This window comes from Neolamprologus brichardi, chromosome 10, assembly GCF_056152115.1.
Source record: "Neolamprologus brichardi isolate AB-2024 chromosome 10, ASM5615211v1, whole genome shotgun sequence".
Classification (NCBI taxonomy): Eukaryota; Metazoa; Chordata; class Actinopteri; order Cichliformes; family Cichlidae; genus Neolamprologus; species Neolamprologus brichardi.
Genome location: NC_142113.1, coordinates 4,038,132 through 4,110,220, shown reverse-complemented (window position 1 = coordinate 4,110,220; position 72,089 = coordinate 4,038,132). Strand labels below are relative to the sequence as shown.

General features: G+C 43.2%; 3 protein-coding genes and 1 pseudogene across 3 annotated transcripts; 3 read left to right on the top strand and 1 right to left on the bottom strand.

Annotated features, from left to right (window-relative positions):
* Positions 1 to 10,584: 10,584 nt before the first annotated feature.
* Positions 10,585 to 14,155, bottom strand: LOC148100793 (uncharacterized; annotated as a pseudogene).
* A 10,226-nt stretch (positions 14,156 to 24,381) lies between these two features.
* Positions 24,382 to 25,848, top strand: LOC148100792 (uncharacterized). Its single transcript, XM_087846777.1, has one exon. The coding sequence runs from the start codon at positions 24,382 to 24,384 to the stop codon at positions 25,846 to 25,848; it is 1,467 nt and encodes a 488-aa protein (XP_087702903.1).
* A 20,962-nt stretch (positions 25,849 to 46,810) lies between these two features.
* LOC148100791 (uncharacterized) lies at positions 46,811 to 48,364 on the top strand. The gene has a single exon (XM_087846776.1). It carries the CDS (start codon positions 46,811 to 46,813, stop codon positions 48,362 to 48,364), a length of 1,554 nt encoding a protein of 517 aa, XP_087702902.1.
* A 17,470-nt stretch (positions 48,365 to 65,834) lies between these two features.
* On the top strand, positions 65,835 to 67,388 carry LOC148100790 (uncharacterized). The gene is made up of 2 exons (XM_087846950.1): positions 65,835 to 66,314; positions 66,366 to 67,388. Exons 1-2 carry the CDS (start codon positions 65,835 to 65,837, stop codon positions 67,386 to 67,388), a joined length of 1,503 nt encoding a protein of 500 aa, XP_087703076.1.
* Positions 67,389 to 72,089: the final 4,701 nt, after the last annotated feature.

Sequence of the window (72,089 nt, the reverse complement as noted above, 5' to 3'; positions counted from 1 at the left end):
TTTGCTATGACTGTCGCCCGCCATAATTTGCAGATGATAATGGTTTTAGCCGCCGCTATGCTTTCGACCAAAACAGGCGCAGCTTGATGACATCATCAACATGCGCTATCGGATAGAGCGGTATAATCAAAATCTCTATTGTTGGCCAAATTTATATCGTTTCTATCAGATATTGTTTATATCGCCCACCCCTACTCGCCCTCAAACTGGGCGAGGGAAAGACGGTGGTACCTGTGATGTTTACAGAACTTTTATTTTGAAAGGATGAATGTAAGGCGGAAGGAGGATATAGAAAAAGGAGACAACAGAAAACGGTAGATGAACAAGTTAGCGCTGCAGACTGTGTTGCCGCTGCAAGCCTGAGAATTAAAGAATGGAACTGAGAAATACTGAAGGTGTCATCATTAATGTTTGAGGCATGCAAACATTACATTGGCGACGAGAGTAAAGGTTACAACCAAAGCAAGACGAAGGAAGTTGCCCTACCCGGAGCTTAGGAGACAAGAACATGGCTGCACACGCTACTTCACTTCCACCCTTCGACACGGACACTGACCTCGGTTCCGTCGGACCTCGCTGGACGAAATGGCTTCAGAGGTTTGAAAACCACACCACGGCAATGAATATTACTGGAGATGCGAGATTAAGAGCATTATTGCTGCATGTGCCTGGTGAAAAAGTGCATGACGTTTACGACACGTTAGCAACGGTTTGCGACAAGTACGCAGATACAAAACAGAAATTGTCAGCATACTTTGCGCCTAAGAAAAACATGCAGTATCAGATTTATCTATTCAGGAAAGTGGTGCAGGAATCAGGTGAAACGTTGGACAACTATCACACCAACCTTAGGATTCTAGCCAAAAACTGTGAGTTTGCAGACATGACTGCAGAAATCAAAACACAAATTATCCAAAGCTGTACATCATCACAGCTGCGTAGAAAAGCACTCAGAGAACCTGATTTAACATTGGATGATCTATTAAATCATGGGCGTGCATGTGAGTTGTCTGAATTGCAAGCTACAGGGATGGAAGCTGACAAGACAGCTGCAGTTAATAAAGTACAGCACAAAACAGGACGTGACACCACGGCTAGAAACAAATGGACACCCTCATGGCAGCCGAATAACCGCTGTCGAAACTGTGGAGGCAGATATCCTCATGAGCAAGGCTGCCCAGCCAAAGACAAAATCTGTAATTCTTGTGGCAAATACAATCATTTTGCAAAGCAATGTCGCTCAAAGAGAAAAGAGACACATTGTGGAAAGAAGTAGAAGAAAAATCTGCCACCGCAAACTGTTCATCAAGTAACAGATAGCGCTGCACACGTGGAGACAGGGCACACATCCAGCAGTGATGACGCTTATGTATATGTGGTGAACACAGCTCAACATCCTAAACTCCCACATACTGAAGTCAGAGTAATGGGCACCCAGATACCGGTGCTAATCGATTCTGGGGCCACTGCTAACTGCTTAACTGAAGCTACCTACAACAAACTGACACCACGTCCTACGTTGACTTCTACAGACATCAAGATTTACCCATACCACTCATCTACGTCTCTCCCTGTGTGTGGTGCATTCAGGTGCAGTATGGAAAAACAAGACAAAACAGTTAGGTGTTCCTTCTTTGTCATTAAAGGAGGAGGTTTCAATATTTTTGAGTTTTGAAACCTCAAAAGCCTTGGGACTCCTCCATATTGTCACTGCGGTCTCTTCTCAGTCTCAACGTTCTGTTGCAGACAAGCTAGTAGAACAACACCCGGAACTTTTCAAGGGAATTGGAAAACTCAAAGATTTTCAAGTGAAACTGCACATAAACACAGATGTAAAATCAACCTGTCAACCACACAGACGTGTTACTTTTCATTTACGTCAAAAAGTGGAGGACGAACTTCAGAAACTAAAAGCTGATGACATGATTGAAAAGGTTACGGGACCAACACCGTGGGTTTCACCCATTGTAACAATGCCAAAACCAAAGAATCCGGACGACGTACGGATATGTGTGGACATGAGACAAGCAAACACTGCAATCGAACGAGAACGACACGTCACGCCCACGATTGATGATGTAATCCATGAGCTGAATGGATCTACAGTGTTCTCAAAACTTGATCTCTGGGCAGGATACCACCAATTTGAATTACACCCTGACAGCCGCTACATTACGACGTTCACTACTCATCTGGGACTTCGGCGCTATAAAAGACTGAGCTTTGGAGTCTCTTCTGCAGCTGAAGTCTTCCAAAATGTTATTTATCAGACGCTGCAAGGACTGAACGGAGTCAAAGATCTCAGTGATTATAGTCTTTGGCAGGGACCAGGCTGATCATGACAGCAATCTTACAGCTCTCTTTAAGTGACTATCAGAGTCAGGTCTTACTCTGAATCGAGAGAAGTGTGAATTTAATAAAACGAAACTTGAGTTTTTTGGTTTCATCCTCTCTGCAGGTGGCGTTTCAGCAGATCCTAAAAAGGTTGCAGCAGTTCAACACGCTCCCAACCCAAAAACACCTGCTGACATCAAAAGTCTCCTTGGCATGGCCAATTACTGCTCAAGGTTCATCAGAGACTTCTCATCGATCTCTGAGCCACTGCGCAGGCTCACACACAAGGCCACCCCTTGGACATGGGGTCAAGACCAAGAAACTGCGTTGCAGGCACTCAAGGTCAGTCTCACAAGCGACACGACGATGTCCTACTTCTATCCCAGCAGACAGACTGAACTGATTGTTGATGCTAGTCCAGTAGGACTGGGCGCCATCCTCTGTCAAAAAGATGAAAAGGGGATGAAGCACATTATTGCATATGCAAGCAGAGCACTGAGTGATGTGGAAACGAGATACTCGCAGACTGAGAAAGAAGCACTCGCCATTGTGTGCAGTTGCGAACATTTCCATTTGTATGTTTATGGACATCCATTCACACTGGTGACCGATCACAAGGCACTCAAAATCATCTGGAATAATCCAAGATCAAAACCACCTGCCAGAATAGAAAGATGGGGACTGAGACTTCAGCCATATAACTTCAGAGTGGAATACAGAAAAGGTGCTGATAATCCAGCTGACTTTATGTCACGTCATCCAGTGCCAACACAGGAGAATGAAAGTGCTCGTGCATGTAAGGTTGCAGAAGAGTATGTCAATTTCTTCTCTTATCACTCCAAAAGCCATGACACTTCACGAGATAAAAACAGAGACTCTGAAAGACCAGGTTCTGCAGGAAGTCATCGGTCACATCAGGAACAACACGTGGCATCTAACAGATAAATCCCAGCATGCTGACACTTTGAAATCATTCAAACATGTTCAAAGTGAACTAACAGTAGCTGACTCATCTGACTTCATACTCAGAGGCACGAGGATAGTTATTCAAACTGTCCTACAAGAAAGAGCAATACAACTGGCACACGAAGGGCACCAGGGTATCGTCAAGACCAAAGCGCTGCTACGTACCAAAGTATGGTTCCCAGAGATCGATTGGAAAGCAGAATCTGCAGTTCAAAACTGTCTGCCATGCCAAGCTAGCACACCTGTCAGACACACTGACCCTCTGCAGATGTCACCATTACCCGAAACGCCCTGGCACAGTGTCAGTGCAGACTTTTATGGACCACTCCCTACGGGGGAATACCTGCTCGTTATCACAGACGAGTATTCTCGCTATCCAGTCGTTGAAAGTGTACGCTCAACATCAGCGTCTTCTGTTATCCCAGTCATTGACAAAGACCACAAAAATTAAATTTCAAGTAAAAAATAAAACACTTCTCTTAAATTGTCCAGTGTCCACATTGTAAACAAACAAACAAACAAACAAAATAACTCAAGTATTTTAGAGTCTCCAGCTTTCAGACATAACATTAATGAACCTATTGCAGAGTATCCACATTGTAAAAACAAATAAATAACTGAACTCTTTGGGTCTCTTTCCCGCTTTCAGATTGAAAAAATAAACACTTCTGTTCAGAATAAAACAAATAAAACTTAGGTTTCAGAATAAAATAAACACTTTTGTTAAATTATTGCACAATGTCCATATTATATCCAAACAAAATAACAGTGAACTATGTGGCACTGTCTACAGCTTTCAGATTTACATAACATTAATGAACCACCTATTGCAGAGTGTCCACATTTAAATCAAACAAAAAAACTTCAGCCAGCAAGCAGTGGTGTGACCTCCGAACTAAACTGTTTTTGGGAAAGTGAGAGGCAGGTTCTTTTTGATGAAAAGAATCATCTCTGCATGATCAGCTGTGAGCCTGTTTCACAATGTGTGACACTGAGCTGAACAGCCTTTCACTATCTACACTTGTGCATGGTGCTGAAAGGTATCTGCCCGCCACTTTAGCCAGGTTTGGGAACCGCACTTTATTAACCATCCAATATTGTAGAGGTTTGTCTTCTCGTAAAATTGCGGCCTCTCCAAGATATGTCTCTAACTCTACACTAGAACCTACCGCAGCTCTGCCCACCGATGCTGATGCCTGCTCATCTGCAATTTCATCAAACATGCTGTCCAAACTAGTTGTGGGCTGGTCACTGCGTGCTTTTCTTGAAGGTGGTTCATTCAGGTCATGATCCTCCTCTCCAGGCAACCTGAGCAGCTCAAGTTTTTGCATCTCCTTAGCATTTGCAGCAGTTGTGGTGCTGGAGAAAAAACAATTTTTATATCTAAAACAGAGAAAGAAAAAAGTTAGCTGACAATTGTTTTGCTTACCTTTTTTTTTGCAGTAACACAGTTACATACACAGTCACATTCACATACAGTCAAACAGTTACACACACACAGGCACAACACTCACCTGGAATCGAGTAACGTGGCGATGCTATAGAGTGGGTTGTCCTCCACCTCAGAGAACCATGTCCTGACAGCTGCAGCCAAGGTTCCCTTCATTGCTTTGATCCCATGGTCCTCGTCAGTCTCCCTTGTTAGAAATCTGTGGAGCACAGTGACCGGCTGGTTGATCTGCAATTGAATGTCCTCCAGACGGGAACTGGCCAGAGCAGAATGTTTAAAATGTCGAACTATTTTGCGGCCAACTGCCACCACATCAGCAACACTCTTCTGTGACAGAAGGCCCTCATGAACAACCAACTGGAGAGTGTGAGCAGTACAAGGCAGGCTGGGCAACTCAGCACCACTCATGGCCTTTATCATATTTCTTGCGTTGTCCCGGAGCACTACGTGGACGGACGTCTTTGGTATATCCCAGGTTTGAAGCATGCTATCGAAAGCAGTTGCGATGGTTTGGCTGGTCTGCGAGCCCCTGAACGACTTTGCATGCAGTGTTACTTGATGACGAACAAACTCCTCATCAATCCACTGCGCCGTTAAACTGAGGAGCGACATCGGGGACACACTGCTTGTCCAAATGTCTGTAGTGAAGTTTAAGGCTGAAACCTCCTGCAAGAGGTTATGCACGTGTTTTTTTACATCTTCAAAAAGTTTTGGCAGCATTACGTCCGTGATGTATGGGAGGCTGGGAATCTCATAACGCGGCTCGAGTACGCTGAGAAGACGGCGAAATCCTACGTTTTCCACGACCGACAGTGGCTGGTCATCCAGAGCGATAAAATGAGATAGAGCCTCTATTATTTTAACTGCTCGTGGATTTTCTATAGACATTTTTTGTCGCTTTTCCAAAACCTGTGTTAAAGTGGGCTGTTCTGGTCTTGCGTTAGCCTTAGCAAACTCTGTGTACTCCAGAGCATGATGTGTCCTCAGGTGTTTTATTAAATTGGTTGTATTGAACGATGTACTCTCGTTCCCACCCCTGGACACCTTACAGTTTGCACTCTGCCTTGCTTTTGTCATCTACACAAATTTTGAAGTAAGTCCACACTGCTGACATTTTGTTTTGCGTAGCTGCAGGAGCCGCCAGTCTCAATTCCCTAACCCCCTAGTGACATGTCCCCCTAGCGGCCAATCTAAAAAATTACAACAGAAAGTACAGGCCACCTTCTGATTCATGAAGTAAATTAGTATCGATTCATGGTATCGGTTAACTTTTGCGAGTATGAGTACACGCACATTTTATGGCATCGGCCCCGATACCCGATACCAGCATCGGTATCGCTGCATCCCTAGTGTGTGTGTAAAAAAAAAATAAATCAAGTGTATAAAGTGTGTGGCGAGGGGCTAGTTATTCTGAGAAACCCTGCTGCAATAAATGAGGGACCACTGTATATACTTTCTCTATGAGTCTCCAGGTGAAGGCACAGCCATGAAGTCGTCCACTAGACAGTCCCAGATGGCCGTCGCTACCTGGGGGATGATCTGGCACACCGTGGACACACCGACTCTGTAACTGAACGCGATGGTCCTGGAGGAGTCCCTGGTGTCAAGGAACCTGGACAAAATTGTTCGAAATTAATATTATGTGTACTGCAGTTACAAAATTACAAAAAATTACCAAATATTCAAACTCCAAAATACTTTTGTGATGTCAGATTTAAATTACAAAACATAAATCTTACATAAAACATTTTGTAATTATAAGGATAATTACATAATATATATTAGATATAATATAAAACAGTCAGCTGTGTTTTGTTTTAACTTTAACATATCATAATTTGATTGGTAGCAACTTTTACCACTACAGTGAGCCAATCACTCATAATTCCTAAACATGTCAATCAGGTAGGAATGAAGTAAGACATTAATAGAAATAAAGAGTTGTATGTAGCCCTTTCCTTGTATAAATCATTGTTAATATTTTTGAAAAATTAACCTGTGATAAGACAGCATATCAAGATAGAATATGCTGGATAGAACCATATAACTAAAGATGAACCAAACTGTTCACAATTTTATCTAACTCTCAGTTTTAAGAAAGGCTGGTGACCCCTGTTATAGAGTCTGACAGCTGCGGGGATTATATACAAATATTCAACTATACCAGAATTAAACCAGGTCTAAATAAAAAAAAGGAGTGAGTATCACTACAAAGATTAACCCACAGTGGTCCTCATACCCAGAGGCGGAGCCAGACATTTGAAACACCCGGGGCTTAGCCCTAAAGGGCAGTATGCATGTGGGATTTTTATTTTATTTTATTTATTTATTTTTTTTTTTTTGGGGGGGGGGGGGGGGGGGGGGATCAATAGGCTCTGTTTTGAGTTTTGTTCAAAAAAAGAATTATTTCATATAGGAAAAAAATATATCACATATGCAGGACACCTTAAACTAGGTTTTTAATTAAGCAGCAAGGCAGAACAAAATCAGGGCTGTATCAAGACACGAGGACTAAACCCCAATTCAACCAGACCTGATCCGGAATTAAAACAGGACTACAAGAGTTCAAAATCAGGACTACTTAGGACTTAACCAAAACAGAACCAGAACTAGATGATAGTAACACTAAAACTCATCATAGACCTGCACTACACTTATTTTTTTAATTCTACCAAAGTACACTATTTAGATTGAGAAAAGTTTATATACCGTATTTCCCGGACTACAAAGCGCACCTGAATATTAGCCGCACAAGCTAAAATCAGGGGAAAATCCTGTTTTGTACATACATTAGCCGCACCTGACTAAAAGCCGCAGGTGTTTCAATGTTGACTTATCATATGTAAGAGAATATGCACAAAGGGAATTGTCAGGAAAGAGATGGCTGTTTGGAGACACACCCCTTTTATTAATATTTTGAAAAACAAGTTATGCGTACATATTTGCATAACTTTTTAGGTATATGTACAAGTAGATACATACAGGTACACTTGGCTTAGGCCCTCACATCGGGCAATTTTGCCACGCTTGTCTCTATTACCATTTTCATTACCAAGGACTTTTCTCAGCCAGAGATTACTTCAGCTGCTGGTCACAACCCTTTTCTGACCCCATGGGTGACCCCTTAATCCTACCAACAGCGGGTGGTAGATTAAGGAACTAGAACCCTTGTCCAGCAAATATATGGTTGTTTTTTATTGAGGTGAGGACTGGATATTGCTTTGGATGCTGTATTTTTGTAAAGAGATCATTTTGACTCCATAACAATGACTCATAGCTTGGACTGCGTTTCCACGGGAGCATGAGGTAAATGTGACGTTGGCTCAGTGTCACATAGTTCTTTATTATATGCTCACCACTTTAAGGTGACTGTAGCTCAGGTGGTAGAGCAGGTCATCTACTGATCGGAAGGTTGGTGGTTTGATTCCTGGCTTCGCCTAGTCTGCATGCCAAATATCCTTGGGAAAGATACTAACCCCAAATTGCTCTCCGATGCATCCATCGGAGTATGAATGTGTGTGAATGTTAGCTATAAAGCACTTAGAGAGATGTGCTTGTGCGAATGGGTGTGAATGGGTGAATGCACAAGTTGTGTAAAGCGCTTTGAGTGCTCAGATGAGTAGAAAAGCGCTATATAAGAACCAGTCCAAGATCCCGGTAGCTGCTACACAAACTAAAAAGATCCTCTGGCTGTTGTGATATTTCCGCCTTGCTGTCATGTTTTTGTGGCCAAGAAGATTTTCACTCTCTTCTCCCGGCTAAAACCTTTCACAGGCTTTTCACTGATGGCCCAACACATTCATTAGTGCGGCCATTTGGTCTTTACCTGCACACCCATGTAACAATCTCTGAACCTCTTACATAAGCCACTGGAAATGGTGAGTCCAGGCACGGTGTGATGCAAAGCTGATCAGTGCTCAATGGGATCTGTTGACTGGCCTATCATACTCTACACCTCCCCTTATATGGAATATAAGGGGAGGTGTTAACTTAGCCTGTTAACTAGTGAAGGGAAGAGTCCTTGACTGGCTGCTCAGGCTCTCCTCTCTGTTTTCGCCCCACATGCCCCAGCAAGCATGTAGAAAGAGAGGCCGTATTTCTCCCTCATTAGCTTCTCTTCATTGGTTTCCCATCAAATTCAGAATTAAATTTAAAGTCCTTCTCCTCACATACAGAGTCTTGAATAATCAAAGAGTACTTTTTTAAATATTAAGCAACCTAACTAATAGGGTTGCAAACTCCCAGCAAAAAAAAAAAATAGGGAACCACCCTCCACCTCATGATGCTTAATCGATGTAATCAAATTTAATTTGATGCAGGGGGAAAAATGCACAGAAATAAATTATTTTTCAAGAATAAATAAATAGATTCAACATCTTTCTTCAACAGAACTGCAGACTGCACAGATGGTATCTTCCCAAAGGAAAAAGTACTACAGCTTACTAGGGTATATTAGACTTAACAGTTATTATATACAGTAATGGACTTCTATACATTTTACATCAGATTAAAACTTTGGGTGTAAGATTCAGATAATTATTTATTAAAAGCTCGACATTTTAAATGAGAATAAGAAAGAGAAGTATGTCTTTGTGCCCCCTTTTCCCTGTTCATGCCCTATCGGCCCCCCTGGCTAAACTTTGCTAGATCTGCCCCTGCACAGTTACCAGCCGTCAGCTACGTAGAAAAAGATCCTGGTGTAGAAAGTAATATTAAATAAATTCTAATAACAGCTTATCAAGCTTAATAGTGCTGCTGTTGTTCAGCCGCTGGTTTCCTCTTTCTGGTGAGAAGTGGGCCAAAAACTAAGAAGAGAGACGGACTCCCGACAGAAAAGCCGATCAGCTGATCATTAAGCAGTTTCACGATTGAAGTAGCAGCAGGAGAGAGAGAGAAGAGGCAGTCGCTCCATATATTTGTTGTTAAGCTTAATGTGGGAATGCTTTACAGACATTCAGAGATGAACTTACACACTTGCTTTACTTCTCTCTGGGAAAACTTCCTCGGAGATGAAATGCTGGTTTGCTAGCGAGGCTACAAATACACACAGCTGCTCTATCACGTGATGCATACTGCTCCTACGTGCTACGGTTATGAGCCGAGTTACGCCGTGTAGCAAGTTTTGTGAGGTGCTTTTTTGATATTTAATGGATCGGATTACATTTTTTATTTCTCGCCGATATCCAATCCAGTAATTTGGGTCAGTATCAGACCGATACCGATACGTAATATCGGATCGGTCCATCTCTAATATGTACAAGTAGCGGTAATTACAAGTACGAAACATGTACTGTGTTAGGGTTAGGGTTAGGGTTAACCCTAACCCTACTGTGTTACGAGTAACAAATATAGTACATAACAATAGCCTACAGCACACCAGAAAAATAGATTCGGCCTACCTTTTAGGCTCAGGTGCAGTGAAACGGCTTTAACAAGAAGAAAAGTCAGTCATTCACTACCATCTTCCTGCGCACTAAAACGAATAGTTATGTCTATAACTTCTGTTCCCTGAAGGAGAGGAACGAGGTACAACACATAAGTATGGGATATCACGCCCTGCGTGTCGGGCTGAAGAAACCTTTAATCACGCCTTTAAGGCAGATGACGTGTGATGACACAGTCATCCCTCAGTTCGATAGCTGCTCTTCACAGAGCCAAACTGCTCAGTGGGGCCACCTTGTGTTGTACCTTGTTCCTCTCCTTCAGGGAACAGAAGTTATAGACATAACTATTCGTTCCCTTTCAGTCGATTCACTCGGTACAACACATAAGTATGGGACATATATACACGCCCCACAGAGCAACCACCGAACCAGAATCGGACCACCACATCCTTAGTGAGTGGTAGACCCAGCAGAAAGGACAGCATGAGCGACCGAAAGGGCTGTAACGTCCAACCGATAAAACCGCACAAAAGTGTGCGTTGATGCCCAACTAGCTGCCGCACAAATATCAGCTACAGGCACCCCTTTAAAAAGAGCCCATGAGGTTGCCATGCCCCTGGTGGAATGAGCTCTCACCCCGTGGGGCAAAGCAAGACCACCGGTGCCGTATGCCAGTGAGATAGCTTCTATAATCCAGTGGGACAGCCTCCGTTTGGACAGAGCTCTACCTCTATTTGGATTAGCGAAGCAGACAAACAGCAGGTCACATAAACGCACATTCTGAGTGCGCTCAATGTAGGTGCGTAGCACACGCACTGGACAAAGAGAATGCGTCCTCCTCTGCTCCTCAGATGCAAAAGGAGGGGAGCAAAAGCTCAGCAACTCAAACTCCATTGAGCTAGAAGATGCAGGCATGATCTTGGGAAAATAGGCAGCATTTGGACGCAATACGACTTTGTGGCCATCAGAAGAGAACTGTGTGCAGGAGGGATGCACAGAGAGCGCATGAAGGTCACCCACTCGCTTTGCCGAAGCCAAAGCGAGAAGTAATGCAGTCTTATATGAAAGAAATTTCATATCCACAGACTCAATGGGTTCAAACGGGGGGCTGCAAAGGGCCTCCAGCACCAAAGACAAGTCCCAAGCAGGGACACTGGACTTAAGCACGGGCCTCAGCCGGCGAACTCCTTTCAGAAAACGTATGGCGAGGGTGCACCTAGTGTCACCCCGTCAAAGCCAATATGACAAGCAGATATAGCTGCTAAATAAACCTTAATTATCGAAAATGAAAGGCCCTTATCCAGCAGCTCCTGCAGGAATGTCAAAACATCCACAATAGAGCACTGAAATGGGAGAGTGTGGCGGTCCTGGCACCATTGCTCGAAGGCGCGCCATTTGTAAGCGTACAAGCCTCTAGTAGATGAGGCCCTAGCGCTCTGAATTGTCGCTATCACACTAGGTGGCAAACCCTTAGCAATCACGTTTAACCTCTCAGCAGGTAAGCATGAAGGCGCCACAGATCTGGGCGCGGATGAAACACTTCTCCTCCCGCCTGAGAGAGGAGATCCCTGCGGAGAGGAAGCTGCCAAGGACTCGCTGCTAGCAGGCTGATTATCTCTGCATACCACGACCTTGTGGGCCACCAAGGGGCCACTAGAATCAGAGAGAGGGGGAATGCCGATGCACTCTCTCTAGAACTGGAGATATCATTTCCACTGGGGGAAATGCATACAGGAGCACGTCTGGCCATTGGTGCGCTAGCGCGTCCAAGCCCAAGGGTGCATCGTGGTCGATTATGGAGAAGAACAGGGGGCAGTGAGTATTTACCCTGGAAGCAAAAAGATCTATTTGCGCCTTGCCAAATAGGTCCCAAATCTGAGCCACTATTAAAGGGTGTAACCTCCATTCTCTCACCAGAGGACTCCCCCTGGAGAGAAGGTCCGGCCCCAGGTTCAGGTGGCCCGGGACATGGGTGGCTCTTAGAGACAGAAAATGAACACTGCACCACAACAGCAGAGAGCGAGACAGGAGCAGCCCGGGCTCCCTCCAAGGACGGAGAGCTAGCATGCAAGACGCAGTTACTGGCAGCCTCCTCCGGAGGTGACGCGATGCACACAAACGGTGAGAGAGAGTCCAGCGTTGAAACGCTCTCATTTTTAACAGTCCAAGTGGCACTATGGCGATCATAGATGCCATCATGCCCAACAAGCTTAATATTGTCTGGAAACGCAGTCTGCGTCCCAACTGAAACTGAGCAAGGCAGCGATGAAACGCGGCCACTCTGTGCTCCAACAAACGTGCGCGGCTGGTAAGCGAGCATATTTTCAAACCGAGAAAAGTAATCTGCTGACTCGGGATTAGCGAGCTCTTTTGAAAGTTCACAGAGAACCCCAGTGTCTGAATGTGTGACAGAACCAGCGACAGCTGTGTCTCCACCTGCTCTCTGGAGCAAGCTACGAGAGCCCAGTTGTCTAGGTAGGCTAAGATGCGGATTCCTCTCTCTCTGAGGGACGCTAGCGCTGCCTCGGCACATTTCGTAAAGGTGCGAGGAGCGAGCAAGAGCCCGAACGGCAGCACTAGGTATTCGTAGGCTACGCCCTCGAATGCAAACCTCAGAAACTGCCTGTGTTTCAGGTGTATAACCACATGAAAATAAGCATCTGTTAGATCGATTGTTGCAAACCAATCTCCCGGGCCGACCGCATTCAAGAGCTGTCTGAGTGTTAGCATCTTGAACCTGTACGTTCGTAGATACGTGTTCAAGACTCGCAGGTCGAGGATGGGACGAAGCGTTCCCCCTTTTTTCGGAACAACAAAATAACAGCTGTACCAACCTTTGTCTGTCTCCGAAGCGGGGACCACTCGTATTGCTCTTTTCTGCAATAGCGCCTTTATTTCCTCTCTGAGTATCATGGCCGCCTCGGTGTTGACAGTCGTGTTTACGACTCTTTGGAAACGAGGCGGCTTGACCCGGAACTGCAACCGGTAACCCATGGCAACGGTTCGCAGCACCTGTCACTACCCGATCCGTACCGGAAACCCGATCGGTACCCCGCATGCACGAAAGGTGTCTACTTGCGGTCGAAGCGTTTTACGATAGTTACAGGTCAGAGTATCTGTTAAGATGTTAAGAATAATAAGTATCTCTTAAAATGTTTCCGATAATGAAACATTTAATATAATGTAGACAAAAACAAAAAAAATAAAAAGATAATGACAGATCGGGACTCCCGATCCTTGCTGAGCATGTGCAAAGTCGGACCGTACAAATCGGGTCTACCCGATCCGTACCGCGCATGTGCAGGGGTTTTCTTCTTCTTCTGTTCGTTTAATGGCAGTGTACTCCCCAGTGTACGAGGATACCGCCACCTGCTGACTGAGCGAATGAACCCTATTGTAAACTGAATTAGCATCATTACAAACGTGTGTTAAATTTGATTTAGTGATAATCGAGTGTGTTTATGCTTGTCTGTGTGGAGAGGATTGTTGAAATAGTGATGATGATGTCCACTATCACTGTCAATTGCCAGTAAACACTTCATCTGGCTGCTGAATCTTCACGTGACATATTACAAAGTCTGTATTATTAACTCTGTAATTAGGCACCATTCTTCTTATTTTACGGCGCTGTTGTTCAATCGGGGAACGCTCTCTGTTGAGGAGAAAAGCGTGAATTTGTTGCGGATACGGATTATCCATTGTTTAAATGTCCCGGTAGTCGAAAAGGAGGCAGAGCTGTTGAGAAATGCTAGGAGCTAACTGGGCGCTAACCGTGTCATTCAAATATATTGAATGTCGCAATGTTGGCAAAGAGAGGAAGTGACGTAAGATTTGCGCATGCGGGGTACAGATCGGGTTTCCGGTACGGATCGGGTAGCGACAGCACCCACGGAGAGGGGGCGCAAGCGCGCCACTGAGGGAAGTGAGCAGCCAGCCGGCTGACCTGCAGCACCGTCGACGGGACGTTGTCGCCCCCCAGTGTGTCTGCAGGGGACTGCATCACCTGCCTGACCTGGCTCATTCTGCCTGCAGGCTGAGTATTTGATTGTTTGAGAATAAACAACACTCTTTATTGACTGTAACATGGAAACATGTACATTTATACATTTTGTTGGAGGCACCTTTTCTGGGGCACAACAATGAAAAACAGCGGGAACACTCGATGTGGTCACCTGAACATTTAACACACCTGAACAGGGAGTTACCTGAGGCATTTTGTGTGCAGGGGTTTTGTGCTTGGGAGACAGTGTTAGGAAAGTGCAGCGCCTTCTGGGGCTGACAACCTGAACATAACTTAAGTGGCACCTCTTGTGCGGCAACAGAGGGGTAAAAACAGCGTCTCCCTGCTGCTGGACCCCCTCTCCACTCAAAACCACAGCTAAGAGGGCTGAGGCTTCTTCCTCCTGGGCGTCGGGTCCCGCCGGGGGCCCGAGGGTGGGCCTTTGCTCCAGGCCGACTGGCGTGGAGCTCAGGCCGGAGGATGTGCTCTCGCTGGCGGCACACCCACTTCAACAGTGGGCGCCGGTCTCTTGCCAGACGGCAGAGGAGCAGCGGGCCTGTGAGAGCTAGCTGTGGGCTTGGGCTTGGGCTGACGTCTAGGGATGATGTCGCGCAGAGCTTTCATCTGCTTCTTCCTCAGATCGAATCTAGCCTGATTGGCTTCAAGTGAATGTCCGAATAACCCAGCCGCAGACACTGGTGCGTCCAGATATACAGCCCTGTCCCTATCCGGGACGTCCGAGAGGGTCAGCCACAGGTGCCTCTGCGCCACTACTGTCGAAGCCATCCCTCTGCCCAGGGAGAGCGCTGCACAGCGAGACGCACGGAGGATATAATCTGTGGCGACTCTGACCTCGTTAAGAAGAGGTGCCAGCGGGCTGTCATCAGGAACCAGCGATCCGAGCTCCGTCAGGCACATTGCCTGGTACATCTGGAGCATGGTGACAGAGCTCATGGCGCGAGCAGGCCCGGCCTGAGCTCGATAAATGTTCTCCAGCTGCGAAGCAGAGAATCTGCAGTACTTGGACGGCAGAGTTGCGGGGCCGCCGACACCATGGTTATGGGACAGGGCCAGATAAGCAGCCAGAGACCGCTCCATAGGGGGTGGGTTAGCTAAGCCAGCCCCCTTGGCGCCGTCCAATTCCATGTACTGTCCATAGCCGGGCACAGTGACGCGGGTAGACAGAGGTTTGTCCCATGATGCTGTTAGCTCGCAGAGAAAGTCTGGGGACATGGGAAGGCAGTTTTTGGCCGTTGCGGGCTCCTGTGGGAGGAAAAACCCCGCGAACCGCGACGGCTTCTGAGCTGGCGGAGGAGAGGGCCAGTCCACCTGCAGCTTCTCAGCAGCACGGAGAAACAAGGAGAAAAGAGAGGTGTCATCGTTGCCGACCGGCGCAGCAGCGGCGGTACATTGGGCCGACAATGAGCTCTCCTGCTCATCCTCCGACAAACCATGGATGTCCAGGCCGATGTCCAGCACGTCATCATCGTCCTGGGGAGCGCTCCTGCATGGTTCCGGCTCATCATCGGCTAGCCGGCAACATATTCCATGTGGTCAGCCCAGCTAATTGTGGGGACATCAACCGGAAAATCCTCGTCTTCGGACTCGGACGAAGCCGGGGCTCCAGACTCGGAAAGGAGAGGGTCATGCCGTGCGACAGCCGAGCGTCCCAGCACTTTTTCCACAAACGTCACCCGTCTTTCCAGGGTCGAGCGCCGGACCTGGCGACAAAACGCACAGGCTTCGGGCTCCGTCAACGCTCTCCTAGAGTGGACGATCCCCAGGCAGACAGGGCAGGCATCGTGCTGGTCGCTGTTGTGCAAAGAGAAACCGCATCCCTGAGGACAGGGGCAAACAGAAGATTTCTGCTTTGCTCACTTCGGTTTGGAGTACATTCCAAAACACAAAGCAAAACGCTGCACGGGAAAACTTGAAATTAGCGCACCGCGGGCAGCCTACACACCAACTGCGCGGTGGAGGCTAACACCAACAGGGGCAGTTAGGCTAAGTTCAAGTCGGCAGACAACGGAGCTAACTAGCAGCAGCTAGCCAGCCCAACTCAGCAGAGGTGTTCTCAGCGAGGTGAAGAGCGTAAGAACTGAGGGATGACTGTGATGACAGCGGCTATATGTGCAGGCGGGACCGTGCATGTGTCATCACACGTCATCTGCCTTAAAGGCGTGATTAAAGGTTTCTTCAGCCAGGACACGCGAGGGCGTGATATCCCATACTTATGTGTTGTACCGAGTGAATCGACTGAAAGGGAACCACCAAAGTCCTCTTCTCCAGTGTTGGATACGAAAAGGCTCAGGATGGCTACGTCATCCACTCTCCGCTTCTCTCCTTCGTTGTCACTTTTAAAACCAAACAAATCCTCGTTGACAGTGTCAGAGTCGAACACCCTCAGAAGGGCCGTGGCGGTGTCCTCCTCTCCACCATGCGGCAGTCCACCCCTTTGAAATCCGTTGGTGATCATGGATGTTTTCACACTTTTCCACGCTGTCAGATTCCACCGGTGGAGTTGAGCATAACTTGCTTTTCGCAAGTTTATTGCCGCTCGCCATCCACGCCTCCCGCTGAACGCGTAGCGCTACTTTGAAGTTTGTTTTTCGCGCTACTTGTACGGCACTAGCATAAGAAAAGAAAACTAGTATAAGAAAACTAGTATAAGAAAAATCTGCCACCGCAAACTGTTCATCAAGTAACAGATAGCGCTGCACACGTGGAGACAGGGCACACATCCAGCAGTGATGACGCTTATGTATATGTGGTGAACACAGCTCAACATCCTAAACTCCCACATACTGAAGTCAGAGTAATGGGCACCCAGATACCGGTGCTAATCGATTCTGGGGCCACTGCTAACTGCTTAACTGAAGCTACCTACAACAAACTGACACCACGTCCTACGTTGACTTCTACAGACATCAAGATTTACCCATACCACTCATCTACGTCTCTCCCTGTGTGTGGTGCATTCAGGTGCAGTGTGGAAAAACAAGACAAAACAGTTAGGTGTTCCTTCTTCGTCATTAAAGGAGGAGGTTTCAATATTTTTGAGTTTTGAAACCTCAAAAGCCTTGGGACTCCTCCATATTGTCATTGCGGTCTCTTCTCAGTCTCAACGTTCTGTTGCAGACAAGCTAGTAGAACAACACCCAGAACTTTTCCAGGGAATTGGAAAACTGCACATAAACACAGATGTAAAATCAACCTGTCAACCACACAGACGTGTTCCTTTTCATTTACGTCAAAAAGTGGAGGACGAACTTCAGAAATTAGAATCTGATGACATGATTGAAAAGGTTACGGGACCAACACCGTGGGTTTCACCCATAGTAACACTGCCAAAACCAAAGAATCCGGACGACGTACGGATATGTGTGGACATGAGACAAGCAAACACTGCAATCGAACGAGAACGACACATCACGCCCACGATTGATGATGTAATCCATGAGCTGATTGGATCTACGGTGTTCTCAAAACTTGATCTCGGGGCAGGATACCACCAATTTGAATTACACCCTGACAGCCGCTACATTACGACGTTCACTACTCATCTGGGATTTCGGCGCTATAAAAGACTGAGCTTTGGAGTCTCTTCTGCAGCTGAAGTGTTCCAAAATGCTATTTATCAGACGCTGCAAGGACTGAACGGTGTCAAAAATCTCAGTGATGACATTATAGTCTTTGGCAGGGACCAGGCTGATCATGACAGCAGTCTTACAGCTCTCTTTAAGTGACTATCAGAGTCAGGTCTTACTCTGAATCGAGAGAAGTGTGAATTTAATAAAACAAAACTTGAGTTTTTTGGTTTCATCTTCTCTGCAGGTGGCGTTTCAGCAGATCCTAAAAAGGTTGTAGCAGTTCAACACGCTCCCAACCCAAAAACACCTGCTGACATCAAAAGTCTCCTTGGCATGGCCAATTACTGCTCAAGGTTCATCAGAGACTTCTCATCGATCTCTGAGCCACTGCGCAGGCTCACACACAAGGCCACCCCTTGGACATGGGGTCAAGACCAAGAAACTGCGTTGCAGGCACTCAAGGTCAGTCTCACAAGCGACACGACGATGTCCTACTTCTATCCCAGCAGACAGACTGAACTGATTGTTGATGCTAGTCCAGTAGGACTGGGCGCCATCCTCTGTCAAAAAGATGAAAAGGGGATGAAGCACATTATTGCATATGCAAGCAGAGCACTGAGTGATGTGGAAACGAGATCAAATCAAATCAATTTATTTATATAGCACTTTTCACAGGATAAAAACCACAAAGTGCTTCACAGTAATATAAAACAGAAATACATAAAATACATTAATAATAAAACACAGCACAAATCTAATTAAAAGCCAATCTAAATAAATGAGTCTTAAGTTGCTTTTTAAAAGAATAAATACAATCAAGGCAACGTAATGATGTAGGGAGAGCATTCCACAACCTGGGGGCCACCGCTCTAAAAGATCTCTCTCCTCTGGTCTTAAAACGAGTTCGTGGAACTACCAACAGCCTTTGATTAGAAGATCTCAGGCTGTGAGAGGGAGCGTTTGGTTCTAAAAGATCAGAAATGTAAGAAGGGGCATCACAATTCAAAGCTTTAAAAGTCAGTACCAAGATTTTAAAATGAATTCTGAAATGTACTGGAAGCCAGTGTAATGAACGTAACACTGGTGTAATGTGCTCTCTTTTTCGTGTCTTAGTTAAAAGCCTTGCAGCAGCATTCTGGACTGACTGGAGGAGGTCAAGATTCCTTTTGCTCAAACAAAGAAAAAGGCTGTTACAATAATCTAAGCGAGAAGAAATAAAAGCATGAATAACCATTTGTAACTCAGTCTTAGACAGCAAAGTTTGCAGTTTGGAGATGTTTCTTAGCTGAAAAAGGCAGTTCCTAATTAACTGGCGAGAGTGTTGTTCTAGGGACATGGCAGAATCAAACATCACACCAAGGTACCCGAGGCTCAGGTGAACCGATGAGCCAAGAGAACCAAGATGCTGTTTGATTAGAGATATCTGGTTGTCAGGGGCAATAATTAATGTTTCTGACTTCTCAGAGTTCAACTGTAAGTAGTTGTCACCAAGCCACTGTTCAATGGAAGCTAAACATTTAATTAAAGAGGACAGTTTATGGACTTCCATCGGCTTAAAAGAACAATAGAGCTGAATATCATCAGCATAGAAGTGATAAGACACCTCAGGGAACTGCCTAATTATAAGTCCTAGAGGTAACATGTACAAAAGAAAATGAATAGGACCCAGAACTAAACCCTGCGGTACCCCCACATCTCAGATCTTTAGAATGTGACATAAACCGATTTGCAAAAACACTAAAAGATCTGTTGGAGAGGTACGACTGAAACCACTTCAAAGCCAGTCCAGACACACCAACTACGTCCCGGAGCCTGTTAATCAGGATGGTATGATCAATGGTGTCAAAGGCAGATGTCAAGTCCAACAAAACCATGAGTGAGGATGCTCCGGAGTCAGCTGACTCCATAAACAATAGAGTTTATGGAGTCAAACAGTACCTTGGAATTTCTCTTGCTTGATGATATTAACTGAGAAAAATATGCTGATCTGGCTGTTTTTATGGTTTCATGTAAGGAAACCCAAAGTTCCCTAAGGTGGAGCCTGTGAACTTCGAGTTTGGTTGATTTCCAAAGACGTTCTACTTTTCTACAGATTCTTTTGACCTTCCTTACATCATTATTTATCCATGGATGAGCTCTTTTTGGGGCAGCAATGACAGATTTCATAGGTGCCACTGAATTTAAAATCTCCAAGCAGTGATTATTAAAGCACTGTGTAGCAACATCAGCATCAGTGCAGCCACTAATCACATGAGGGTCCAACATATTAGAAAACTTCAAAGCAACATCCTGATTTATGAACCGCTTATGGAACATGAGATTAGAAGGTGGTGCGTACAGTGGGAAGCTAAGACTAAAAGTAACACAGGAATGGTCACTCACTTGTACGTCTTTAACACAGACATTAGTTATGTCTAAGCCAAGAGAAAACACAAGGTCCAAGGTGTGGCCTTTAACATGGGTGGGCCCAGAGGCATGCTGAATAAAACTAAAAGAGTCTGTAATAGATAAAAAGTCAGAGGCCATGCTACAGCTAAGATCATCCACGTGGAGGTTGAAATCCCCAATCATTAAGACTTTCTCCAGTTTAATAATGGAAGATAAAAAGTCCGTAAAATCTTTAATAAAAACACCAGCGGGGCCGGGAGGGCGGTAAATTAAAACACAATAAAATATATCTGAAGAACCAACCTTAAGAAATTGTGACTCAAAGGAAGGGAAAACTCAGAGTCCACAGTCCTGCAAGCGAAATTGTCTCGGTGAATAGTGACCAGACCACCACCACGACGGTCCAAACGCGGAGTCCCGATGAAGCGACAGCCGCCCGGGCAGAGCTCATTAAGGTGGATAAATTCATTCTCCCGCTGCCAAGATTCCATGAGAAACATGAAGTCCAGACTATTACTGCTAAAAAAAGTCATTCAATACAAATGATTTGTTGGCTATGGAGCGAGCGTTCAGGAGAGCGATCTGAAGCGGAGGTGACAGGCTGACGTCATCAACAGCTGATTGACGGGGAATTGACAGCAGACACCTGGAATGAAGACGTAGTCTCCCGGTACCTCTAGCTGTGGAATTGTGGTCTTGTAGAATGATAGGCCAAAGTGAAAGCATCCCGCATCTCCAGACAAGACGCCGATCCAGGTAATCGTTCTGTTCGCCCGTGATGAAAAGCCGGGTAGGTGGTAACCGATCGGCCTTATCCGCGTCCTGGAGGGGAACCTCCCAGTTTGGATTCGGGAGACAGACACTATCTCTACTTTTAAGATTAGGCTTAAAACTTTCCTTTTTGCTAAAGCATATAGTTAGGGCTGGACCAGGTGACCCTGAATCCTCCCTTAGTTATCCTGCAATAGATGTAGGCTGCCGGGGGATTCCCATGATGCATTGAGTTTTTCCTTTCCAGTCACCTTTCTCGCTCTCTATGTATTAACAGACCTCTCTGTGTTGAATCATATCTGTTATTAACCTCTGTCTCTCTTCCACAGCATGTCTTTTATCCTGTCTTCCTTCTCTCACCCCAACCGGTCGCAGCAGATGGCCCCGCCCCTCCCTGAGCCTGGTTCTGCCGGAGGTTTCTTCGTGTTAAAAGGGAGTTTTTCCTTCCCACTGTCGCCAAAGTGCTGCTCATAGGGGGTCATATGATTGTTGGGTTTTTCTCTGTATCGACTTTTGTTGTGATTTGGCGCTATATAAATAAAATTGAATTGAATTGAATTGAACCGGTACCAAATACCGGAGACGTTCTCTACCATGGAGCGGAAGAAATCCCCTCTGTCGGGCGCGTTTCCTTTTAGCCTGGACACCAGACCTACAGCCCCTTCTAGACGACCTCCTTAACCTTGTTTTTGCTCCTGGGTTATTGTTTGGAGCTAAGAACAGGTACTGGTAGTCGGGAGAGGGAGGAGGGCAGACAAACGGCGGAGGGAAAGCCTGGTGGTAGCTCTGCCAGCTGTCAAAATTTTACCATACATATTTTGATACTCAACAATGTATGTGAACTGTAGATCAGAGTAGCAATTAGACCTTCATGATATATCACAGATGAGATGACAAGATAAAAAAATATATACTGAAGCAGTCGACAAAAACACGGAGCAGCAACAGCGGCCAAGCCAAACACAGGCGCCATGTTTCAAGCCCCTCGATAGCTCTGTTGAGATACTCGCAGACTGAGAAAGAAGCACTCGCCATTGTGTGGAGTTGCGAACATTTCCATTTGTATGTTTATGGACATCCATTCACACTGGTGACCGATCACAAGGCACTCAAAATCATCTGGAATAACCCAAGATCAAAACCACCTGCCAGAATAGAAAGATGGGGACTGAGACTTCAGCCATATAACTTCAGAGTGGAATACAGAAAAGGTGCTGATAATCCAGCTGACTTTATGTCACGTCATCCAGTGCCAACACAGGAGAATGAAAGTGCTCGTGCATGTAAGGTTGCAGAAGAGTATGTCAATTTCTTCTCTTATCACTCCAAAAGCCATGACACTTCACGAGATAAAAACAGAGACTCTGAAAGACCAGGTTCTGCAGGAAGTCATCGGTCACATCAGGAACAACACGTGGCATCTAACAGATAAATCCCAGCATGCTGACATTTTGAAATCATTCAAACATGTTCAAAGTGAACTAACAGTAGCTGACTCATCTGACTTCATACTCAGAGGCACGAGGATAGTTATTCAAACTGTCCTACAAGAAAGAGCAATACAACTGGCACACGAAGGGCACCAGGGTATCGTCAAGACCAAAGCGCTGCTACGTACCAAAGTATGGTTCCCAGAGATTGATCGGAAAGCAGAATCTGCAGTTCAAAACTGTCTGCCATGCCAAGCTAGCACACCTGTCACACACACTGACCCTCTGCAGACGTCACCATTACCCGAAACGCCCTGGCACAGTGTCAGTGCAGACGTTTATGGACCGCTCCCTACGGGGGAAATACCTGCTCGTTATCACAGACGAGTATTCTCGCTATCCAGTCGTTGAAAGTGTACGCTCAACATCAGCATCTTCTGTTATCCCAGTCATTGACAAAGTGTTCTCCATGTTTGGAATCCCAAGGACAGTAAAAACTGACAATGGTCCTCCTTTTAACAGTGAGGCTTTCTCACAGTTTGCCGACTACCTAGGATTTCATCATCGCCAAAATCACACCTTGTTGGCCTCAGGCGAACGCCATTGCTGACAGATTTACGAGAACCCTATGCAAAGCACTGAGAGTTGCCGAGATGCAGGGCACACCATGGAGACAGCAACTAAACATCTTTCTTCGTGAGTACAGATCTACATCTCATTGCACAACAGCAAGCTCACCAGCTGAAATACTGTTTCAACGCCAGCTATACACCAAGCTCCCTTTCGTTAACACCACTCCACGGAAGTGTTCAGACGCTGAAGTGAGAGCAAGGGATGATAGTGCAAAGATCAAGATGAAGGTGATCGCAGATGCAACTCGTCGCGTCAGACTGGGTGACACAGTGCTGCATCGCCAACCCAAGCACAACAAATTATCCACACCATACAATGCAAAACCCTATAAAGTGACTAAAGTTAAGGGTTCTGAAATTAAAGCTACAAGGGATGGACACTCAATTGTCAGCAATGCCTCATGCTTCAAGAAAATCAGACATGGACTTGAAGATGCCCCACCTGGACGACATGTCGACCCCGCCTTGACAGACAAGCCCAGATACCCAGTCAGATCAAACAGACGCGTACCTATGCATCTGTCTGATTACATCAGATCTAAGACTTGAATATCTGAGTGACCCGTTAAAGGTTACGCTGCGTGTAACATGTTTGTTGTTCCTGAATCTAACACTGTAACCAGTATTCTAGTGTTGAATGTTGATAGTGATTAGTCAGAGATCTGCGCAAATGCAGTGCTGTTTAAGTGATGTTTAGGTGTGGAGAAACTCAAGTAATAAGAACGTTCAGTAATTTTATTAGGTGTTGTTATCATAGGTTCAGATTAATAATTCACCTCACTGAGTACCTAAGTTTGTTAAAGAAAAAAAAAAGGAGGTGATTGTGATGTTTACAGAACTTTTATTTTGAAAGGTCGAATGTAAGGCAGAAGGAGGATATAGAAAAAGGAGACAACAGAAAACGGTAGATGAACAAGTTAGCGCTGCAGACTGTGTTGCCGCTGCAAGCCTGAGAATTAAAGAATGGAACTGAGAAAGACTGAAGGTGTCATCATTAATGTTTGAGGCATGCAAACATTACAGTACCGCTGAAAGCGGCCGTCATCCAGGCGCAGCTCCTGGAGCAAATGGTGAAAACTCCAAAAAAACTTTAAAAAAAAACAGAAAAACAAAAAAAAAACATCCCCATTTTAAAATGTCATGTGACAATCTGATTGGCTTACGGAATGATGATGTCACAAGATGTGACATCATTAATACCTTTGATCCTTTGAAGTTCTGAAGTCTATAAATAGGGATCAGAAGCAGCAATTTTAAAGCAGTTTGTTCGCAGACTTCAAACGTTCAACACGAGATACATTTGCAAATATTTCTAAGCCTTTTCAGAGTCACTGTGCACAGGCTCCAACATGGGACGAAAACGCCGACAAAGAAAAATAAATAATGCTGCCTCTCCTTCGTGGTCTGGCCAGCCAATCTCTTCAGGAGAAATAACCATGGATGTTGTCTTATCAATCCAAAGGGCATTACAGGAAAGTCAGAAGGAAAACTCTGACCTCCATGACAAAGTTAAACAAATTGAAGAAGAGAAGCTTCAACTAGAGGAGAAGTGCAGACAATTGGAAGCACGAAATAAAGACCTGGAAGGAAAACAGCAACGGCAGCCTGATATAAAAATTATCAATGAGGGAATGAAGTTTGGTCAAGGACGAAAGAATTTTTTTTCCCGTATTTTTTCATCGGGAACACAGGGTGCTGAATTAAAAGAAACATCTGCCCAGCTTCAAGGAAAGAAAGCTACTATTGAGGAGATACAGATACTTCAAGGAAAGCTCGATGAAGCTGAGAAAACAATTGAAAAAATCCGCCAACAGAAGACTGAACAGGAAATACAAATGGAGCAAAAACTGAAAGAGCTTCTTGAAGAAAAAGAGAAACAGGAAGAAGAAAAACGTATTCTCCAGGACTTTGAGAGAAGGAATCTAGAACTGCGAGAATTTTGTAATGAAATGAAGGAAAAAACATCTGAACTGGAAAGAAAAAAGACAATACGATTGCAGCGCAAACTCAAAGACATGAGGGAAATGTGCGTTGATCTGGCAGTCAGGTTTGGTGAAACAGAGTTCAAAAATATAGAGCTTCTTGAAGAAAAAGAGAAACAGGAAGAAGAAAAACGTATTCTCCAGGACTTTGAGAGAAGGAATCTAGAACTGCGAGAATTTTGTAATGAAATGAAGGACAAAACACCTGAACTGGAAAGAGAAACAGAAATACCAATGGAGGACAAACTCAAAGCCATGAGGGAAATGTACGTAGAGCTGAAAGTCAGGTTTGATGAAACAGAGTGCAAAAATAAAGAGCTTCTTGAAGAAAAAGAGAAACAGGAAGAAGAAAAACGTATTCTCCAGGACTTTGAGAGAAGGAATCTAGAACTGCGAGAATTTTGTAATGAAATGAGGGAGAAAACACCTGACCTGGAAAGAGAAAATGAAATACTGGAAAGACAATGTTCAGAGATGCAGTGTACGATCGATGGAATGAGGAAAAAACACTCAGAGCTCATGAATGAGATGTTGTTGAGGGTCAGTGACTTGAAGAGCCAAATAACTGAAATGCAGGCACAAAAGCAACAACAAGAGAAAAAATATGAATACCTGCTGCTTATGCATCAAGTATTCAAGAGAAAAATTGACCTGATAGAAGAGATGTACAAGAAAAAACAAGAGAGAAATACAGACATGTGCAAGGCAAATCAAATGGAGGAGGCAACGTACAAAGACCCGGAAGAAAAGCCTAGAAAAGAACAAGCAGGATTAAAAGAAATGGAGCAAAGATGCAAGCAACTCGAGGAGCAAAATGCAGAAACAAACGATCAGTTGAGAACCCTTATCCTGGAGAAAAAAGCGCTCATGGAAAAATACCTGGAAATGAAGAAAAGAGGCGTCTGCTGGTTATTCAGATGATTTAGCCTCGTCCTCCTCCACCTGTGATCCATCTTAATTTTCACCTCTCATGTCCCCCCTCTCCCTTTCTCTCCTAACACATATTCCCTACCTTCTTAATCTTTTTTCTTTTTTTCCACCCTCACCCTCTCCCCCAACCAGTCCCAGCAGTTGACTGCCCCCTCCTGAGCCTGGTTCTGCTGGAGGCTTCTGCCCGTTAAAAGGCAGTTTTTCCTCCCCACTGTCGCCTAGTGCTTGCTCAGAGGGGATTGTTGGGGTTTTCTCCCCTTCCCCCTCCCCCCCCCCCCCCCTTCATTTATTTATTTGATTGTTTAAGTTTCCTTTTATGTTGTTTCTGTAGTTACTTGTTTTACTTTTTTCAACTTATGTAACAAAATAATAAACCAATTGAATTTATCCTTTGAGTATTTTTCATCTAATCTTTACAGAATTAAGCTCTGTCTTTTATTTGCTTGTTAAAACTCCATAAATGGTGAAGTAAAAACCTGGGATATGGTTTAAAACATTGAAAAAGACTAACCAACTAGTCTAAAACTAAGAAACACTTAAATATTACATTAAATTGAAAACAGTTAAAAAGAGATATCCCTGTTCATAAATGTCATGTGATAATCTCATTGGCTTATGGAGTGATGATGACATCATCACTCCTGGAGGGAAAAAGGCGCACAAAAGTGGCAGGAAGACGAAGAAAAAACACGGCATAATGATACTTTTACGTTTTGAAATCTACAAAGGTTTGCACTGTGAGAATCAACTTGTGAGAACTGTGACTAATCTTCATGTGTGTGTGTAAAAAAAATAAAAAAATAAAGTGTATAAAGTGTGTGGCGAGGGGCTAGTTATTCTGAGAAACCCTGCTGCAATAAATGAGGGACCACTGTATATACTTTCTCTATGAGTCTCCAGGTGAAGGCACAGCCATGAAGTCGTCCACTAGACAGTCCCAGATGGCCGTCGCTACCTGGGGGATGATCTGGCACACCGTGGACACACCGACTCTGTAACTGAACGTGATGGTCCTGGAGGAGACCCTGGTGTCAAGGAACCTGGACAAAATTGTTCAAAATTAGTATTACGTGTACTGCAGTTGTAAAATACATTATTCAAACTCTAAAATACTTTTGCGATGTCAGATTTAAATTACAAAACATAAATCTTGACTAAAGATGAACCAAACTGTTCACAGAAAGGCTGGTGACCCCTGTTATAGAGTCTGACAGCTGCTGGGATTATATACAAATATTCAACTATACCAGAAATAAACCAGGTCTAAATAAAAAAAAAGGAGTGAGTATCACTACAAAGATTAACCCACAGTGGTCCTCATACCACAGTTTGATATCAGCAAACACCGAGAGCATACACTGATATGACACCAAAGCCATGCTATCAATGCAAACACTGATAACATGGCATAAACGAATTAAATCGGGACTTGATGAGACCTTTTGAGTAGGGCTGGGCGATATGGCCTAAAATCCATATCGCAATATAATTTGAAGCATGTGCGGTAACGATATATATCACGATATAAGCCAAATAACTATATATGTAAGATTTAAATGTGCTGTTGCTCACAAGTAAAATGTGAAATAATCAGCAGCTTGTTTTGATTTAAATATTTATTTCCCATAATAAGTTCAACAGGGCAGATGTACTTAAAATGAGGCTTCAGTTTAGGCAAAATAAAGGCAAATATTACAAACTACACAAAAAGTAGCCGCTAAAGCCTTTAAGTTTCAAAATAGAACAAACAAAACAGACTACTAAATTGTCAGTTCCACTTAGAAACAAAATATTAATTCTAAAAATAAATCTTAGTTTATTTTACAGAAGAAGAGACAAAATTGACTAACTTATAATGTTGCTTTGGAAGCGCTGTCTGAGAGACATGTTTATGTTCAAGGAGTTGGTAACGAGGATCCATTACCTTAATTAGCTGCTTGAATCCTTCATTGTGGACCGTGTTTATTGGTAGCATGTCTTTAGCAAGACAGTAAGCTATGGCATTCGTTATGTTGCTATGTCTCTTAGCTTTTTTCTCATATGGTAAGACGCTGGAGAAAGCAGACTCAATTGACTGTTGCTGCTTCACAGGGATTCCCCTGGTTTTTTTCGACGACAATTTACAGTGCGCGTTACTCTGTTTTTTGTCAGACTTCAAATAGCCGAAAAACCTCCACACTACGGAACTTCTCTGGTCTTTCCTTTCGACAATCTCTCTGGCATTGGAGCCGTCATCTGTGCTCTCTTCGGTAACTTGGTCACCTAGACTTTTCTCTAGTCGGAACACTCATTTTCTCCATTACCCGGCCGCACGGCGGCGGGCTGCTTCCCAAACAAATACACATGCGCGGCTTGGCACTTGAGCTGTACGTAACAAGTTACGTGACGTGACGCTGCGGCTGTGATTGGTTAAGCTCTGCACTACTTAATTTGTATTGGCTATTCGTTTTTATAAGAGAGGAAGAGAGAGAGAGATGAGGTCTATCGTCTATAGTTTAATTTTTCTATCGAGAAAAAGGTATTTCGCAATACATATCGTTATTGTTCTATCGCCCAGCTCTAATCACTGATATATATTCTTTTCTTCTGTATAACGTATTTTCCACACAAAAAAATCCTTTAATTTTCTCAAAAATCGAGAGTGTGCCTTATGTATGAATTCTGGTGACCTCGAACCGATTTCTGCGTGCAAAAATTGTTTAAAAAACGTTAAAAAAATGTTTTAGCACAACTTTGGTAAGCCGCACTGCTTGATGGATTGTCAGAGCATTACGGCTGCTGTAGTGAGGAGCTTCGCGGAGTAATCTGGGTCCAAAACTCCGTCCATTTCAGGTCCCAAAGTCAAACGAACACTAAGAGTTAAAAACGGTCTAAATTCTTTCATCTTTAATTAAATCATCAGCGTTGCTGCTTTATCTGGTGTAACAATTACATTTTACATCCATGAAAACAGAATTTATTAAATTTAACGGAGTTAGAAGTTAACAGGAAGTTAGCTCGCTAGTTTCCACCTAAACATTTCATACCATGTTCTGACAGAGACTTTTGAAACTAATTAAAACGTACAGCTCTGCTACCACTTCCAACATAAATGAAGACAGAAAACTAAACCGCAGTGGCGTTTGCAGGGTTACTGAAGTTGGATTACCTGGTATATAATGATGTGCTACGTGATTGCTAGCGACACAGCTATGTTAGCATAACATTAGCACAGTGAAGCTGGAGGATGAACGCCAACTTTTTTCCACCACGAGTTTTAAAACGAGTGCGCGGTACCACCAGCAGTCTCTGATCTAATGACCTTAAAGCCCGAGAAGATGTATGTGGTTTCAGCCGGTCAGATAAATATTGAGGAGCCTGACCATGTAGGGCCCTAAAGGTTAGAAGTAAAATTTTAAAATGAAACCTAAAATTTACAGGCAACCAGTGAAGGGAGGCCAAGACTGGAGTGATATGTGATCTTCTCTTTGTGCCTGTTAAGAGACGTGCTGCAGCAATCTGCACAGTCTGAAGATGATTTAAGGCTGATTTGTTAAAACAAGTAAAAAGGCCATTATAATAGTCTAAACGAGAAGAAATAAAAGCATGAATAATCATCTCAGGTTCAAGCTTTGAAGTTTAGAGATATTCCGTAAATGATAAAAACAGTTTCGGACCAGCTGCTTAGAATGCTGCTCGAGCAACATCGAGCTGTCAAATATGACACCGAGATTTCTAAGCCTTGATTTTACAGAAGGGTCTAAGAAGCTGATATGCTGTCTAATTTCTGGGACCATGTGGTCTGGAGCAATAATTAGAGTTTCTGTTTTATCAGAGTTTAGTTGGAGAAAATTGTCATATAACCATTTGTTGATTTCTGTCAGGCAATTACTTAAATTAGACAATTTATAAAACTCAGACATTTTGAAGGAACAGTATAGTTGGATGTCGTCAGCATAGAGATGATAGGAGATATATTTATAGCGCTTAATAATTTGGCCTAGGGGAAATACATAAAGTAAAAAGAGAATTGGACCAAGGACAGATCCCTGAGGTACCCCACACGGCAAAACTGTTGATTCTGATGTGACATGATTCATGCAAACAGTAAAAGATCTCTCAGACAGATATGATATAAACCATTTTAAAACAACACCAGTAATCCCAAACAAGTTCTCGAGTCTGTTTATCATGATACTGTGATCTACAGTGTCATAAGTAGAGCTGAGATCCAACAGGACTAGCACTGTGTACTCTCCAGAGTCTGCTGCCATCAAGATATCACTAGATACTCTAAGTAAGGCCGTTTCAGTGGAATGCAATTTACGAAAACCAGACTGGAAAGTGTCCATAACAGCATTTTTATCCAGGAAATAGTTAAGTTGTTCTAGTACTACTTTTTCTAAAATTTTTCGATATAAAGGGCAATTTGGATATTGGCCTATAACTGTTAGGAAGAGATGGATCCAGCTGAGGTTTCTTTAATATTGGCTCAACAATAGCTTGTTTAAAGAAGCTGGGGACTGAGCCAGTATGAAGAGAAGTATTTATCATTTCCACAATACAGGGGCCAATTGAATCAAACACACTAGTGAAAAATAAAGATGGAAGGACATCAAGGGGGCTTGAAGTCTGTTTTATATGACAAAGCAGGCCTCTGATGTCTTGTAATGTAACAGGAGAAAAAGAGGAGCAAGTATCAGAGGAGAGCAAGTTGAAAGTTTGATATTTCCCCATATTTCAAAAGTGCTTCATCTCTTTGCTATGACTGTCGCCCGCCATAATTTGCAGATTTTAATGGTTTTAGCCGCCGCTATGCTTTCGACCAAAACAGGCGCAGCTTGATGACATCATCAACATGCGCTATCGGATAGAGCGGTATAGTCAAAATCTCTATCGTTGGCCAAATTTATAATGTTTCTATCAGATATCGTTTATATCGCCCACCCCTACTCGCCCTCAAACTGGGCGAGGGAAAGACGGTGGTACCTGTGATGTTTACAGAACCTTTATTTTGAAAGGTCGAATGTAAGGCGGAAGGAGGATATAGAAAAAGGAGACAACACAAAACGGTAGATGAACAAGTTAGCGCTGCAGACTGTGTTGCTGCTGCAAGCCTGAGAATTAAAGAATGGAACTGAGAAATACTGAAGGTGTCATCATTAATGTTTGAGGCATGCAAACATTACATTGGCGACGAGAGTAAAGGTTACAACCAAAGCAAGACGAAGGAAGTTGCCCTACCCGGAGCTTAGGAGACAAGAACATGGCTGCACACGCTACTCCACTTCCACCCTTCGACGCGGACACCGACCTCTATTCCGTCGGACCTCGCTGGACGAAATGGCTTCAGAGGTTTGAGAACTACACCACGGCAATGAATATTACTGGAGATGCGAGATTAAGAGCATTATTGCTGCATGTGCCTGGTGAAAAAGTCCATGACGTTTACGACACGTTAGCAACGGTTGGCGACAAATACGCAGATACAAAACAGAAATTGTCAGCATACTTTGTGCCTAAGAAAAACGTGCAGTATCAGATTTATCTATTCAGGAAAGCGGTGCAGGAATCAGGTGAAACGTTGGACAACTATCACACCAGGCTTAGGATTCTAGCCAAAAACTGTGAGTTTGCAGACATGACTGCAGGAATCAAAACACAAATTATCTAAAGCTGTACATCATCACAGCTGCGTAGAAAAGCACTCAGAGAACCTGATTTAACGTTGGATGATCTATTAAATCATGGGCGTGCATGTGAGCTGTCTGAATTGCAAGCTACAGGGATGGAAGCTGACAAGACAGCTGCAGTTAATAAAGTACAGCACAAAACAGGACGTGACACCACGGCTAGAAACAAATGGACACCCTCATGGCGGCCGAATAACCGCTGTCGAAACTGTGGAGGCAGATATCCTCATGAGCAAGGCTGCCCAGCCAAAGACAAAATCTGTCATTCTTGTGGCAAATACAATCATTTTGCAAAGCAATGTCGCTCAAAGAGAAAAGAGACACATTGTGGAAAGAAGAAGAAGAAAAATCTGCCACCGCAAACTGTTCATCAAGTAACAGATAGCGCTGCACACGTGGAGACAGGGCACACATCCAGCAGTGATGACGCTTATGTATATGTGGTGAACACAGCTCAACATCCTAAACTCCCACATACTGAAGTCAGAGTAATGGGCACTATTCTGCCCCTCGGTTGTTACTTTGTTGGGTTTATTTGGCTGGCGCATTTCTCAGGTTTCCCAATAGTGGGCAGTATTACCCCTTCAGTTTGTGGCTTCTTCTTTGGTTATTTGGTGTGCACTACACTGCCCCCTTTGGTGATGGGTTGTAAGCAGCAGGCAAAGTTCACGCAGGCAGTGGGAGAGAATGCATGGAGCAGAGAACAAGCTGCGAAACTTTAAGCCCAGTGTACATTGTTGGGGAGTTTGTTGAGCCATAATCTGTAAGTAAGCAATGTCTAACTTCATTTTCTGTAAGATTTGTTACTTTCATGTTACTTAAAAGGTTATTTGAACGTATAAGGAAAGATGTTTATGGTGAATGTAAAGCGTAAGGAAAGCTATGTTGCTAACTTCTGTTTTGTTTACAAAATATGTTGATACTGATGCTTACGTATTATTTTACTGTATGTTCACAGTCTTACAAATTAAAAGAGGAAAAAAATGGTCTTCAGTTAAAGACACAAAGACAAAGCGATGTGTCCTGTCGTTCCTGGAACCATCTCCTCTTATGTTAAGCTCGCTGCATAGGGTGAATAGCCATACATTCACCTGAGGGCAGCAGAGTAAGAAGATTATCTACCTATCAAGCACCCAAGATGTCTCAGCCTGAAGCGTCACCGCCTCTCTCCCAGATGGTGGTCCGGTCAGAGTGCCACTCACGCTCTTTACGTTCTTCACGTCGTTCATCCACCAGTCAAGCTGCAGCCCGAGCCAGAGCAGAAGCAGAAGCCGCCCGCACTAGAGCACAGTACGCCAAACGCCAGATCGACATGGAGGTTGAGAAGGCACGCATCGAGGCAACACTAAACGCTCTAAAGAAGGAGGGTGAGGCTGAAGCAGCGCTCGCCGCAGCTCATGTCCTGGAAGCGGCAGCCGACGAGGAGCATGACGCCGTTGACCTCACAGAACAAGGAGTCTCCTCTAAGACACCTCCTTCCATCAGACGCGCTCAAGATTATGTGAACGCTCACTTCACTAACCGCAGCTTGGTAGTTAATGAAGACGGAAAGCCTGATACAGGACAACTGGTTGGTAATAACGACGCTCAGCATCTACGACAGAGTCAACCACCAGTTGCCTCCTCTCCAGGTGAACATCTCACTGATTTTGTAAATCAGAAGCAACCAAAGTCCCCTCCTATAAACAGAAAAACTGACATTTCAACCCAGCCTAAACCTTCATTGCCTCCACAGACTGAACTCTCAGATTTCACAGCCTATCTAGCGCGCCGTGATCTGCTGACAGCGGGATTCAAGGTTTTTGACAACCGTCCTGAGTCTTACTTGTCCTGGAAGTCCATTTTCCGCAACGCCATAGAAGGCCTCAACCTCAAGTTCAGCGAAGAGCTTGACCTCCTCACCAAGTGGCTCAGCGGGGAGTCACTACAACATGCGCTGAGGATCAGAGCGGTCCATGTGAACAACCCACACGCAGGTCTTCAACGTTTGTGGCAACGTCTTGACAAAAGTTTTGGTTCTCCAGAGGTAGTCGAAGCGTCACTTTTCCAACGCTTACAGTCTTTTCCAAAAATATCTAATAAGGACACTCACTTATTGCAGGAGCTTGCAGATCTCCTGTTGGAGTTAGAGTATGCACAAAGTGAAAATTATCTACCCGGCCTTAGCTTTCTGGACACCCCAAGAGGGATAAACCCGATAGTGGAAAAGCTCCCCTACGGACTCCAGGAGTCCTGGGTGAAACAGGGTACAAAATACAAAAGGGACAACGGTGCAGTTTACCCCCCTTTCTCATATTTTGTTCAGTTTATAAATGATTATGCAGAAATGAAAACAGATCCTAGCTTTATGTTACAAAGTTCAAACATAGTAGCTCCAAAACCTGATAAGCCATTGTTGAAACCAACTAAATACAGAGGTGCGGTTGCAGTGAACAGAACAGATATTAGTCAAACAAATGGCACAGCTCGAATGTCAGTTCTCAACCCAGACAGACAATGTCCTATTCACCACAAGCCTCATTCACTTGCCAAATGCAGGGGTTTTAGGTCAAAAACACTAGATGAAAGGAAAAGCATCCTCAAAGAACATGCTATTTGTTATAAGTGTTGTTCTTCCACAGGTCACCGAGCTAACGATTGCAAAGCCATTATCCAATGCTCGGAATGTAATAGTGACGCTCACGTGTCTGCCATGCATGCTGGCCCACCTCTGTGGGTAACCAAGGACTCTAACCTCCGGCCTCAAAGCCACGGCGGGGAGTCTGATCCTTCAAGCCCTGTAACCACAACTGCTTGCACAGAGGTGTGTGGCCCACGTCTTAAAGGCAAATCCTGCTCTAAGATTTGTTTAGTCGACGTGTATCCCCGCACAAATCCTGAAGAGAAAAAGAGGATGTACGCCATGTTGGATGATCAAAGCAACTCATCCTTAGCCAGGTCTGCTTTCTTCGACATGTTTATTGTGAAAGGCACTATGCTCCCATACACCATGAAAACATGTGCAGGTTTGTCAGAGGCTGGAGGACGCAGAGCAACTAATTTCGTTATTCAGGATGTAAATGGGGAAGTGTCCATGGTGCTGCCCACACTGACAGAATGTGATCACATTCCAGATAATAGAGATGAGATACCCACCAAGGAGGCTGTGTCAGCTCACCCTCATCTACACGCACTCGCTTCACAGATCCCTCCTCTGGACCCAGCCGCGGACATTCTCCTCCTCTTGGGCCGGGACATCATCCAAGCTCACAAGGTTCGCAGTCAGGTAAATGGTCCAAACAGTGCACCTTATGCCCAACGCCTCGATCTGGGATGGGTGGTTGTAGGCGATGTCTGCCTCTCAGGTGCCCACAAACCCACAGTAAACTCTTTCAAGACAGACATTCTGAATAACGGGCGCCCTACCTCCCTTAGCCCCTGTGCAAGCAAAATCTATATAAAAGACAAATACACAGAAAGCTGTCCTAAATTCGAGAAGACACAAGCAGAAGTAGGCAGACACATTTTCCAGCAAACAGCAGATGATGACAAAACTGCTCTTTCAGTAGAAGATGCATTATTCCTGGAAATTATGCACAGAGACTTTACTAAAGATGAGGCGAACAATTGGGTAGCTCCACTCCCATTCCGCTCCCCCAGACAGCGTTTACCCAACAATAGGGACCAAGCCCTCAGTCGCTTAATGACGCTCCGCAAAACACTGAAAAAGAAACATGAAATGAAAGAACATTACTTTGAGTTTTTAGACAAAACTTTCAGTAAGGGCCACGCTGAACCAGCTCCAGCTTTAGCTCCAGAACAAGAATGCTGGTATCTCCCTAGTTTTGGCATTTATCACCCTCAGAAGCCAGGAAAAATTAGGGTGGTTTTTGATTCAAGTGCGCAATACAACAATGTTTCTCTCAATGATGTGCTACTAAAAGGGCCAGATCTCAATAATACTCTTGTGGGAGTTCTGATGCGTTTCAGGTCCGACCCATACGCAGTCATGGCCGACGTGGAGCAAATGTTTTACAATTTTGTTGTCAGAGAAGACCACCGCAACTACCTTCGCTTCTTGTGGTTCAAAAACCATGATCTGGATGGAGAAGTACAGGAATTCAGGATGAGAGTCCACGTGTTCGGGAACTGCCCCTCCCCATCAGTGGCCATTTATGGACTGAAACGAACAGCGATGGAGGGAGAAAAAGAACACGGCAATGATGTAAGAGAGTTCATTGAACGCCACTTTTATGTGGATGATGGACTAAAATCATTTCCTTCCACTGATGAGGCCATCAACATTCTCTGTGGGGCTCAGAAGATGCTGGCTCAGTGTAACATACGCCTGCATAAAATCTCATCCAACTGTCCTACCATCACAAATGCTTTTCCAAGTGAGGACCTTGCAGCTGACATGCAGGGCCTTGACCTTGGGCAGACACCCATGCAGCGAAGCTTGGGCTTGGGCTGGGACCTGTCTACAGACTTGTTCAGGTTCCAAACAACCGTCAATGAGAAGCCCTTTACCAAGCGTGGAGTATTGTCAGTCGTTAATAGTGTGTATGACCCACTCGGCTTTGCTGTCCCTGTCATTGTAGAGGGCAGGGTCATACTCAGAGACATTTCCACTGACATTTGTGAATGGGACACTGAACTCTCTAAAGACAAATTACAACAGTGGCAACAGTGGAAACACTCCCTCAAACATCTACAACAACTTGAGATTCCCAGAATGTTCACCTCAATACCACTCTCTGCAGCAGTAACTAAGGAAATCCATGTTTTCTGCGATGCCTCTACCAAGGCAGTGGCCGCTGTTGCCTACCTTAAACTCACAGACAGAGATGGTCATAATGAAGTGGGCTTCCTTCTCGGCAAGGCACGGCTTGCCCCAAGACCAGACATCACCATACCCAGACTTGAGCTCTGTGCAGCGGTCCTGGCTGTCGAGGTGGCAGAGTTAGTCGCTGGACATCGCAGTTGATCAGGTGAGCTTCTATTCAGACTCCAAAGTAGTCCTCGGTTACATCTTCAACACAAAGAGGCGTTTTTACATCTATGTGCACAACAGAGTGGAACGCATCAGGCGATCCACACAAGCTCACCAGTGGCATTATGTGCCCACTCACTTAAATCCTGCTGATCATGCCACGCGCGCATTACCTGCTGAGCAGCTTTCTACCTCCACATGGCTCAGTGGACCTGCTTTTCTTACCAAGTCAGAAATAGGTCAATCTCAGGCAGAGTCGTTTAATCTTGTAGACCCAGAGACTGACAACGAACTGCGTCATGAGGTAACTACTTGTGTTACCACTCTTGCAAAGGATGTTCTCAGTAGTGCCAGATTCGAAAGGTTTTCTAGTTGGAATGTACTACTGAAGACTATATCTAAACTCCGACACATTGTTCAGTCCTTTAAGCAGAACATAGAAGGCACCTGTCAGGGCTGGCACAGCTGTAGTGAGCATTTAACCGAAAAGCAGCTCGATCAAGCTAAGATCATTATCATTCGCACTGTCCAAAGAGAAGTCTATGCAGAAGACATAAGACAGCTTGAAAAGAGTATGCCCCTCAAAAGTTCAAGCCCACTTAGCAAACTGAACCCATTTCTTGATACAAATGGAATCCTCAGAGTGGGTGGGAGACTAAGACGAGCACAGTTGACTTCGGATGAAACAAATCCTATCCTCATCCCTGCCAAACACCACCTTGCCCAGCTCATTATAAGACACTTCCATGTGAAAGTATGCCATCAGGGCAGACATTTTACTGAAGGGGCAGTCAGAGCTGCAGGCTTTTGGATTGTGGGAGGAAAAAGAGCAATAAGCAAAATGATATTCAGCTGCGTGACATGTCGAAAACTAAGAGGCAGACAGCAGGAACAGATTATGGCTGAGCTACCAGAGGATAGGCTGTCCACTGACCCTCCGTTCACACATGTAGGGCTTGATGTGTTCGGGCCCTGGTCTGTCACTGTCAGAAAAACGCGTGGTGGGCAAGCGGATGCAAAGCGATGGGCAGTCATATTTACGTGCATGAGTACACGGGCCATTCACATTGAAGTTATAGAATCAATGGACACGTCATCATTCATCAATGCCCTGCGTCGTTTTTTTGCCATCAGAGGTGCAGTCAAACTTCTTAGGTCCGATTGTGGGACAAATTTTGTGGGTGCCTGCAAAGAGCTGCAAATAGACAAACAGGGCTGCTACAACAGCAAACTAAACAGCTTTCTTGAAGACTCTGGCTGCAAATGGCTATTCAACCCCCCACATGCATCGCATATGGCTGGCTCCTGGGAGCGAATGATTGGGGTCACGCGCAAAATCCTTGATGCAATGCTCCTAGAACACAGGAATGCAAAGCTTACCCATGAAATACTAGTGACCTTAATGGCTGAAGTCACTGCAATAGTGAATGCTCGTCCGTTAACAGCAGTTTCTGCAGATCCAGATAACCCAGTCATCCTTACCCCAGCCATGCTGCTCACGCAAAAGGTTACGACCCCACCAATCCCACCAGGTCAGTTTGGAAACAGTGATCTGTTCAAAGCTCAATGGAGGCGCGTACAATACTTCGCTGATGTCTTCTGGAGACGATAGAAAAAAGAATACATCTCAGGACTTCAGGACCGCCGCAAATGGAAAACAGTAAAGCCTAACCTACAAACAGGAGATGTTGTTCTTTTAAGAGAGACACTCGAACATAGGAACAACTGGCCACTTGGACTTATCACCAAAACCTTTCCCAGTGAGGATGGGCTTGTAAGGAAGATAGAGGTGAGGATTTTCCGCAAGGGTGAACACAAGTGCTACATAAGGCCTATAAGTGAGGTTGTGCTATTGGTGTCTAAGGATTGTACTTAGAAGCAGAAAGTTTGTTTCCTTGTATGTCACTTGCCTTTTACATGTTAGTTGAGGGTGACATTCCATGGATGTCAGGCGGGGAGTATTCTGCCCCTCGGTTGTTACTTTGTTGGGTTTCTTTGGCTGGCGCATTTCTCAGGTTTCCCAATAGTGGGCAGTATTACCCCTTCAGTTTGTGGCTTCTTCTTTGGTTATTTGGTGTGCACTACACTGCCCCCGTGATGGGTTGTAAGCAGCAGGCAAAGTTCACGCAGGCAGTGGGAGAGAATGCATGGAGCAGAGAACAAGCTGCGAAACTTTAAGCCCAGTGTACATTGTTGGGGAGTTTGTTGAGCCATAATCTGTAAGTAAGCAATGTCTAACTTCATTTTCTGTAAGATTTGTTACTTTCATGTTACTTAAAAGGTTATTTGAACGTATAAGGAAAGATGTTTATGGTGAATGTAAAGCGTAAGGAAAGCTATGTTGCTAACTTCTGTTTTGTTTACAAAATATGTTGATACTGATGCTTACGTATTATTTTACTGTATGTTCACAGTCTTACAATGGCTGTAGCTCAGGAGGTAGAGCAGGTCACCTACTGATCGGAAGGTTGGTGGTTCAATCCCAGGCTCCTCCAGTCTGCATGTCAAGTATCCTTGGGCAAGATACTAACCCCAACTTGCTCTCCGATGCATCCATCGGAGTATGAATGTGTATGAATGTCGTTAGAAAGCACTAAGTGTAGATAAAGTGCTTGTGAGAATGGGTATGATTGGGTGAGTGAGGCATGTTGTATAGAGCGCTTTGAGTACTCCGTGAGAGTAGAAAAGCGCTATATAAGAATCAGTCCATTACCATTTACAAATTAAAAGAGGAAAAAAATGGTCTTCAGTTAAAGACACAAAGACAAAGCGATGTGTCCTGTCGTTCCTGGAACCATCTCCTCTTATGTTAAGCTCGCTGCATAGGGTGAATAGCCATACATTCACCTGAGGGCAGCAGAGGCACCCAGATACCGGTGCTAATCGATTCTGGGGCCACTGCTAACTGCTTAACTGAAGCTACCTACAACAAACTGACAACACGTCCTACGTTGACCTCTACAGACATCAAGATTTACCCATACCACTCATCTACGTCTCTCCCTGTGTGTGGTGCATTCAGGTGCAGTGTGGAAAAACAAGACAAAACAGTTAGGTGTTCCTTCTTCGTCATTAAAGGAGGAGGTTTCAATATTTTTGAGTTTTGAAACCTCAAAAGCCTTGGGACTCCTCCATATTGTCACTGCGGTCTCTTCTCAGTCTCAACGTTCTGTTGCAGACAAGCTAGTAGAACAACACCCGGAACTTTTCAAGGGAATTGGAAAACTCAGAGATTTTCGAGTGAAACTGCATATAAACACAGATGTAAAATCAACCTGTCAACCACACAGACGTGTTCCTTTTCATTTACGTCAAAAAGTGGAGGACGAACTTCAGAAATTAGAAGCTGATGACATTATTGAAAAGGTTTACGGGACCAACACCGTGGGTTTCACCCATTGTAACACTTCAAAACCAAAGGATCCGGACGACGTATGGATATGTGTGGACATGAGACAAGCAAACACTGCAATCGAACGAGAACGACACGTCACGCCCACGATTGATGATGTAATCTATGAGCTGAATGGATCTACGGTGTTCTCAAAACTTGATCTCAGGGCAGGATACCACCAATTTGAATTACACCCTGACAGCCTCTACATTACGACGTTCACTACTCATCTGGGACTTCGGCGCTATAAAAGACTGAGCTTTGGAGTCTCTTCTGCAGCTGAAGTGTTCCAAAATGCTATTTATCAGATGCTGCAAGGACTGAACGGAGTCAAAAATCTCAGTGATGACATTATAGTCTTTGGCAGGGACCAGGCTGATCATGACAGCAGTCTTACAGCTCTCTTTAAGTGACTATCAGAGTCAGGTCTTACTCTGAATCGAGAGAAGTGTGAATTTAATAAAACAAAACTTGAGTTTTTTGGTTTCATCTTCTCTGCAGGTGGCGTTTCAGCAGATCCTAAAAAGGTTGTAGCAGTTCAACACGCTCCCAACCCAAAAACACCTGCTGACATCAAAAGTCTCCTTGGCATGGCCAATTACTGCTCAAGGTTCATCAGAGACTTCTCATCGATCTCTGAGCCACTGCGCAGGCTCACACACACAAGGCCACCCCTTGGACATGGGGTCAAGACCAAGAAACTGCGTTGCAGGCACTCAAGGTCAGTCTCACAAGCGACACGACGATGTCCTACTTCTATCCCAGCAGACAGACTGAACTGATTGTTGATGCTAGTCCAGTAGGACTGGGCGCCATCCTCTGTCAAAAAGATGAGAAGGGGATGAAGCACATTATTGCATATGCAAGCAGAGCACTGAGTGATGTGGAAACGAGATCAAATCAAATCAATTTATTTATATAGCACTTTTCACAGGATAAAAACCACAAAGTGCTTCACAGTAATATAAAACAGAAATACATAAAATACATTAATAATAAAACACAGCACAAATCTAATTAAAAGCCAATCTAAATAAATGAGTCTTAAGTTGCTTTTTAAAAGAATAAATACAATCAAGGCAACGTAATGATGTAGGGAGAGCATTCCACAACCTGGGGGCCACCGCTCTAAAAGATCTCTCTCCTCTGGTCTTAAAACGAGTTCGTGGGACTACCAACAGCCTTTGATTAGAAGATCTCAGGCTGTGAGAGGGAGCGTTTGGTTCTAAAAGATCAGAAATGTAAGAAGGGGCATCACAATTCAAAGCTTTAAAAGTCAGTACCAAGATTTTAAAATGAATTCTGAAATGTACTGGAAGCCAGTGTAATGAACGTAACACTGGTGTAATGTGCTCTCTTTTTCGTGTCTTAGTTAAAAGCCTTGCAGCAGCATTCTGGACTGACTGGAGGAGGTCAAGATTCCTTTTGCTCAAACAAAGAAAAAGGCTGTTACAATAATCTAAGCGAGAAGAAATAAAAGCATGAATAACCATTTGTAACTCAGTCTTAGACAGCAAAGTTTGCAGTTTGGAGATGTTTCTTAGCTGAAAAAGGCAGTTCCTAATTAACTGGCGAGAGTGTTGTTCTAGGGACATGGCAGAATCAAACATCACACCAAGGTACCCGAGGCTCAGGTGAACCGATGAGCCAAGAGAACCAAGATGCTGTTTGATTAGAGATATCTGGTTGTCAGGGGCAATAATTAATGTTTCTGACTTCTCAGAGTTCAACTGTAAGTAGTTGTCACCAAGCCACTGTTCAATGGAAGCTAAACATTTAATTAAAGAGGACAGTTTATGGACTTCCATCGGCTTAAAAGAACAATAGAGCTGAATATCATCAGCATAGAAGTGATAAGACACCTCAGGGAACTGCCTAATTATAAGTCCTAGAGGTAACATGTACAAAAGAAAAAGAATAGGACCCAGAACTGAACCCTGCGGTACCCCACATCTCAGATCTTTAGAATGTGACATAAACCGATTTGCAAAAACACTAAAAGATCTGTTGGAGAGGTACGACTGAAACCACTTCAAAGCCAGACCAGACACATCAACTACGTCCCGGAGCCTGTTAATCAGGATGGTATGATCAATGGTGTCAAAGGCAGATGTCAAGTCCAACAAAACCATGACTGAGGATGCTCCGGAGTCAGCTGACATCATAATGTCACTAGAGACTTTAAGTAATGCGGTTTCTGTTGAGTGACTTCTACGGAAACCTGACTGAAATTTGTCATAAATTTCATGTTTTTCTAAAAAAAGTGGTAAGTTGATCTGCAACTACTTTTTCCAGAATTTTCGATAATAATGGAAGCTTAGAGATAGGCCTATAATTCTTAAGCTGAGTTGGATCCAAACTGCTCTTTTTTAATATTGGCTCAACAACAGCATGTTTACAGAATGTAGGGACCACACCTGTTAAAAGAGAGGCATTGCATATCTCTACAATAGAGGGGCCAATGACAGAGAGAGCATTTTTAAGCAGCCCAGCAGGTAGAATGTCATTTGCACAAGTGGTAATTTTCATTTTATCCAGCAGGAGTGAAAGGTCATGTATGGTCATTGGGTTAAACACTGACAGTAAATGAGGGGGAGGTGATCTAGAGACACAAACAGATGGTATTGAAGAACCAATGCTCATACGGACATGATCAACTTTATCCACAAAGAAATTCAGAAACTCATCACTCTCAGATATAGATGTCACAGGTACTCGGTGGACCACGGGGGAAACAATAGAGTTTATGGAGTCAAACAGTACCTTGGAATTTCTCTTGCTTGATGATATTAACTGAGAAAAATATGCTGATCTGGCTGTTTTTATGGTTTCATGTAAGGAAACCCAAAGTTCCCTAAGGTGAAGCCTGTGAACTTCGAGTTTGGTTGATTTCCAAAGACGTTCTACTTTTCTACAGATTCTTTTGACCTTCCTTACATCATTATTTATCCATGGATGAGCTCTTTTTGGGGCAGCAATGACAGATTTCATAGGTGCCACTGAATTTAAAATCTCCAAGCAGTGATTATTAAAGCACTGTGTAGCAACATCAGCATCAGTGCAGCCACTAATCACATGAGGGTCCAACATATTAGAAAACTTCAAAGCAACATCCTGATTTATGAACCGCTTATGGAACATGAGATTAGAAGGTGGTGCGTACAGTGGGAAGCTAAGACTAAAAGAAACACAGGAATGGTCACTCCCTTATACGTCTTTAACACAGACATTAGTTATGTCTAAGCCAAGAGAAAACACAAGGTTCAAGGTGTGGCCTTTAACATGGGTGGGCCCAGAGACATGCTGAATAAAACTAAAAGAGTCTTTAATAGATAAAAAGTCAGAGGCCATGCTACAGCTAAGATCATCCACGTGGAGGTTGAAATCCCCAATCATTAAGACTTTCTCCAGTTTAATAATGGAAGATAAAATGTCCGTAAAATCTTTAATAAAAACACCAGCGGGGCCGGGAGGGCGGTAAATTAAAACACAATAAAATATATCTGAAGAACCAACCTTAAGAAGTTGTGACTCAAAGGAAGGGAAAACTCAGAGTCCACAGTCCTGCAAGCGAAATTGTCTCGGTGAATAGTGACCAGACCACCACCACGACGGTCCAAACGCGGAGTCCCGATGAAGCGACAGCCGCCCGGGCAGAGCTCATTAAGGTGGATAAATTCATTCTCCCGCTGCCAAGATTCCATGAGAAACATGAAGTCCAGACTATTACTGCTAAAAAAGTCATTCAGTACAAATGATTTGTTGGCTATGGAGCGAGCGTTCAGGAGAGCGATCTGAAGCGGAGGTGACAGGCTGACGTCGTCAAGAGCTGATTGACGGGGAATTGACAGCAGACACCTGGAATGAGGCTGTAGTCTCCCGGTACCTCTAGCTGTGGAATTGTGGTCTTGTAGAATGATAGGCCAAAGTGAAAGCATCCCGCATCTCCAGACAAGACGCCGATCCAGGTAATCGTTCTGTTCGCCCGTGATGAAAAGCCGGGTAGGTGGTAACCGATCGGCCTTATCCGCGTCCTGGAGGGGAACCGGTACCAAATACCGGAGACGTTCTCTACCATGGAGCGGAAGAAATCCCCTCTGTCGGGCACGTTTCCTTTTAGCCTGTACACCAGACCTACAGCCCCTTCTAGACGACCTCCTTAACCTTGTTTTTGCTCCTGGGTTATTGTTTGGAGCTAAGAACAGGTACTGGTAGTCGGGAGAGGGAGGAGGGCAGACAAACGGCGGAGGGGAAGCCTGGTGGTAGCTCTGCCAGCTGTCAAAATTTTTTACCATACATATTTTGATACTCAACAGTGTATGTGAACTGTAGATCAGAGTAGCAATTAGACCTTCATGATATATCACAGATGAGATGACAAGATAAAAAACAATATACTGAAGCAGTTGACAAAAACACGGAGCAGCAACAGCGGCCAAGCCAAACACAGGCACCATGTTTCAAGCCCCTCGATAGCTCTGTTGAGATACTCGCAGACTGAGAAAGAAGCACTCGCCATTGTGTGGAGTTGCGAACATTTCCATTTCTATGTTTATGGACATCCATTCACACTGGTGACCGATCACAAGGCACTCAAAATCATCTGGAATAACCCAAGATCAAAACCACCTGCCAGAATAGAAAGATGGGGACTGAGACTTCAGCCATATAACTTCAGAGTGGAATACAGAAAAGGAGCTGATAATCCAGCTGACTTTATGTCACGTCATCCAGTGCCAACACAGGAGAATGAAAGTGCTCGTGCATGCAAGGTTGCAGAAGAGTATGTCAATTTCTTCTCTTATCACTCCAAAAGCCATGACACTTCACGAGATAAAAACAGAGACTCTGAAAGACCAGGTTCTGCAGGAAGTCATCGGTCACATCAGGAACAACACGTGGCATCTAACAGATAAATCCCAGCATGCTGACATTTTGAAATCATTCAAACATGTTCAAAGTGAACTAACAGTAGCTGACTCATCTGACTTCATACTCAGAGGCACGAGGATAGTTATTCCAACTGTCCTACAAGAAAGAGCAATACAACTGGCACACGAAGGGCACCAGGGTATCGTCAAGACCAAAGCGCTGCTACGTACCAAAGTATGGTTCCCAGAGATTGATCGGAAAGCAGAATCTGCAGTTCAAAACTGTCTGCCATGCCAAGCTAGCACACCTGTCACACACACTGACCCTCTGCAGATGTCACCATTACCCGAAACGCCCTGGCACAGTGTCAGTGCAGACTTTTATGGACCACTCCCTACGGGGGAATACCTGCTCGTTATCACAGACGAGTATTCTCGCTATCCAGTCGTTGAAAGTGTACGCTCAACATCAGCATCTTCTGTTATCCCAGTCATTGACGAAGTGTTCTCCATGTTTGGAATCCCAAGGACAGTAAAAACTGACAATGGTCCTCCTTTTAACAGTGAGGCTTTCTCACAGTTTGCAGACTACCTAGGATTTCATCATTGCAAAATCACACCTTGTTGGCCTCAGGCGAATGCCATTGCTGAGAGATTTATGAGAACCCTATGCAAAGCACTGAGAGTTGCCGAGATGCAGGGCACACCATGGAGACAGCAACTAAACATCTTTCTTCGTGAGGACAGATCTACACCTCATTGCACAACAGCGAGCTCACCAGCTGAAATACTGTTTCAACGCCAGCTATACACCAAGCTCCCTTTCGTTAACACCACTCCACGGAAGTGTTCAGATGCTGAAGTGAGAGCAAGGGATGATAGTGCAAAGATCAAGATGAAGGTGATCGCAGATGCAACTCGTCGCGCCAGACCACACTCACCAAGTCTGGGTGACACAGTGCTGCATCGCCAACCCAAGCACAACAAATTATCCACACCATACAATGCAAAACCCTATAAAGTGACTAAAGTTAAGGGTTCTGAAATTACAGCTACAAGGGATGGACACTCAATTGTCAGGAATGCCTCATTCTTCAAGAAAATCAGACATGGACTTGAAGATGCCCCACCTGGACGGCATGTCGACCCCGCCTTAACAGACAAGCCCGGATACCCAGTCAGATCAAACAGACGCGTACCTATGCATCTGTCTGATTACATCACATCTAAGACTTGAATATCTGAGTGACCCGTTAAAGGTTACGCTGCGTGTAACATGTTTGTTGTTCCTGACTCTAACACTGTAACCAGTATTCTAGTGTTGAATGTTGATAGTGATTAGTCAGAGATCTGCGCAAATGCAGTGCTGTTTAAGTGATGTTTAGGTGTGGAGAAACTCAAGTAATAAGAACGTTCAGTAATTTTATTAGGTGTTGTTATCATAGGTTCAGATTAATAATTCACCTCACTGAGTACCTATGTTTGTTAAAGAAAAAAAAAAAAAGGAGGTGATTGTGATGTTTACAGAACTTTTATTTTGAAAGGTCGAATGTAAGGCAGAAGGAGGATATAGAAAAAGGAGACAACAGAAAACGGTAGATGAACAAGTTAGCGCTGCAGACTGTGTTGCCGCTGCAAGCCTGAGAATTAAAGAATGGAACTGAGAAATACTGAAGGTGTCATCATTAATGTTTGAGGCATGCAAACATAACAGTACCGCTGAAAGCGGCCGTCATCCAGGCGCAGCTCCTGGAGCAAATGGTGAAAACTCCAAAAAAACTTTTAAAAAAAAAACAACAAAAAAACAAAAAAAAACATCCCCATTTTAAAATGTCATGTGACCATCTGATTGGCTTACGGAATGATGATGTCACAAGATGTGACATCATTAATACCTTTGATCCTTTGAAGTTCTGAAGTCTATAAATAGGGATCAGAAGCAGCAATTTTAAAGCAGTTTGTTCGCAGACTTCAAACGTTCGACACGAGATACATTTGCAAATATTTCTAAGCCTTTTCAGAGTCACTGTGCACAGGCTCCAACATGGGACGAAAACGCCGACAAAGAAAAATAAATAATGCTGCCTCTCCTTCGTGGTCTGGCCAGCCAATCTCTTCAGGAGAAATAACCATGGATGTTGTCTTATCAATCCAAAGGGCATTACAGGAAAGTCAGAAGGAAAACTCTGACCTCCATGACAAAGTTAAACAAATTGAAGAAGAGAAGCTTCAACTAGAGGAGAAGTGCAGACAATTGGAAGCACGAAATAAAGACCTGGAAGGAAAACAGCAACGGCAGCCTGATATAAAAATTATCAATGAGGGAATGAAGTTTGGTCAAGGACGAAAGAATTTTTTTTCCCGTATTTTTTCATCGGGAACACAGAGTGCCGAATTAAAAGAAACATCTGCCCAGCTTCAAGGAAAGAAAGCTACTATTGAGGAGATACAGATACTTCAAGGAAAGCTCGATGAAGCTGAGAAAACAATTGAAAAAATCCGCCAACAGAAGACTGAACAGGAAATACAAATGGAGCACAAACTGAAAGAGCTTCTTGAAGAAAAAAAGCAACAGGAAGAAGAAAAACGTATTATCCAGGACTTTGAGAGAAGGAATCTAGAACTGCGAGAATTTTGTAATGAAATGAAGGAAAAAACATCTGAACTGGAAAGAAAAAAGACAATACGATTGCAGCGCAAACTCAAAGACATGAGGGAAATGTGCGTAGATCTGGCAGTCAGGTTTGGTGAAACAGAGTGCAAAAATATAGAGCTTCTTGAAGAAAAAGAGAAACAGGAAGAAGAAAAACGTATTCTCCAGGATTTTGAGAGAAGGAATCTAGAACTGCGAGAATTTTGTAATGAAATGAAGGACAAAACACCTGAACTGGAAAGAGAAACAGAAATACCAATGGAGGACAAACTCAAAGCCATGAGGGAAATGTACGTAGAGCTGAAAGTCAGGTTTGATGAAACAGAGTGCAAAAATAAAGAGCTTCTTGAAGAAAAAGAGAAACAGGAAGAAGAAAAACGTATTCTCCAGGACTTTGAGAGAAGGAATCTAGAACTGCGAGAATTTTATAATGAAATGAGGGAAAAAACACCTGACCTGGAAAGAGAAAAGGAAATACTGGAAAGACAATGTTCAGAGATGCAGTGTACGATCGATGGAATGAGGAAAGAACACTCAGAGCTCATGAATGAGATGTTGTTGAGGGTCAGTGACTTGAAGAGCCAAATAAGTGAAATGCAGGCACAAAAGCAACAACAAGAGAAAAAATATGAATACCTGCTGCTTATGCATCAAGTATTCAAGAGAAAAATTGACCTGATAGAAGAGATGTACAAGAAAAAACAAGAGAGAAATACAGACATGTGCAAGGCAAATCGAATGGAGGAGGCAACATACGAAGACCCGAAAGAAAAGCCTAGAAAAGAACAAGCAGGATTAAAAGAAATGGAGCAAAGATGCAAGCAACTCGAGGAGCAAAATGCAGAAACAAACGATCAGTTGAGAACCCTTATCCTGGAGAAAAAAGCGCTCATGGAAAAATACCTGGAAATGAAGAAAAGAGGCGTCTGCTGGTTATTCAGATGATTTAGCCTCGTCCTCCTCCACCTGTGATCCATCTTCATTTTCACCTCTCCTGTCCCCCCTCTCCCTTTCTCTCCTAACACATATTCCCTACCTTCTTAATCTTTTTTCTTTTTTTCACCCCCCCCCCCCCCCAACCAGTCCCAGCAGTTGACTGCCCCCTCCTGAGCCTGGTTCTGCTGGAGGCTTCTGCCCGTTAAAAGGCAGTTTTTCCTCCCCACTGTCGCCTAGTGCTTGCTCAGAGGGGATTGTTGGGGTTTTCTCTCCTCCTCCCTTCCCCCCTTCCCCCCTTACCCCTTCTCCCCCCCCCCTTCATTTATTTATTTGATTGTTTAAGTTTCCTTTTATGTTGTTTCTGTAGTTACTTGTTTTACTTTTTTCAACTTATGTAACAAAATAATAAACCAATTGAATTTATCCTTTGAGTATTTTTCATCTAATCTTTACAGAATTAAGCTCTGTCTTTTATTTGCTTATTAAAACTCTATAAATGGTGAAGTAAAAACCTGGGATATGGTTTAAAACATTGAAATAGACTAACCAACTAGTCTAAAACTAAGAAACACTTAAATATTACGTTAAATTGAAAACAGTTACTGTAAAAAGAGATATCCCTGTTCATAAATGTCATGTGATAATCTCATTGGCTTATGGAGTGATGATGACATCATCACTCCTGGAGGGAAAAAGAAGCACAAAATTGGCAGGAAGACGAAGAAAAAACACGGCATAATGATACTTTTACGTTTTGAAATCTACAAAGGTTTGCACTGTGAGAATCAACTTGTGAGAACTGTGACTAATCTTCGTGTGTGTGTGTAAAAAATAAATAAATAAATAAAGTGTATAAAGTGTGTGGCGAGGGGCTAGTTATTCTGAGAAACCCTGCTGCAATAAATGAGGGACCACTGTATATACTTTCTCTATGAGTCTCCAGGTGAAGGCACAGCCATGAAGTCGTCCACTAGACAGTCCCAGATGGCCGTCGCTACCTGGGGGATGATCTGGCACACCGTGGACACACCGACTCTGTAACTGAACGCGATGGTCCTGGAGGAGTCCCTGGTGTCAAGGAACCTGGACAAAATTGTTCAAAATTAATATTATGTGTACTGCAGTTACAAAATTACAAAAAATTACAAAATATTCAAACTCCAAAATACTTTTGTGATGTCAGATTTAAATTACAAAACATAAATCTTACATAAAACATTTTGTAATTATAAGGATAATTACATAATATAAATTAGATATAATATAAAACAGTCAGTTGTGTTTTGTTTTAACTTTAACATATCATAATTTGATTGGTAGCAACTTTTACCACTACAGTGAGCCAATCACTCATAATTCCTAAACATGTCAATCAGGTAGGAATGAAGTAAGACATTAATAGAAATAAAGAGTTGTATGTAGCCCTTTCCTTGCATAAATCATTGTTAATATTTTTGAAAAATTAGCCTGTGATAAGACAGCATATCAAGATAGAATATGCTGGATAGAACCATATAACTAAAGATGAACCAAACTGTTCACAATTTTATCTAACTCTCAGTTTTAAGAAAGGCTGGTGACCCCTGTTATAGAGTCTGACAGCTGCTGGGATTATATACAAATATTCAACTATACCAGAATTAAACCAGGTCTAAATAAAAAAAAAGGAGTGAGTATCACTACAAAGATCAACCCACAGTGGTCCTCATACCACAGTTTGATATCAGCAAACACCGAGAGCATACACTGATATGACACCACAGCCATGCTATCAATGCAAACACTGATAACACAGCATAAATCGAATTAAATCGGGACTTGATGAGACCGTTTGAGCATGTGCGGTAACGATATATATCACGATATAAGCCAAATAACTATATATGTAAGATTTAAATGTGCTGTTGCTCACAAGTAAAATGTGAAATAATCAGCAGCTTGTTTTGATTTAAATATTTATTTCCCATAATAAGTTCAACAGGGCAGATGTACTTAAAATGAGGCTTCAGTTTAGGCAAAATAAAGGCAAATATTACAAACTACACAAAAAGTAGCCGCTAAAGCCTTTAAGTTTCAAAATAGAACAAACAAAACAGACTACTAAATTGTCAGTTCCACTTAGAAACAAAATATTAATTCTAAGAATAAATCTTAGTTTATTTTACAGAAGAAGAGACAAAATTGACTAACTTATATAATATTGCTTTGGAAGCGCTGTCTGAGAGACATGTTTATGTTCAAGGAGTTGGTAACGAGGATCCATTACCTTAATTAGCTGCTTGAATCCTTCATTGTGGACCGTGTTTATTGGTAGCATGTCTTTAGCAAGACAGTAAGCTATGGCATTCGTTATGTTGCTATGTCTCTTAGCTTTTTTGTCATATGGTAAGACGCTGGAGAAAGCAGACTCAATTGACTGTTGCTGCTTCACAGGGATTCCCCTGGTTGTTTTCGATGACGAATTAGCGCTTTCAGTCAGAGATTGAGCGTGGGTGGTACTGCTTCAGGTGATAAAAAAGGTTTGTTGTATTTCCAGACTTTGTGCAAACATGCTTTCGGCACAATTTACAGTGCCCGTTACTCTGTTTTTTGTCAGACTTCAAATAGCCGAAAAACCTCCACACTACGGAACTTCTCTGGCCTTTCCTTTCGACAATCTCTCCGGCATTGGAACCGTCATCTGTGCTCTCTTCGGTAACTTGGTCACCTAGACTTTTCTCTAGTCGGAACACTCATTTTCTCCATTACCCGGCCTCACGGCGGCTGGCTGCTTCCCAAACAAATACACATGCGCGGCTTGGCACTTGAGCTGTACATAACAAGATACATGACGTGATGCTGCGGCTGTGATTGGTTCGGCTCTGCACTACTTAATTTGTATTGGCTATTCATTTTTTATAAGAGAGGAAGAGAGAGAAAGATGAGGTCTATCGCAATAATTTAATTTTTCTATCGAGAAAAAGGTATTTCGCAATACATATCGTTATTGTTCTATCGCCCAGCTCTAATCGGTTTGTCTCCTCCTGTCCTGTCGGTGGCGCTGTCACTTGGTGTTCGCTCGCTCTGTGGTATAGTATCGCTTCCTGTTCCTGCTCAAACACAGTGGTGTTTCTGAGTAGCTTATTTGCTTAGCAGTTTAATTAACAACTTTTAAATACATTCTTTTTTTTCCACAGTATAATCTTCACGTGCTTCATCCGAAGCACACTTTCTGTGTACTCACTACCTAATTTATAGCCAAAGTATTCACTCACTGTCTCTGTACTGTTTCGCTAGCTTAGCTCGTAGCCGACCCGTTAGCTTCATGGCTACTTCACCTGTCCCTTCTGCACTTTCTTGCTCATTGTGTCAGATGTTTAGTTACTCCTCGGCCTCCTTTAGCAGTAATGATATCTGTAACAAATGTAGCATATTTGCAGCTCTGGAGGCCAGGATTACTGATCTGGAGACTCGGCTTTGCACCCTTCTCTCACCCTTAGCTAGCCAGGCCCCTTTAGCTGGTGCAGCCGAAGATAGCGTAGGCCCCGCTAGCTGTTCCCCGGCAAATCCCAAGCAGCTGCGGAAAGAAGGCGGCTGGGTAACGGTGAGGAGGAAGCATAGTCCTAAACAGAAGCCCCAGGTACACCACCAACCCGTTCATGTGTCTAACCGTTTTTCCCCACTCGGTGACACACCCGCTGGGGGTCAAACTCTGGTAATTGGTGATTCTGTTCTCAGACATGTGAAGCTAGAGACACCGGCAACCATAGTCAATTGTCTTCCAGGGGCCAGAGCAGGCGACATTGAAGGAAATTTAAAACTGCTGGCTAAGGGTAAACGTAAATTCAGTAAAATCATAATTCACGTCGGCAGTAATGACACCCGGTTACGCCAATCGGAAGTCACTAAAATCAATATTGAATCGGTGTGTAACTTTGCCAAAACAATGTCGGACTCTGTAGTTTTCTCTGGTCCCCTCCCCAATCAGACCAGGAGTGACATGTTTAGCCGCATGTTCTCCTTAAATTGCTGGCTGTCTGAGTGGTGTCCCAGAAATGATGTGGGCTTCATAGATAATTGGCAAACCTTCTGGAGGAAACCTGGTCTTGTTAGGAGAGATGGCATCCATCCCACTTTGGATGGAGCAGCTCTCATTTCTAGAAATATCGACAAATTTATTAAACCCCTCAAAACATGACTATCCAGAGTTGGGACCAGGAAGCAGAGTTGCAGTCTTACACGCCTCTCTGCAGCTTCTCTCCTCCTGCTACCCCCCCAAAAACCCATCTCCATAGAGACTGTGTCTGCTTCCAAAAAGACAAAAAACAAACTAAAAACCAGCAACAAACAACTTAAACATTTACAAAGAAAGAACAATACAGTATCCACATCTGAACCAAAGAGTAAAACAGTGAAATGTGGATTATTAAATATTAGGTCTCTCTCCTCCAAGTCTCTGTTAGTACATGACTTAATAATTGATCAACAAATTGATTTACTCTGCCTTACAGAAACCTGGTTGCAGCAGGATGATTATGTTAGTTTAAATGAATCAACACCCCCGAGTCATTCTAACTACCAGAAATCTCGAAGCACAGGTCGAGGGGGCGGTGTGGCTGCAATTTTTCACACCAGTCTATTAATTAATGAAAGACCAAGACAGACTTTTAATTCATTTGAAAGCCTGATGCTTAGCATTGTCCACCCCAGCTGTGAAACTCAGAAACCAGTCTTACTTGTTATCATCTATCGTCCACCTGGGCCTTACACAGAGTTTCTGTCTGATTTCTCAGACTTTATATCTAATTTAGTTCTGAGCTCAGATAAAATAATTATTGTGGGTGATTTTAACATCCATGTTGATGCTAAAAATGACAGCCTCAACATGGCATTTAATCTGTTGTTAGACTCAATTGGTTTCTCTCAAAATGTAAAAGAACCCACCCACCACTTTAATCACACTCTAGATCTTGTTTTAACATACGGCATAGAAACTGAACATTTAACAGTGTTTCCTGAAAACCCTCTCCTGTCTGATCATTTCTTGATAACATTTACATTTACAATAATTGATTACGCAGCAGTGGAGAGTGGACTTTATCAAAGTAGATGTCTTTCTGAAAGCGCTGTAACTAAGTTTAAGAATATAATCCAGCCACTGTTATCATCGTCAATGCCCTGTACCAACACAGAGCAGAGCAGCTATCTGAACGCTACCCCAACAGAGGTCGATTATCTTGTTAATAATTTCACCTCCTCACTACGTACGACTCTGGATACTGTAGCTCCGGTGAAAACTAAGGTCTCTAATCAGAAGTACCTGACCCCGTGGTATAATTCTCAAACACGTACCCTAAAGCAGATGACTCGTAATCTGGAGAGGAAATGGCGTGTCACAAATTTAGAGGATCATCATTTAGCCTGGAGAAATAGTTTGTTGCTTTATAAGAAAGCCCTCGGCAAAGCCAGAACAGCTTACTACTCATCACTGATTGAAGAAAATAAGAACAACCCCAGGTTTCTCTTCAGCACTGTAGCCAGGCTGACAAAAAGTCAGAGCTCTTTTGAGCCAACCATCCCCCTTTAACGTTAACTAGTGATGACTTCATGAACTTCTTCACAAATAAAATTTTTATCATTAGAGAAAAAATTACCAATAATCATCCCACAGATGTAATATAATCTACAGCTACTCTTAGTTCCATTGATGTTAAGTTAGACTCTTTTTCTCCAATCGATCTTTCTGAGTTAACTTCAATAATTACTTCCTCCAAACCATCAACGTGTCTTTTAGACCCCATTCCTACAAAACTGCTCAAAGACGTCCTGCCATTGATTAATTCTTCGATCTTATATATGATCAACCTATCTCTAATAATCGGCTATGTACCACAGGCCTTCAAGGTGGCTGCAGTTAAACCTTACTCAAAAAGCCATCTCTAGACCCAGCAGTCTTAGCTAATTATAGGCCAATCTCCAACCTTCCTTTCATATCAAAAATCCTTGAAAGAGTAGTTGTCAAACAGCTAACAGATCATCTGCAGAGGAATGGTTTATTTGAAGAGTTTCAGTCAGGTTTCAGAGTTCATCACAGCACAGAAACAGCTTTAGTGAAGGTTACAAATGATCTTCTTATGGCCTCTGACAGTGGACTCATCTCTGTGCTTGTCCTTCTTGACCTTAGTGCAGCGTTCGATACTGTTGACCATAATATCCTGTTAGAGCGATTAGAACATGCTGTAGGTATTACAGGTATTGCACTGCAGTGGTTTGTATCATATCTATCTAATAGACTCCAATTTGTGCATGTAAATGGAGAGTCCTCTTCACACACTGAGGTTAATTATGGAGTTCCACAGGGTTCAGTGCTAGGACCAATTCTGTTTACATTATACATGCTTCCCCTAGGCAGCATCATTAGAAGACATAGCATACATTTTCACTGCTATGCAGATGACACCCAGCTCTATCTGTCCATAAAGCCAGATAACACACACCAATTAGTTAAACTGCAGGAATGTCTTAAAGACATAAAGACTTGGATGGCCACTAACTTTCTGCTTCTTAACTCAGATAAAACTGAGGTCATTGTACTCGGCGCTGAAAAGCTTAGAAATATGGTATCTAACCAGATTCTTACTCTGGATGGCATTACCTTGGCCTCCAGTAACACTGTGAGGAACCTTGGAGTCATTTTTGATCAGGATATGTCCTTCAACGCACATATTAAACAAATATGTAAGACTGCGTTCTTCCATTTGCGCAACATCTCTAAAATTAGAAATATCCTGTCTCAGAGTGATGCTGAAAAACTAGTTCATGCATTTATTACTTCCAGGCTGGACTACTGCAATTCATTATTATCAGGATGTCCAAAAAACTCACTGAAAAGCCTTCAGTTAATCCAAAATGCTGCAGCAAGAGTACTGACAGGGACTAGAAAGAGAGAGCATATTTCTCCTGTTTTGGCTTCCCTTCATTGGCTTCCTGTTAAATCCAGAATTGAATTCAAAATCCTGCTCCTCACATACAAGGTCTTAAATAATCAGGCCCCATCTTATCTTAATGACCTTGTAGTACCATATTACCCTATTAGAGCACTTCGCTCCCGCTCTGCAGGCCTACTTGTTGTTCCTAGAGTATTTAAAAGTAGAATGGGAGGGAGAGCCTTCAGTTTTCAGGCCCCTCTTCTGTGGAACCAGCTTCCAGTTTGGATTCGGGAGACAGACACTATCTCTACTTTTAAGATTAGGCTTAAAACTTTCCTTTTTGCTAAAGCATATAGTTAGGGCTGGACCAGGTGACCCTGAATCCTCCCTTAGTTATGCTGCAATAGATGTAGGCTGCCGGGGGATTCCCATGATGCATTGAGTTTTTCCTTTCCAGTCACCTTTCTCACTCACTATGTGTTAATAGACCTCTCTGTATTGAATCATGTCTGTTATTAATCTCTGTCTCTCTTCCAGAGCATGTCTTTTATCCTGTCTTCCTTCTCTCACCCCAACCGGTCGCAGCAGATGGCCGCCCCTCCCTGAGCCTGGTTCTGCCGGAGGTTTCTTCCTGTTAAAAGGGAGTTTTTCCTTCCCACTGTCGCCAAAGTGCTTGCTCATAGGGGGTCATATGATTGTTGGGCTTTTCTCTGTATCTATGAAGCGCCTTGAGGCGACATTTGTTGTGATTTGGCGCTATATAAATAAAATTGAATTGAATTGAATTGAATAATCACTGATATATATTCTTTTCTTCTGTATAACGTATTTTCCACAAAAAAAATCCTTTAATTTTCTCAAAAATCGAGAATGTGCCTTATGTATGAATTCTGGTGACCTCGAACCGATTTCTGCGTGCAAAAATTGTTTAAAAAACGTCAAGAAAATTTTTTTAGCACAACTTTGGTAAGCCGCACTGCTTGATGGATTGTCAGAGCATTACGGCTGCCGTAGTGAGGAGCTTCGCGGAGTAATCTGGGTCCAAAACTCCGTCCATTTCAGGTCCCAAAGTCAAACGAACACTAAGAGTTAAAAACGGTCTAAATTCTTTCATCTTTAATTGAATCCTCAGCGTTGCTGCTTTATCGGGTGTAACAATTACGTTTTACATCCATGAAAACAGAATTTATTAAATTTAACGGAGTTAGAAGTTAACAGGAAGTTAGCTCGCTAGTTTACACCTAAACATTTCATACCATGTTCTGACAGAGACTTTTGAAACTAATGAAAACGTACAGCTCTGCTACCACTTCCAACATAAATGAAGACAGAAAACTAAACGGCAGAGGCGTTTGTAGGGTTACTGAAGTTGGATTACCTGGTATATAATGTTGTGCTACGTGATTGCTAGCGACACAGCTATGTTAGCATAACATTAGCACAGTGAAGCTGGAGGATGAACGCCAACTTTTGCTCCACTCATTAAAAGTTAACGTGAGGGATTCTGGTGGTCAGGGACAAATGCAATCGCAAAGCAGGATGCTATACACGGGCCAAACTTCAGTCAGGAGAACAACTGAGATTATTCATCCACAATACGAGGTTAGTTATTAATATACTGCAACAACATGGGAATACAACAGCTGCGACAGAATTCAACATTAATGAATCAATGTTACGGAAGTGGAGGAAGCCCAGTTTTTGGCTTGCCCCATATTTCAAAAGTGCTTCATCTCTTTGCTATGACTGTCGCCCGCCATAATTTGCAGATGATAATGGTTTTAGCCGCCGCTATGCTTTCGACCAAAACAGGCGCAGCTTGATGACATCATCAACATGCGCTATCGGATAGAGCGGTATAGTCAAAATCTCTATCGTTGGCCAAATTTATATTGTTTCTATCAGATATCGTTTATATCGCCCACCCCTACTCGCCCTCAAACTGGGCGAGGGAAAGACGGTGGTACCTGTGATGTTTACAGAACTTTTATTTTGAAAGGTCGAATGTAAGGCGGAAGGAGGATATAGAAAAAGGAGACAACAGAAAACGGTAGATGAACAAGTTAGCGCTGCAGACTGTGTTGCCGCTGCAAGCCTGAGAATTAAAGAATGGAACTGAGAAATACTGAAGGTGTCATCATTAATGTTTGAGGCATGCAAACATTACACTGGCGACGAGAGTAAAGGTTACAACCAAAGCAAGACGAAGGAAGTTGCCCTACCCGGAGCTTAGGAGACAAGAACATGGCTGCACACGCTACTCCACTTCCACCCTTCGACACGGACACCGACCTCGGTTCCGTCGGACCTCGCTGGACGAAATGGCTTCAGAGGTTTGAAAACCACACCACGGCAATGAATATTACTGGAGATGCAAGATTAAGAGCATTATTGCTGCATGTGGCTGGTGAAAAAGTGCATGACGTTTACGACACGTTAGCAACGGTTGGCGACAAGTACGCAGATACAAAACAGAAATTGTCAGCATACTTTGCGCCTAAGAAAAACGCGCAGTATCAGATTTATCTATTCAGGAAAGTGGTGCAGGAATCAGGTGAAACGCTGGACAACTATCACACCAGGCTTAGGATTCTAGCCAAAAACTGTGAGTTTGCAGACATGACTGCAGAAATCAAAACACAAATTATCCAAAGCTGTACATCATCACAGCTGCGTAGAAAAGCACTCAGAGAACCTGATTTAACATTGGATGATCTATTAAATCATGGGCGTGCATGTGAGTTGTCTGAATTGCAAGCTACAGGGATGGAAGCTGACAAGACAGCTGCAGTTAATAAAGTACAGCACAAAACAGGACGTGACACCACGGCTAGAAACAAATGGACACCCTCATGGCAGCCGAATAACCGCTGTGGAAACTGTGGAGGCAGATATCCTCATGAGCAAGGCTGCCCAGCCAAAGACAAAATCTGTCATTCTTGTGGCAAATACAATCATTTTGCAAAGCAATGTCGCTCAAAGAGAAAAGAGACACATTGTGGAAAGAAGTAGAAGAAAAATCTGCCACCGCAAACTGTTCATCAACTAACAGATAGCGCTGCACACGTGGAGACAGGGCACACATCCAGCAGTGATGACGCTTATGTATATGTGGTGAACACAGCTCAACATCCTAAACTCCCACATACTGAAGTCAGAGTAATGGGCACCCAGATACCGGTGCTAATCCATTCTGGGGCCACTGCTAACTGCTTAACTGAAGCTACCTACAACAAACTGACACCACGTCCTACGTTGACTTCTACAGACATCAAGATTTACCCATACCACTCATCTACGTCTCTCCCTGTGTGTGGTGCATTCAGGTGCAGTGTGGAAAAACAAGACAAAACAGTTAGGTGTTCCTTCTTTGTCATTAAAGGAGGAGGCTTCAATATTTTTGAGTTTTGAAACCTCAAAAGCCTTGGGACTCCTCCATATTGTCACTGCGGTCTCTTCTCAGTCTCAACGTTCTGTTGCAGACAAGCTAGTAGAACAACACCCAGAACTTTTCAAGGGAATTGGAAAACTCAAAGTTTTTCAAGTGAAACTGCACATAAACACAGATGTAAAATCAACCTGTCAACCACACAGACGTGTTCCTTTTCATTTACGTCAAAAAGTGGAGGACGAATTTCAGAAACTAGAAGCTGATGACATGATTGAAAAGGTTACGGGACCATCACCTTGGGTTTCACCCATTGTAACACTGCCAAAACCAAAGAATCCGGACGACGTACGGATTAGGGCTGGGACAACGCGTCGACGTAATCGATTACGTCGACACGTAAAATACGTCGACGTAAAAAAATCTGCGTCGATGCGTCGCCACTTTCAAAAAAAGACATGGCGGCAGCGAGTAGCGGCAACATGAGTGAGGCAGTTGCAGTCGACTTAAACCACTCCACCCGAACACGCAGTTTTACAGTATGGGGATATTTTAACCGAAAAGGAAGTGATTCAGTCGTTTGCCGGCTTTGTGAGGTGGAAATGGCCTATCATGAAAGCACGACGGCATCCAGGAGCAGCTTCTGCAAAGGACAAACCACCGTAAGTTTTCAACTTTTTTACTAACGCTAGTTTTTACCCGTTAATTCATGCAAAATGAGTCGGAATGCGCGCAGGCTGATTATCAGAATCGGCGGAAGACGAAAATGTGAGACAGCGAATTGGCCGCAGGAAAAATGTTAAGGATAACGCACCACCTGCTAAACGTAGCCGTCGTGGACACTATTACAACATTGTTAAAGTGCTTGCAAAATCAAAATGACAACAAACTCTTGATTTGTCAAATTTAATGTGTTTCATCCTATTTAAACGCTGTTTTTATACATAATGCTTCTCCAGCTTGATCTTATAGGACAAAGTTATGCCATCTAATGACTAGAAAGCAGTGCACCAGTAAAGGTGCCATCAGCTATGGCTGTTTAAACGTTATTTTTTGCAGCCATCACGATTACTGCATATCATATGTTCAACATTGGGGATTATCATTAACCTTTTACTGTTATGCTATGAAAGCACATGGCATAACAGTGTGTGTGTGCGTGAGTGTATATATATATATATATATATATATATATATATTAGGGGTGCAACGATACTCGTATCGATATTGAACCGTTCGATACAGTGCTTTCGGTTCGGTACGCATATGTATCGAACAATACAACATTTTTAATTTATTTTATCAACTTTCCTTCTGACGGTGCTGTCTGTGTTGAGCGCTCAGTGGATCTGCGCTCGACAGTGCAGCCTAGGCGGAGTAGTCGAACGCAGATTCACTGAGCGCAGGGCAAGCTAGCGAGACAGAAGTTAAGCTCGTTGCAACATGGCAAATTGAACCTTCCCCACCCTCATTCAGATCTGGCGTCTGGAACTATTTTGGTCTTCATGTGACGTATGACCCTGAAGGTAAGCGTGTCATGGACAAAAGTAAAGCAGTATGTCAGATGTGCCAGGCAATGCTTAATTACATGAGTGGGAACTAGTGTGTTAGCGCAGTTAGCTCGTTAATGTGTTGACGCTGTCCAGCCCCACACACGGGGCAATCCGCGGTAGCTCGTTAACGGAAATTTGCCGTGTTGTGGCGTTAACCTCATTTCAGATTAAGGCTGACAGCACTAGTGGGAACACAACGAATATGACTGCACATTTACCCGATAGCATCCTAGTGCAAAGACAAGTGGAAGCAGACAAAAACAACAAGCATGCATACAAACTTTACCCGAGTCATTTAGACAGCCGTTAGCACATGATTCTCCTTATGGGGACCTGATATGTTTAATATGCTGCTGAGAATATAGCCCAGAAGAAGCGTATAGTATAGCTTTTATTTTGGAAAGAGACATTTCTCTGTAATAAACTCTCTTTTCCAAAGATGAGTGATTCCTCAATCAGATACAGGGCTCGCAAAATCGCTAGCCCGACGCCCCGGGGCTAGCGATTTTTCCAGTCGGGCTGCCCTGCCCGTCGGCCTATCGTAGGAAGGAAAAATATATGTCAATGCTTTTGCATTCTTTCGGAAATGTAGCTGGGTAATTATGTCATTGGCATCGGTGAGCCACTGTCAATATGTGACATAATTGAAATCGCGTTTGAATTTGCGCTTGTTTTTTGCTTTCACTTTGCAATCGCGTGAACTGTGTATAGAGAGCGACAGTACTGATTGGTGAGTGATGATAATTTGCGCACTAATTCCTCTGACATCGTCTTATCAATCGTTAGCTTACTATGCAAACATGACAAGTGAAATCTCCCGCAGCAAGCTTAAACATGTGAGAGGTTGATCGCACAGAGAATCGCTGAGCGTTATGTGAGTGCGTGTGTAAAAGCAGCAGGATATATATTTTAGTTCTGCTGAGCCAAATAAGACAGGTCAGGGTGAAGAAGTGACAGCCAAAGAAAAGCTTACCACAAAACGGAAAAGTTATGACAAATCAGACTATAAGGCAAAAAGAAAGTGCAGCTTTATGGTTTCATGGACAAAAGAATTTCTGTGGCTGCAATATGACGAGCTAAATAACCAGGTCTGCACATAAGTGGTCCGCAGGTGCGTATTCGCTGTCAAAATAAAAAACGCGCACAAGATAAGAAGTTGCAACTCGTGTTTGCATACATAAGATTTTCAGGAGGAGGACAGACATTTGTTTAGAACTCTTAAAGATGTCGAAGAAGCTCCTTTAAGCAATTACTTTGGTGTTCCTCCACCTCCAAAGAAATGTCAGGAGTCCGAACCACAAAAGAAGCGCGTATTCTCGGAAAAGTGGTTGCAGGAGGTGAGCTGGCTTCAAACAAATGATGAACGCACAGAGAGGTGGTGCAGAATGTGTCGTGAAAATTTAATAAATGACAAATTAATAAAAAGGCATGAACATTTTTTTGTGTATCGAAAAAATATCGAACCGTGACACCAAAGTATCGAACCGAACCGAACCGTGAATTTTGTGTATCGTTGCACCCCTAATATATATATATATATATATATATATATATGCTTTCCATATAATTATTTTGTAATTATTCGACTTCATCTGTGTGCGATTTATGGTTTCAGGAACAAACAGAAAAGTCTGGAGGACTACTGTCAGAGAAGAAGTACACCATGCACACCCCAGGACGTGGCTGTACTTACCGAGAGCGTCTTATCTATGATTTTAAAAGACAAGAGACCACTTGCTGTGGGTGAGGGATTCACCACTTTCCAACAGGTTACACACTGCCGTCTAGGCGTCATTTTACAAGCATGATGGAGAGAAAGTATGAAACTTCAGTGGAGAAACTAAGGAATGAACTAAAAGAGGCCACATCCAAAATCTCCCTTACCACTGATGCTTGGGCAAGTCTGGTCACAGAGTCCTACTTAGGGGTAACTTGTCATTTCATTATTTGTTCAAAGACGCCATTGCTGCTGTTTGTATATTATTAATTTTTTGCTATGATTTCCTTTGTTATATTTGTTTGCACAACATTTAATTTTTTGTTAAAAACAGAAGATTGTACTACAATGTTATTGTGGATTTTGTTTTGTGAATGGAGAGCACTTTTTGGCAGAATGCAAAGTGAATGTTACATTTTGTTTGTTTAAAGACACCATTGTTGCTATTTATTTGAAATGTTTTGCTAACTTTTCCTTTTATATATGTTTGCACATTTCATTTCTTGTTAAATGCTATCTCTATTGTATTGATTGTACGACCTCTACAACTTTATTTTGCAATTTGTTTTTTATTAAAAGGTCTTCAAATGAATAAATTTGTGTTTTTCATTTATATACATAAATTAGTAAATGTGAAATTGCTATACAAGTCAAATAATGGGGAAAAAAATCGTTAATCGAATCGAATCGAAATCGAATCGGATTAAAAAATGAATCGTTAGATTAATCGATGCATCGAAAAATTAATCGCTAGATTCATCGCTTAGGAAAATAATCGTTTTGCCCAGCCCTAGTACGGATATGTGTGGACATGAGACAAGCAAATACTGCAATCAAACGAGAACGACACGTCACGCCCACGATTGATGATGTAATCCATGAGCTGAATGGATCTACGGTGTTCTCAAAACTTGATCTCAGGGCAGGATACCACCAATTTGAATTACACCCTGACAGCCGCTACATTACGACGTTCACTACTCATCTGGGACTTCGGCGCTATAAAAGACTGAGCTTTGGAATCTCTTCTGCAGCTGAAGTGTTCCAAAATGCTATTTATCAGACGCTGCAACGACTGAACGGAGTCAAAAATCTCAGTGATGACATTATAGTCTTTGGCAGGGACCAGGCTGATCATGACAGCAATCTTACAGCTCTCTTTAAGCGACTATCAGAGTCAGGTCTTACTCTGAATCGAGAGAAGTGTGAATTTAATAAAACGAAACTTGAGTTTTTTGGTTTCATCCTCTCTGCAGGTGGCATTTCAGCAGATCCTAAAAAGGTTGCAGCAGTTCAACACGCTCCCAACCCAAAAACACCTGCTGACATCAAAAGTCTCCTTGGCATGGCCAATTACTGCTCAAGGTTCATCAGAGACTTCTCATCGATCTCTGAGCCGCTGCGCTCCACCCCTTGGACATGGGGTCAAGACCAAGAAACTGCGTTGCAGGCACTCAAGGTCAGTCTCACAAGCGACACGACGATGTCCTACTTCTATCCCAGCAGACACACTGAACTGATTGTTGATGCTAGTCCAGTAGGACTGGGCGCCATCCTCTGTCAAAAAGATGAAAAGGGGATGAAGCACATTATTGCATATGCAAGCAGAGCACTGAGTGATGTGGAAACGAGATACTCGCAGACTGAGAAAGAAGCACTCGCCACTGTGTGGAGGTGCGAACAATTCCATTTGTATGTTTATGGACATCCATTCACACTGGTGACCGATCACAAGGCACTCAAAATCATCTGGAATAACCCAAGATCAAAACCACCTGCCAGAATAGAAAGATGGGGACTGAGACTTCAGCCATATAACTTCAGAGTGGAATACAGAAAAGGTGCTGATAATCCAGCTGACTTTATGTCACGTCATCCAGTGCCAACACAGGAGAATGAAAGTGCTCGTGCATGTAAGGTTGCAGAAGAGTATGTCAATTTCTTCTCTTATCACTACACCCCAAAAGCCATGACACTTCACGAGATAAAAACAGAGACTCTGAAAGACCAGGTTCTGCAGGAAGTCATCGGTCACATCAGGAACAACACGTGGCATCTAACAGATAAATCCCAGCATGCTGACATTTTGAAATCATTCAAACATGTTCAAAGTGAACTAACAGTAGCTGACTCATCTGACTTCATACTCAGAGGCACGAGGATAGTTATTCCAACTGTCCTACAAGAAAGAGCAATACAACTGGCACACGAAGGGCACCAGGGTATCGTCAAGACCAAAGCGCTGCCACGTACCAAAGTATGGTTCCCAGAGATCGATCGGAAAGCAGAATCTGCAGTTCAAAACTGTCTGCCATGCCAAGCTAGCACACCTGTCAGACACACTGACCCTGTGCAGATGTCACCATTACCCGAAACGCCCTGGCACAGTGTCAGTGCAGACTTTTATGGACCACTCCCTACGGGGGAATACCTGCTCGTTATCACAGACGAGTATTCTCGCTATCCAGTCGTTGAAAGTGTACGCTCAACATCAGCATCTTCTGTTATCCCAGTCATTGACAACGTATTCTCCATGGAGACAGCAACTAAACATCTTTCTTCGTGAGTACAGATCTACACCTCATTGCACAACAGCGAGCTCACCAGCTGAAATACTGTTTCAACACCAGCTATACACCAAGCTCCCTTTCGTTAACACCACTCCACGGAAGTGTTCAGATGCTGAAGTAAGAGCAAGGGATGATAGTGCAAAGATCAAGATGAAGGTGATCGCAGATGCAACTCGTCGCGCCAGACCACACTCACTAAGTCTGGGTGACACAGTGCTGCATCGCCAACCCAAGCACAACAAATTATCCACACCATACAATGCAAAACCCTATAAAGTGACTAAAGTTAAGGGTTCTGAAATTACAGCTACAAGGGATGGACACTCAATTGTCAGCAATGCCTCATGCTTCAAGAAAATCAGACATGGACTTGAAGATGCCCCACCTGGACGACATGTCGACCCCGCCTTAACAGACAAGCCCAGATACCCAGTCAGATCAAACAGACGCGTACCTATGCATCTGTCTGATTACATCAGATCTAAGACTTGAATATCTGAGTGACCCGTTAAAGGTTACGCTGTGTGTAACATGTTTGTTGTTCCTGAATCTAACACTGTAACCAGTATTCTAGTGTTGAATTTTGATAGTGATTAGTCAGAGATCTGCGCAAATGCAGTGCTGTTTAAGTGATGTTTAGGTGTGGAGAAACTCAAGTAATAAGAACGTTCAGTAATTTTATTAGGTGTTGTTATCATAGGTTCAGATTAATAATTCACCTCACTGAGTACCTAAGTTTGTTAAAGAAAAAAAAAAGGAGGTGATTGTGATGTTTACAGAACTTTTATTTTGAAAGGTCGAATGTAAGGCAGAAGGAGGATATAGAAAAAGGAGACAACAGAAAACGGTAGATGAACAAGTTAGCGCTGCAGACTGTGTTGCCGCTGCAAGCCTGAGAATTAAAGAATGGAACTGAGAAATACTGAAGGTGTCATCATTAATGTTTGAGGCATGCAAACATTACAGTACCACTGAAAGCGGTACTGTTATGTTTGCATGCCTCAAACATAACAGTACCGCTGAAAGCAGCCGTCATCCAGGCGCAGCTCCTGGAGCAAATGGTGAAAACTCCAAAAAAACTTAAAAAAAAAAACCAAAAAAACAAAAAAAAACACATCCCCATTTTAAAATGTCATGTGACAATCTGATTGGCTTACGGAATGATGATGTCACAAGATGTGACATCATTAATACCTTTGATCCTTTGAAGTTCTGAAGTCTATAAATAGGGATCAGAAGCAGCAATTTTAAAACAGTTTGTTCGCAGACTTCAAACGTTCAACACGAGATACATTTGGAAATATTTCTAAGCCTTTTCAGAGTCACTGTGCACAGGCTCCAACATGGGACGAAAACGCCGACAAAGAAAAATAAATAATGCTGCCTCTCCTTCGTGGTCTGGCCAGCCAATCTCTTCAGGAGAAATAACCATGGATGTTGTCTTATCAATCCAAAGGGCATTACAGGAAAGTCAGAAGGAAAACTCTGACCTCCATGACAAAGTTAAACAAATTGAAGAAGAGAAGCTTCAACTAGAGGAGAAGTGCAGACAATTGGAAGCACGAAATAAAGACCTGGAAGGAAAACAGCAACGGCAGCCTGATATAAAAATTATCAATGAGGGAATGAAGTTTGGTCAAGGACGAAAGAATTTTTTTTCCCGTATTTTTTCATCGGGAACACAGAGTGCCGAATTAAAAGAAACATCTGCCCAGCTTCAAGGAAAGAAAGCTACTATTGAGGAGATACAGATACTTCAAGGAAAGCTCGATGAAGCTGAGAAAACAATTGAAAAAATCCGCCAACAGAAGACTGAACAGGAAGTACAAATGGAGCACAAACTGAAAGAGCTTCTTGAAGAAAAAAAGCAACAGGAAGAAGAAAAACGTATTCTCCAGGACTTTGAGAGAAGGAATCTAGAACTGCGAGAATTTTGTAATGAAATGAAGGAAAAAACATCTGAACTGGAAAGAAAAAAGACAATACGATTGCAGCGCAAACTCAAAGACATGAGGGAAATGTGCGTAGATCTGGCAGTCAGGTTTGGTGAAACAGAGTGCAAAAATATAGAGCTTCTTGAAGAAAAAGAGAAACAGGAAGAAGAAAAACGTATTCTCCAGGACTTTGAGAGAAGGAATCTAGAACTGCGAGAATTTTGTAATGAAATGAAGGACAAAACACCTGAACTGGAAAGAGAAAAAGAAATACCAATGGAGGACAAACTCAAAGTCATGAGGGAAATGTACGTAGAGCTGAAAGTCAGGTTTGATGAAACAGAGTGCAAAAATAAAGAGCTTCTTGAAGAAAAAGAGAAACAGGAAGAAGAAAAACGTATTCTCCAGGACTTTGAGAGAAGGAATCTAGAACTGCGAGAATTTTATAATGAAATGAGGGAAAAAACACCTGACCTGGAAAGAGAAAAGGAAATACTGGAAAGACAATGTTCAGAGATGCAGTGTACGATCGATGGAATGAGGAAAGAACACTCAGAGCTCATGAATGAGATGTTGTTGAGGGTCAGTGACTTGAAGACCCAAATAAGTGAAATGCAGGCACAAAAGCAACAACAAGAGAAAAAATATGAATACCTGCTGCTTATGCATCAAGTATTCAAGAGAAAAATTGACCTGATAGAAGAGATGTACAAGAAAAAACAAGAGAGAAATACAGACATGTGCAAGGCAAATCCAATGGAGGAGGAAACGTACGAAGACCCGAAAGAAAAGCCTAGAAAAGAACAAGCAGGATTAAAAGAAATGGAGCAAAGATGCAAGCAACTCGAGGAGCAAAATGCAGAAACAAACGATCAGTTGAGAACCCTTATCCTGGAGAAAAAAGCGCTCATGGAAAAATACCTGGAAATGAAGAAAAGAGGCGTCTGCTGGTTATTCAGATGATTTAGCCTCGTCCTCCTCCACCTGTGATCCATCTTAATTTTCACCTCTCCTGTCCCCCCTCTCCCTTTCTCTCCTAACACATATTCCTTACCTTCTTAATCTTTTTTCTTTTTTTCACCCTCACCCCCTTCCCCCCTACCCCCCCAACCAGTCCCAGCAGTTGACTGCCCCCTCCTGAGCCTGGTTCTGCTGGAGGCTTCTGCCCGTTAAAAGGCAGTTTTTCCTCCCCACTGTCGCCTAGTGCTTGCTCAGAGGGGATTGTTGGGGTTTTCTCTCCTCCCCCCTCCCCTTCCCCCTCCCCCCCCCCTTCATTTATTTATTTGATTGTTTAAGTTTCCTTTTATGTTGTTTCTGTAGTTACTTGTTTTACTTTTTTCAACTTATGTAACAAAATAATAAACCAATTGAATTTATCCTTTGAGTATTTTTCATCTAATCTTTACAGAATTAAGCTCTGTCTTTTATTTGCTTGTTAAAACTCCATAAATGGTGAAGTAAAAACCTGGGATATGGTTTAAAACATTGAAATAGACTAACCAACTAGTCTAAAACTAAGAAACACTTAAATATTACGTTAAATTGAAAACAGTTAAAAAGAGATATCCCTGTTCATAAATGTCATGTGATAATCTCATTGGCTTATGGAGTGATGATGACATCATCACTCCTGGAGGGAAAAAGTCGCACAAAAGTGGCAGGCAGACGAAAAAACACGGCATAATGATACTTTTACGTTTTGAAATCTACAAAGGTTTGCACTGTGAGAATCAACTTGTGAGAACTGTGACTAATCTTCATGTGTGTGTGTAAAAAAAATAAAATAAATAAATAAAGTGTATAAAGTGTTTGGCGAGGGGCTAGTTATTCTGAGAAACCCTGCTGCAATAAATGAGGGACCACTGTATATACTTTCTCTATGAGTCTCCAGGTGAAGGCACAGCCATGAAGTCGTCCACTAGACAGTCCCAGATGGCCGTCGCTACCTGGGGGATGATCTGGCACACCGTGGACACACCGACTCTGTAACTGAACGCGATGGTCCTGGAGGAGTCCCTGGTGTCAAGGAACCTGGACAAAATTGTTCAAAATTAGTATTACGTGTACTGCAGTTGTAAAATACATTATTCAAACTCTAAAATACTTTTGCGATGTCAGATTTAAATTACAAAACATAAATCTTGACTAAAGATGAACCAAACTGTTCACAGTTTTATCTAACTCTCAGTTTTAAGAAAGGCTGGTGACCCCTGTTATAGAGTCTGACAGCTGCTGGGATTATATACAAATATTCAACTATACCAGAAATAAACCAGGTCTAAATAAAAAAAAGGAGTGAGTATCACTACAAAGATTAACCCACAGTGGTCCTCATACCACAGTTTGATATCAGCAAACACCGAGAGCATACACTGATATGACACCACAGCCATGCTATCAATGCAAACACTGATAACACGGCATAAATTGAATTAAATCGGGACTTGATGAGACCTTTTGAGTAGGGCTGGGCGATATGGCCTAAAATCCATATCGCAATATAATTTGAAGCATGTGCGGTAACGATATATATTAAGATATATATTCTTTTTTTCTGTATAACGTATTTTCCACACAAAAAATCCTTTAATTTTCTCAAAAATCGAGAGTGTGCCTTATGTATGAACTCTGGTTGTGCTTACTCACCTCGAACCGATTTCTGCGTGCAGAAATCTGTTAAAAATGTTTTAGTACAACTTTGGTAAGCTGCACTGCTTGATGGATTGTCAGAGCATTACAGCTGCCGTGGTGAGGAGCTTCGCGGAGTAATCTGGGTCCAAAACTCCGTCCATTTCAGGTCTCAAAGTCAAACGAACACTAAGAGTTAAAAACAGTCTAAATTCTTTCATCTTTAATTAAATCATCAGCGTTGCTGCTTTATCGGGTGTAACAATTACATTTTACATCCATGAAAACAGAATTTATTAAATTTAACGGAGTTAGAAGTTAACAGGAAGTTAGCTCGCTAGTTTCCACCTAAACATTTCATACCATGTTCTGACAGAGACTTTTGAAACTAATTAAAACGTACAGCTCTGCTACCACTTCCAACATAAATGAAGACAGAAAACTAAACAGCAGTGGCGTTTGCAGGGTTACTGAAGTTGGATTACCTTACGTGTGCATAAGGACCATAAATGGCACCTGTTAAGAGACACGGTTATGAAGCGGATTTCAAACTCCAGGCTGTCAGTCACAAACTTGGGAACAGAGCAGCTGTGAAATCTGCCCTTGTTATTATGCTCAGCGTCTTTTAGTTTAGATTTTGACTGCACAATTGTGAGCTCTTTGTTATGCACAAAAACAACATAGTTTTCTTTTATTTATGGAGTATTTTTATTTAATAAATGCTCATAATTTATTTTTGAGTAATTTTTTTTCATGTACAGTGGGGCAAAAAAGTATTTAGTCAGCCACCGATTGTGCAAGTTCCCCCACTTAAAATGATGACAGAGGTCAGTAATTTGCACCAGAGGTACACTTCAACTGTGAGAGACAGAATGTGAAAAAAAAATCCATGAATTCACATGGTAGGATTTGTAAAGAATTTATTCGTAAATCAGGGTGGAAAATAAGTATTTGGTCAATAACAAAAATACAACTCAATACTTTGTAACATAACCTTTGTTGGCAATAACAGAGGTCAAACGTTTACTATAGGTCTTTACCAGGTTTGCACACACAGTAGCTGGTATTTTGGCCCATTCCTCCATGCAGATCTTCTCAAGAGCAGTGATGTTTTGGGGCTGTCGCCGAGCAACACGGACTTTCAACTCCCGCCACAGATTTTCTATGGGGTTGAGGTCTGGAGACTGGCTAGGCCACTCCAGGACTTTCAAATGCTTCTTACGGAGCCACTCCTTTGTTGCCCGGGCGGTGTGTTTTGGATCATTGTCATGTTGGAAGACCCAGCCTCGTTTCATCTTCAAAGTTCTCACTGATGGAAGGAGGTTTTGGCTCAAAATCTCACGATACTTGGCCCCATTCATTCTGTCCTTAACACGGATCAGTCGTCCTGTCCCTTTGGCAGAAAAACAGCCCCATAGCATGATGTTTCCACCCCCATGCTTCACAGTAGGTATGGTGTTCTTGGGATGCAACTCAGTATTCTTCTTCCTCCAAACACGACGAGTTGAGTTTATACCAAAAAGTTCTACTTTGGTTTCATCTGACCACATGACATTCTCCCAATCCTCTGCTGTATCATCCATGTGCTCTCTGGCAAACTTCAGACGGGCCTGGACATGCACTGGCTTCAGCAGCGGAACACGTCTGGCACTGCGGGATTTGATTCCCTGCCGTTGTAGTGTGTTACTGATGGTGACCTTTGTTACTTTGGTCCCAGCTCTCTGCAGGTCATTCACCAGGTCCCCCCGTGTGGTTCTGGGATCTTTGCTCACCGTTCTCATGATCATTTTGACCCCACGGGATGAGATCTTGCGTGGAGCCCCAGATCGAGGGAGATCATCAGTGGTCTTGTATGTCTTCCATTTTCTGATGATTGCTCCCACAGTTGATTTTTTCACACCAAGCTGCTTGCCTATTGTAGATTCACTCTTCCCAGTCTGGTGCAGGTCTACAATTCTTTTCCTGGTGTCCTTCGAAAGCTCTTTGGTCTTGGCCATGGCGGAGTTTGGAGTCTGACTGGTTGAGGCTGTGGACAGGTGTCTTTTATACAGATGATGAGGTCAAACAGGTGCCATTCATACAGGTAACGAGTGGGGGACAGAAAAGCTTCTTACAGAAGACGTTACAGGTCTGTGAGAGCCAGGGATTTTCCTTGTTTGAGGTGACCAAATACTTATTTTCCACCCTCATTTACGAATAAATTCTTTACAAATCCTACCATGTGAATTCATGGATTTTTTTTTCACATTCTGTCTCTCACAGTTGAAGTGTACCTCTGGTGCAAATTACTGATCTCTGTCATCATTTTAAGTGGGGGAACTTGCACAATCGGTGGCTGACTAAATACTTTTTTGCCCCACTGTACATCTACGCTGTATGTTAATAAAAGTGCCCGTGTGACATCTGGGACACAGCTTTGACTAAGAACTCTCTTTTTGTTCTTACCTTATGGCGTTAAAAAAATATCGAGATACATATCTTATATCGTCATCCAGCTAAAAAATATTGAGATATGAATTTTGGGTCATATCGCCCAGCCCTAGTTAAACATAGTTTCAAAATCCTTAATGCACACCTTTTTCTCCACTGTGTTCAAATGCTCTTAACTGTTTAAGTAGAGGAAAAAGTCTGACATATTTCACGCCCATTAAACGTTAAACACGGCTCTGAAAACGAGGTCATGGTTACTTCCGGAGCAAAAACCTCTGCTTGTGCTCACAGAACCTAAATTGCATCAAATAAGACAATAATAAGACAAATGACTACAAAGTGACACCAGAGGCTGGAGAAGAGCAAGCATAAAGTGACACGTTGTGTGCGCACAAGTTCTCTTGGTACCACTCTTCACATACCAGTGTGTCAAAGTCCTGAATGCAGCCTGCATGCTAGTCCATCAAGTTCCATCTGAGCTTTAAATAAAATACACTCAGCTTTTCCTTGGATTTTCAGAGTTGCTCAGTTCATACAGGAACTGCAGCAGTCGGGGTTAACGTGTCGCTGTGTTGCTCCTCCATCTCAGCCATTGAGACTAGTTGC

Bases quoted from the DNA above. Each gene is read 5' to 3' on its own strand.
- LOC148100792 (XM_087846777.1), top strand. From the start codon at position 24,382: ATGGATGTTGTCTTATCAATCCAAAGGGCATTACAGGAAAGTCAGAAG.
- LOC148100791 (XM_087846776.1), top strand. From the start codon at position 46,811: ATGGGACGAAAACGCCGACAAAGAAAAATAAATAATGCTGCCTCTCCT.
- LOC148100790 (XM_087846950.1), top strand. From the start codon at position 65,835: ATGGGACGAAAACGCCGACAAAGAAAAATAAATAATGCTGCCTCTCCT. The intron at 66,315-66,365 runs GTACAAATGGAG...AAAAAGCAACAG, and splicing joins AACAGAAGACTGAACAGGAA to GAAGAAGAAAAACGTATTCT.